General features: G+C 37.3%; 3 protein-coding genes and 1 long non-coding RNA gene across 6 annotated transcripts; 2 read left to right on the plus strand and 2 right to left on the minus strand.

The window, feature by feature from the left end:
* Nucleotides 1-24,587: 24,587 nt before the first annotated feature.
* Nucleotides 24,588-28,433, plus strand: LOC107780546 (vesicle-associated protein 4-1-like). The gene is made up of 7 exons (XM_016601099.2): nucleotides 24,588-24,854; nucleotides 25,391-25,461; nucleotides 25,864-25,945; nucleotides 26,045-26,166; nucleotides 27,707-27,784; nucleotides 27,871-27,990; nucleotides 28,088-28,433. Exons 1-7 carry the CDS (start codon nucleotides 24,716-24,718, stop codon nucleotides 28,145-28,147), a joined length of 672 nt encoding a protein of 223 aa, XP_016456585.1. The 5' UTR covers nucleotides 24,588-24,715; the 3' UTR covers nucleotides 28,148-28,433.
* A 262-nt stretch (nucleotides 28,434-28,695) lies between these two features.
* On the minus strand, nucleotides 28,696-35,409 carry LOC107780545 (cyclic nucleotide-gated ion channel 4). Of its 2 annotated transcripts, XM_016601098.2 has the most exons (8): nucleotides 34,996-35,396; nucleotides 34,717-34,836; nucleotides 31,146-31,361; nucleotides 30,742-31,055; nucleotides 30,289-30,397; nucleotides 29,954-30,190; nucleotides 29,441-29,527; nucleotides 28,696-29,273 (listed from the first exon to the last, which is right to left on the minus strand). In XM_016601098.2, exons 1-8 carry the CDS (start codon nucleotides 35,245-35,247, stop codon nucleotides 28,758-28,760), a joined length of 1,851 nt encoding a protein of 616 aa, XP_016456584.1. In that variant the 5' UTR covers nucleotides 35,248-35,396; the 3' UTR covers nucleotides 28,696-28,757. The 2 variants fall into 2 exon arrangements, with proteins under 2 accessions (XP_016456584.1, XP_016456583.1); XM_016601097.2 differs by having other exon boundaries at nucleotides 34,717-35,409.
* A 1,609-nt stretch (nucleotides 35,410-37,018) lies between these two features.
* On the plus strand, nucleotides 37,019-39,868 carry LOC107780544 (uncharacterized). Of its 2 annotated transcripts, none has more exons than XR_001646841.2 (2): nucleotides 37,019-37,764; nucleotides 39,567-39,868. It is a non-coding gene; the product is annotated as an uncharacterized LOC107780544 (long non-coding RNA). The 2 variants fall into 2 exon arrangements; XR_012694343.1 differs by lacking the exon at nucleotides 39,567-39,868 and adding an exon at nucleotides 38,466-38,692.
* Nucleotides 39,869-45,749: 5,881 nt separating this feature from the next.
* Nucleotides 45,750-50,486, minus strand: LOC107780543 (putative sodium/metabolite cotransporter BASS1, chloroplastic). Its single transcript, XM_016601095.2, has 7 exons — nucleotides 49,832-50,486; nucleotides 48,206-48,299; nucleotides 48,097-48,130; nucleotides 47,939-47,993; nucleotides 46,821-46,904; nucleotides 46,447-46,734; nucleotides 45,750-46,191 (listed from the first exon to the last, which is right to left on the minus strand). The coding sequence occupies exons 1-7, from the start codon at nucleotides 50,351-50,353 to the stop codon at nucleotides 46,039-46,041; spliced, it is 1,230 nt and encodes a 409-aa protein (XP_016456581.1). The 5' UTR covers nucleotides 50,354-50,486; the 3' UTR covers nucleotides 45,750-46,038.
* Between the last annotated feature and the right edge of the window lie 21,603 nt (nucleotides 50,487-72,089).

Raw genomic sequence — 72,089 nt, forward strand, 5'->3', positions numbered from 1 at the left:
TAGAGTTTAAAACTCTAATGCTGGCTGAAAGGAAAAGTTCAGTTTAGGGTTTAAAACCCTAATGCTGACTAAAAGGAAAATTTAGTTTAGGGTTTAAAACCCTAATGCTGATTGCATGAAAAAGCTCAGTTTAGAGTTTAAAACTCTAATGTTGGCTGAAAGGAAAAGTTCAGTTTAGGGTTTAAAACCCTAATGCTGACTAAAAGGAAAATTCAGTTTAGGGTTTAAAACCCTAATGCTGATTGCATGGAAAAGCTCAGTTTAGGGTTTAAAACCCTAATGCTGGCTGAAAGGGAAAAAGTTCAATTTAGGGTTTAAAACCCTAATGCTGATTAAAAGGAAAATTCAGTTTAGGGTTTAAAACCCTAATGTTGATTGCATGAAAAAGGCTTAGTTTAGAGTTTAAAACTCTAATGCTGGCTGAAAGGAAAAGTTCAGTTTAGGGTTTAAAACCCTAATGCTGACTAAAAGGAAAATTCAGTTTAGGGTTTAAAACCCTAATGCTGATTGCATGGAAAAGCTTAGTTTAGGGTTTAAAACCCTAATGCTGGCTGAAAGGGAAAAAGTTCAGTTTAGGGTTTAAAACCCTAATGCTGATTAAAAGGAAAATTCAGTTTAGGGTTTAAAACCCTAATGCTGATTGCATGGAAAAGCTCAGTTTAGGGTTTAAAACCCTAATGCTGGCTGAAAGGGAAAAAGTTCAGTTTAGGGTTTAAAACCCTAATGCTGATTAAAGGAAAAAGGTTCAGTTTAGGGTTTGAAACCCTAATGCTGATTAAAGGAAAAGGGTTCAGTTTAGGGTTTAAAACCCTAATGCTGATTGCATGAAAAAGCTCATATTAGAGTTTAAAACTCTAATGCTGGCTGAATGGAAAAAGTTCAGTTTAGGGTTTAAAACTCTAATGCTGACTAAAGGAAAAATTCAGTTCAGGGTTTAAAACCCTAACGCTGATAGCATGGAAAAGCTCAGTTTAGAGTTTAAAACCCTAATGCTGGCTGAAAGGAAAAAGTTCAGTTTAGGGTTTAAAACCCTAATGCTGACTAAAAGGAAAATTCAGTTTAGGGTTTAAAACCCTAACGCTGATAGCATGGAAAAGCTCAGTTTAGAGTTTAAAACCCTAATGCTGGCTGAAAGGAAAAAGTTCAGTTTAGGGTTTTAAAACCCTAATGTTGACTAAAGGAAAAATTCAGTTTAGGGTTTAAAACCCTAATGCTGACTGGCTGGGGACAAAGTTCGAGAATACTAAACGATCTCTTTTTTTTGAATTTTCTTGTTTTAGTAGAAGATAAAAGGGAGTTTCGTGGAAACTTACCTTTCGAGTGAATTCATCATTGCCAAAGTATTTCTTGTACCCATGTACCTTCTTCTTTGGGTGACACCTGCTTCTTGCACGGTTGTCTTGGATTATACCTGTTTCAAACTTTTCAGACAAAGAACAATTGTTAGTTCGGAAATGATGGTCGGTTTGGTGACCTTGATCGTTCATGTTGCTTTGTTGCGTCCTTATTTCTGTCGCGAAGTCCTGCCGTTGATTGGATTCAAATGGCGAAACTCTTTTGACTGCTCAGGCTTTGTATTTCCAGATTTTGTGAAGATTTGCCTCGCAAGGCTCTCTTTTATTTATTTATTTTTTTTTTGTTCCCATCTTGCTTGGAGATTCTCAACGGGGATTTTATTGGGGGTACTCTGTGGGGATTTGTACAAAAGGAAGCCCTGTGGGGGGAATATTTACAAAGTGGATTCTTTGTGTGGATCTTTGTACAACGGGGCATGCTGGGGATTTGTTTCAAAGCGGTTTTTCTAGGATTTGTTGGGGTAAGATCTTTGGGGAATTTTTACAAAGGGACTCGCTGGGGATGTGCTGGGGAGATTCCATTTTTTTTTTAAATATTGGGGAGACTCTGTGGGGGATTGCACAAGGGGAGACTCTGTGGGGATTTGTACAGAACGGACTTGCTGGGGATTTGTTGGGGCAAGCTTGCTGGAGAATTTTTACAAGGGGACTCGCTGGGGATGTTTTTTTTTTTTTTTGGCATCTTAGGAGAAAGATTCATCAGACTAAGATTTTGATCCTAGGAGAAGTTTCATCAGACTAGGTCTCTATCTTAGGAGAAAAATTCGTCGGACTAAGATTTTGATCCTAGAAGAAGGTTCGTCAGACTAGGTCTTGTTTTTTTTTGGTATCCTAGGAGAAAGATTCGTCAGACTAAGATTTGGATCCTAGGAGAAGGTTCATCAGACTAGGTCTCTATCTTAGGAGAAAAATTCATCGGACTAAGATTTTGATCCTATGAGAAGGTTCGTCAGACTAGGTCTTTTCTTTTTTGGTATCTTAGGAGAAAGATTCATCAGACTAAGATTTTGATCCTAGGAGAAGGTTCGTCAGACTAGGTCTCTATCTTAGGAGAAAAATTCGTCAGACTAAGATTTTGATCCTAGGAGAAGGTTCGTCAGACTAGGTCATTTTTTGTTTTTTTGGTATCTTAGGAGAAAGATTCATCAGACTAAGATTTTGATCCTAGGAGAAGGTTCATCAGACTAGGTCTCTATCTTAGGAGAAAGATTCGTCGGACTAAGATTTTGATCCTAGGAGAAGGTTCATCAGACTAGGTCTTTTCTTTTTTGGTATCTTAGGAGAAAGGTTCATCGGACTTAAGATTTTGATCCTAGGAGAAGGTTCGTCAGACTAGGTCTCTATCTTAGGAGAAAAATTCGTCAGACTAAGATTTTGATCCTAGGAGAAGGTTCGTCAGACTAGGTCATTTTTTGTTTTTGGTATCTTAGGAGAAAGATTCATCAGACTAAGATTTTGATCCTAGGAGAAGGTCCATCAGACTAGGTCTCTATCTTAGGAGAAAGATTCGTCGGACTAAGATTTTGATCCTAGGAGAAGGTTCATCGGACTAGGTCTTGTTTTTTTTTATTCTTTTTTTTTATTTTAATTATTATTCTTCTTTTTTTTTTTGCATAGCTTCTTCCTTCGAAGACTACCTCCCTTGAGAGTCGTTTTGCCTTTCCCCGAAAGGAACCGCTGAGGATACCGACTTTCCAACCTTGTGTTGGACTCCTCGCAACTGCTAGGGATAACACTGTTGGGGAATTATTTACTTACATGTTGGGGGTACCTGACTTCCAGAAAATTTTCTAAATGGAAGGAAAATTTTCTGCCCCAGTTTGATAATATCCCTGTGCATGCATTTCTGGTATCAATGCCATTTCCCTTACCTGTTTCAAATCAGACAAAATTTGTTAGTTTAAAACATGGTGGTTGGTTGTGATACTCCCACTGGGATGGTTCTCCCTTTCTCCTTCCTTGCTCTACGCTCCACAGCTTGTTGGGGATGATATTATGTGCTGGGGATAATCCCTTTCTGCTGGGGATATTCCTCTTCTTTTGCGACATAGCTCGGAAACTGGCATTTCCCCGACCTTTTAGTCTAGTATGAATTTACCAAATCATGCTCACTGCTCTCCCTGCTCTGTTCATGGGCCTTGGCCTTGAGGTTTATAACTTTTGATAAAGGCAATGGTATCCCTCTTGACACTTGTCAACCCTTCTGTCAATTCCCTTTTTGCTAGGGATATCTTTTTGACACTGGCCTCGCGTTTGTTCCCTGTTGACTATACCACTTGGATGTACTAGTCAGATCTCATTTTAGAAAGCTGATGGCCTATTTTGAAGTCAATTCACACTTGTTCTGACCAAACAGACTCTATTGGGGATTTTTTTTATGAAAGAAAAAAAAAGATAAAAGGGAACAGAATAAAAGGACAAAAGGAAAAAATGACTCTTTAACAAAAGAAACTATAAATGAAAACCTATCAAATGCAGATACCGACTCTAACGGCCATGACATGCGTATGTGGCCTATCCTCTACCATCAATCATCTTTCAAGATCTTCAATTAGCGATTCCCCATCTGATTCTCAATCTTATTCGACTTGTAGTGCCCGAAGGGTTTTCACTATCAGGTCTCTCTCATTTTTGGTTCTTCTCTCAGCTTTCATCGCCTTATGGTGTCAGTGAAGATTTTCACCGATAAGACTCTCTCATTTCTATCACTTTCCAGCTGGGGATTTGGAGTGTTGCCGGTATGACTCTTTCTGTTGGAGATTAGAGTCCTTTCTGCTGTGGAACAGAATGTTATGTGCGCCGGTAAGACTCTTCATTTGTCTGAGTTGGCATCTTTTGAAGACTGATCAAAAGGTCTTTCTTTGGACCGTAGTGTGGGTTTCGGATAGGCTAGAAAGAAAGGGTATAAAAGGCTCAAAAAATACATTAATTTTGGGTTATTAGTTACAGCCTTCGGAATTAGATTTATTTACAACAAACGCAACCTTTGCCCCAATTTTTTGCTTGGGGATATTTTAATTGATTTTTTTTTTCATTTTTCAAAACTATGACCGAGCCGTGAAGCGCCTACGTATCCTCTTTGAGGAATCAGGTCAAACGTAGTTCCCAATTCCTCGTCTTTCAGTTGACTTTCTTTCTCTGTTATCATTTTTCTTTTTCTTTTTTTTCTTTTTTTTTTCGTTTTGTTGTTTTCTTTCTTTTTCTTTTTCTTCGTTGCTACTGACTCCGAACGAGGGGTATGAAAGAAAGTAAATAAGGCTCAAAAGGGGTAACGAAGGATAAAGTGTTTAGGTAGCAGAACAAAATGCCTTCGTCATTCCAGTCTTCAAAACATGCCAAATGCAAACAACACAATTTAAATTTGTAGTCTCTTCTGATGGTGCTGGACTTGACAATTATATTCAACATCTGTTTGTTCATTTGTCACTTCTAACGCCCCGTTGTGTGCAAACAATACAATTGAGCATAGATTTATAGTCTCTTCCGATGGTGCTGGACTTGACAATTATGTTAAACATTTATTTTTCCTTTGTCATTTCTAAGCACCGTTGGGCGACACTCTCATTATCATGACCGACCCTCATGCCAATTTGGCGAATCTTGCTTTTAACGGTTTTCTTTGTGCTTAACTTGCCCCAGTTCCACATGACTCGAGCTCTGAATAATCTCAAACCGTCCTTATTTCTTTAAATGGTCTGATCGCCTTTCCGGGGTTTTAAGATTAACTTTAAAGACTAGGCCCAAAGTGTGTGTGCATGTCATGTCCCTAGAATCGGCATTGAATGAAATGATAAAAGGACTTAAACAAAAGACGACTGGAACTAACAAAAGACCGACTTTGTATTAGACTACCGGCGAAATGGTTTGAATAATAAAACAAACAAAACAACCAGAATAAAATCCTAACACAAACTGGACAAAATTTAAACAAACTGCTATGACAAAATGGAAAGATAAGAAGGTTTGACACAGGACAAAATCCAAATTACAACCTTAATAATCCGGACAACAGAAATGACAACAAAATAAGCCACTACAAGCTTCTCTCTTGCTAACCAAGGAACGGAGCGTCCTCCCACTTTATCAAACTTGGCATCTTAGCCACTGAGCTTTGCATTAGTATTGTCAAGACCATTGCCAACTTCAATATCATTACCCTTAGTCAACAAGTTCCCAATAGGACTGGAATGCTTCTATCATCAGGCCTGATCCCCGCAGAGTGTGCATCATGAGGTGCAAGTAAAGGATTCCGGGTGTCATTGTCCGGCTTACCACAAACCAACCACCTTAACTTATTTGCAAAACAAACAGGTTAGAATGGACTCAGTAAAGTCGGTCCTCATTATTGACAACATCTTTTTTCTTTTCTTTTTTTTTCCTTTTTTTCTCCTTTTTTTTCTTTTCTTTCTCTTTTCTTTTTTTTCATTTTGCTCTTTTTCATTTTTCTTTTTTTTTTCTTTCTCTTTTCTTTTTTTTCATTTTGCTCTTTTTCATTTTTCTTTTTTTTGTTGTGGTCGAATCTTATGGAGATTGCCTACGTATCATGACCACGCATGAATCAGACCTTGCGTAGTTCGGACCAATAAAAGATAAACAATAATGAACATTTTTTCTTTTCACTTTCATATTAAAACAAACTGGGTTTCAAAGGTTTAAAGATGACCTACAAACTTGAAAATCAAACAACCCACCTATTTTAATCAAAAAGGTTTACAAACTTCAAAACAAATGGCCAACTTCCTTCTTCCATTTGCTAATTTTAACCAAATGGTTGTTTTTTGCAAACGTGGCCCTTTCCAACTCTCACATGAATTTTGAGGCCGAGGAGGATTATTTCGACACTTTACAAACTTGTCCATTCTTTTACGAAAATAACCCTTCGACAACTGAAAGATTATTCTAAGGCTATTTCGGCAAGAACGGTTTAAGACGCGGCCGAAGCTGGCTCGGCTTATTGTGACAAAAGACGGTATTCACTTGACCGTCGACTCTTTTTCAAATTATAATAAAACTTGGTGTTGCAAAACACGACCCTTCAGCGTCTCGGGGACGAAGCTTTTTTAAGGCTGTGTGGGTCCATATCTCAAAATGACCCAAAGGTGGCTGTTTGTGCCAAGTCGGCCTTCCGGCGTCCCTTTCGGGAACATTCGGCTATTTATGACAAAACAGCATCACCTGACTTATTTATAACTTTTTTTTTCATCGTTTTTTTTCAAATTAGAAAAATCAATATTGCAAACACGGCCTTTCAACGTCTCGGAGACGAAGATTTTTAGGCTGTGGGGGTCAACTGGACCAAGTCTTAAAAAGTGACCCAAAGGTGGCTGTTTATGCAAAGTCAGCCTTCCGGCGTCCCTTTCGGGAACATTCAGCTATGTCTTGATAAAACAGCGTCACCTGACTTCTTTATGACAAAATTGAAATTTTGACATGTTTTTTTTTTATTATTATTATTATTTATTTGTTTTTTTCGGCTTTTAGCAAAAAGGGGGTTGGACCCGATGAGGGTTGCCTACGTATCTCACATCCGGTGAGAATCAAACCCGCGTAGTTCGGGCAAATAAACTATTTTTGAGAAGACCCTTTTCCATTTTCTATTTTTATTATTATTCTTTTTTTTCACAACAATCAAATAGACTATTATTTTTCACTTATAACGAACAAACAAATTAACGAAAAACATAAAACATTCCTTCTTTTTTGAGAAGGTGGGGTTGGACCCGATGAGGGTTGCCTACGTATCTCACATCCGGTGAGAATCAAACCTGCGTAGTTCGGTCATTGAAAATGGAGTAACTAGACTAACCCTTTTTTTTGGAATTTTTGAAAGAAATGCTTTAAAAGAAGAAAGAAAATTTTGTTTATTTTGATTTTTGTTTTATTTTTTAAAGAAAGACTTCTAAAAATTTATTTGCTTTTGACTTGAACTTTGGAAATGTTTTTTTTTCTTTATTATTTTTTAAACAAAAAGAAAATGTGTTTGGTTGATTTTTTTTTTGTTTGTTTTACCTTTTCTACGGAAGAAAGAATGTATATGATGTTGCCTCTTAAATTTTGAAAGAGGGACTTTTAAGAAAATGATGTAGAATTCTGAGTTTTATTTATTTACAAAAGCACTTCTAAAGAAAAGTCCTAATATTTTGGAACTCAATTTTTCAAATATTTTTTATGGACATTTTACAAAAGAAAGACTAAAAAAAAAAGAGTATTTTTGGATTTTTGTTTATGATTTTTAATTCTTATTTCATTTTTTCATATGAAAGACTTCAGAAAGAAGGAGACTATTTTTTTTTTATTTGAGTTTAAAGAAAACTTCTATATTATTTTTTATTTCTTTTTTTTTTGTATTTTCTAAAGAAACATTTATAAAGAAAGAACTAAAGAAATTTTTTTTTTTTTTTTGAAAATTGGGGCCGGAACCGATGAGGTTTGCCTACGTATCTCACATCCGGTGAGAATCAGACCCGCGTAGTTCGGTCCAATAAAGAATAAGTAGGCAAATTAGCAGATGAACTAACCCCTTTTTTTGAATTGTCGTTTAAAAGAACTTCTTTAAAAGAAGCGAGGAAATATTATTTTTTGATTGATTTTCTTTTTAAAAGAAAGACTAATATTTTTTTTGAATTTTCGTTTTTTTTTTCTAAAGAAAAGAAGAAAATATTTTTCGGAATTTTACCTTCAATATAAGAAATGCTTCTAAAATGTTTTTTTTTTGAATTTTGAATTTTCTAAAGAAGAATCAAAATATTTTCGGATTTTTATTTATCTATTTTATCTTTTTGAATTTTTTTTTTTTGGATTATATATATACTTATTTTTGGAACAAATAATAAAATCACATTCAACGCCGGACTCTTTTTATTTTATTATTTTTATTTTTATTTTGACATTTTCATAAACAGATAAACAAATAAAAACCCATTTTAAAACAAAACCCTTTTTTTTTATTTTCATTTTTATGGCAAAACAAATATTTTCTTTTCTATATTTTTTTTAAAAACAAGACAGAACAATGATGATTTTTTTTTATTTCTCCTTTGCTTTTAATATAACAAACTAACAAAACATTTTTCATTTTCAAAATTTCGGCAGAGTTTCGACTCTACTCGGACTTCTATGCTGTTATTTTCTCCTTTTTTCACAATTTTCTTATATGTGGAAAATGATGACAACATACAAAATCTTTTTGAATTTTCATGCTTTGTTTTTATTTGTATTTTTTTTTATATTTATTATTTCTTTCAAAAATGTGGCATGGGAGACATGACGATTTCCAAGACTTCTTGGATTCCGCAAATGCTCCCCATGCGCTTTTCCCAACATATGAAGCGTGGGGGACATGGGAATTCCAAGACTTCTTGGATTCCACAAATGTTCCCCATGTGCTTTCCCAAAAAGCAAGCGTGGGGGACATAGGGAATTCCAAGGCTTCTTGGATTCCACAAATGTTCCCCATGCTTTGATTAAAATAACATCATGCTGGAAATGACCAAATGACCCATACGCCCTTGACTAAATACAATCATGTAGCACATAGGATGCCGAAAGATTGTCTATTATTTCAGGTTGCTTGTCCTAGACGGACCCAACCCCTATGTTGAGTCCCCTAAGTCAAATGCACATGATGCAAATAAACGTTCCTACTAGGGATCCGGCATGAAGTTGAGTTATTCTAGGTTCAAAACCTGGGTATTTGTTCTAGACAGAGTACCCGAGCGGACAACTCGAGTCGAGGAGGGGGCTACGTACCGGGGACCCGCGGGATCGTCCGGCTTTGTAACTTGTCCGACCTCTTTCTTATTTCATGATATGACACTAACAGAATAGGGAGTCTCGACCAGCGAGCTTCTCCCCGGAAGTAAGAAGAGAAAGGTTTCGGCACAGTTGATATGTACAGTTCAAATAATATCAAGGCGGTAAAAGCAGCATTTAGCACATTAGGCTCAAAACATGTAATAAAATCAGATAATAAATAAAGCCAAATAATAACAATTATTCTAAGCTCGAATTCTTAACCCTGAACCAGTGGTTCTTGGTCTACCATCCCCAGTAGAGTCGCCAGAGCTGTCACACCTCCTTTTTCCGCGCCCGGGGGGCGCAGGGGGAGGTTTTTCCAATTAAAGGACAATCGAAACGGGATTGGTTTAATTATTTCAGAGTCGCCACTTGGGAGATTTAGGGTGTCCCAAGTCACCAATTTTAATCCCGAATCGAGGAAAATAATGACTCTATATTATAGTCTGCGTACCAGAAATCTAGATAAGGAATTCTGTTAACCCGGGAGAAGGTGTTAGGCATTCCCGAGTTCCGTGGTTCTAGCACGGTCGCTCAACTGTTATATTCGGCTTATTTATCTGATTTTTAATACAATTATGAACTTATGTGCAAAATTTAACTTTTAACCGCTTTTATCATTAAACTGTTTTTATCAAGAATTTGCAACGTTGTGAAAATGTATCTCGAACCACGTTACAATCAATGTACCCGTGGTCGTCAACATACTTTGACTCCGTTGAGATTTGGATTTGGGTCACATCAATGCGCACCCGAGTTTAAGGAAATTGAATTATTAAAGGCGTGCCTAACGCAACTAGCGTATTGTCATTTTGGGGAAGGCCGTAAAATTCGCTAGCCGGCCTGTCCCGAATTCTAAGTGTTTTAATATATATACATTTAGAGGTCCCCGCAACTTTGTATTTTTTATTTGTCGAGGCTCATCTCATTTTTATTTTTTATTAGAATTTGCAACGTCATGGAAATGCATCTCAGACCACGTCACAGTCAATGTACCCGTGATTAGAGACACATTTCGATTCCGTTGAGATTTAGATTTGGGTCACATAAATGTGCACCCGAGTTTAGGAAAATTAAATTATTAAAGGCGCGCCTAGAGCAACTAGCGCATTATTCTTTTGGGTAGGGCCATGAAATTTGCTAACGGCCCGTCCCGGAATCTAAGTATTTAATATATACATTTAAAGGGCTCCGCAATCTGTACATTTTTATTTTTGGGCGAAGCTAGTCTCGTTTTTGTTTTGTTTATTTATTTACTTGTTTTTATTTACCCTTTTTAATTTTTTTTTTTTTAAAGGATGCCATTTTTACGCCTTTAACATTACTAAACCTTACGACTTTTTACAACTAAAATCTCATAACTTGTCAAAAATTAATAAAATGAGTTTAGTGAACGAGTGTTTCGGGCGTAGCAAGAGCAAGTACTAATAATAATTTTGTCCGAATGACCTAAGCAAAGGAAAGGACGAACAGATTAACGTCGAACTTGTGTCATAGAACAACTAGTCAAACTTAATTAAACGACATCAAATAAACAAGAATAACATAACATGAAAATGAACCAAAATGCAGATAATGAAACATAGGCAGAAAATTTCCATACCAATTTCATATTGCAACTCAAACATTCGACGTAAAGTTTATTTATCTAATACATCGAGGTTTACTAACCTTTGCACCTCGACAAACTCAGAACGACAAACACGATTCCGACGGAACTCAAGCCGGACCTTTCTGAACGAAGAACAACGACGGAACCTCGGACAGCGCCTCGACGAACCAGAGTCGACCTCGACGGAAAAACAGACAACTCAGCCAAGCAAGATCGCAGCAACCCACCGCTGCTCGGAAGCGCAGCTACGACTGCCTGGCATGCAGCGATAGCTGCTCGTCGGACTGAAAATGGCGGACTGGTTCGTTAGAGCTAGGAGGAGGAAGGGTGGTTGCCGGTGTTTGGTGGTCGAAGGCGGGGGACAGTGGCAACGTGGGCAGTGACGATGGCGGAGAGGGAGCTGGGGGAAGGCGACGGGCCTGTTGGGTGCGACAGTGGGTCGACGGAGGGGAGGTGGTTATGGTCGTTTGAACCGTTGACGGAAGTGGAGGGAGCTGGTGGTTTTGAGCTGGTTTTTGGACGTGAGGGCGACTGGTTTAGTGGTGGTGTTGAACTATTTTTTTTTTGGTCGTGAGGGCGACTGGTTTGGCGACGAGATGGTTTTGACGATGGTGGGGCTGGTGGTTATGGCGGAGAGGGAGCTGGGGAAGGTGACGGGGAAGGTCTTTTGGTTTTGGACGCTGGGGGAGGTAGGGATCCGGTGAGTAGGGTTTTGCTCTTTCTTCTTCTTTTGAAGAAGAAAAAGGAACAGTGGTCGAGGGCCTCCTCCAGGTTTCTGCTTCTTCTTTTTTTTTAAGAAGCAAGAAGAACAGTAGTATTTCCCATTTTTCAAATTCCCATTTTTCAAAAAGTCTGTCCTCTCCCATGTGTTTGTCCGTGTTTTTGTAATACAATGCCCATGAAAATGAGCCCCACGCGTGGTGGGGTTCGAGGCATATGTCCCCCACGCGTGGTAGTTTGAACCCGAATATTATTCTTTTGCCCGGACCCGAGAAATAGGAAAACGTTGCTTAACTAGTCCTATGTAAACAAAATAACTACCAAAAATAAGACTAGTATTTAAACAAAACTATATCTTTTTTTAAAATATTTTTTCAAGATTTAAAGTAGCTACAAAATATTAATAAAACTATTTTTTTTGTAATTTTCGAATTTATATAAAGTACCAAAATAAAGTACAATTTTTGTACTTTCAAGTTTATGAGAGATACATAAACTAAAATTTATATATATATTTTTTTTGAAATTTTCTTTTTTTTTTGCAACGAAATAAAGTAAAAATAGTTAAAATAGTTATACTAGACCCAATTTCACATATTCACGCTAAAAATGTGAAAATTCTCGGGGAGGGTCAAAAATCACGTGCTTACAGTCAGTATGGCGACCTCTATTTGCTTGTCCTTAAGGACACGATACAATACGGTGGTGCCAAGTAGGTTACTATTGGAGATGATGCGTGTTGCAGATGTAGGGTCGGATTGTGTGCCCAATGTGGATGGGCTTCGTAAGTTGATTCTTGAGGAGGCCCACAATTCATGGTATTCCATTTATCTGGGTGCCGCCAAGATGTATCAAGATTTGAGGCAACATTATTGGTGGAGAAGAATGAAGAAGGATATAGTTCTATATGTGGCTCAGTGTTTGAATTGTCAACAAGTAAAGTATGAGCATTAGAGACCTGTTGGTTTGCTTCAGAAGCTTGAGATTCCCAAGTGGAAGTGAGAGCATATTACCATGGATTTTGTTGTTGGTCTCCTACAGACTTCGAAGAAATTCGATGCGGTATGGGTTATTGTGGATAGGTTGACCAAGTCGGCACATTTCATTCCAGTAGTAGTTACTTGTTCTTCAGAGCAATTAGATGAGATATATATTTGTGAGATTGTTCGTCTTCAGGGTGTGCTGGTGTCCATCATTTCTAATTGGGGTATGCAATTTACATCGCACTTCTGAAGGGCCGTACAACGTGAGTTAGGCACACGAGTTGAGTTGAGTACAACATTTCACCCCAGACTGACGGACAGTTCGAGCGCACCATTCAGATATAAGAGGATATGCTTTGCACCTGCGTTATGGATTTCGGGGTTCTTAGGATTAGTCCTGCCGCTTGCGGATTTTGCCTACAACAACTACCAATCAAGTATTCAGAGGCTCCCTACAAGGCATTATATGGGAGGCGGTGTCATTCGCCAGTTGGTTGGTTTGAGCCGGGAGAGGCTCGGTTGTTGGGTACCGATTTGATTTAGGATGCCTTGGAAAAGGTCAAGATGATTTAGGATCGATTTTCAGGTAGCTCAGTCTAGGCAGAAGAGTTATGCCGATCGTAGAGTTCTTGATGTTGCATTCATGGTTGGAGAGAGGTTTTTGCTCCGGGTTTCACCCGTGAAGGATGTGATGAGGTTCTAAAAGGTCAAGTTGAGCCCTAGGTATATCAGACCCTTTGAGATTCTTGAGAGAGTTGGTGAGGTGGCCTAGAAGCTTGCATTGCCACCTAGCTTATTAGTAGTTCACCCGGTGTTCCATGCCTCCATGTTTCGAAAGTATCACGGTGATCCGTCCCATTTATTAGATTCAGCTCAGTGCAATTGAACAAGGATTTGACTTACGAGGAGGATCCGGTGGCCATTCTAGCATGGCAGGTTCGAAAGTTAAGATCTAAGAGTTATCCTTTTGTTAGAGTGCAGTGGAGAGGTCAGTCGATCGAGGCTTCCACGTGGGAGTCCAAGTACGACATGTAGAGTAGATACCCACACCTTTTTACCAGTCCAGGTAACTTTCTATGTCCGTTCGAGGACGAACGTTTGTTTTAGAGGTAGAGCCCGTGTCTCATTTTGGAAAGTCTTTATGTGAAAAATTAAAGAAAATGTGAATTTTTGCCTTAAACATAATTTGAGTTGACTACGTCAATATTTTATGTCAACGGACCCAGATCAATATTTTTATGGTCCCGATGGGTCCATATCATGATGTTAGACTTGGGCATATGCCCGGAATCGAATTCAGAAGTCTCTAACTTGATTTAACGTGATTTGTTGAAAACTAATAATTTGAAGGTTTAAAGAATTTTGAAGTTTGACCGTAGATTGACTTTATAGCTATCAGGTTTGGATTTTAGTTTCGGGACTTTCTATAGGTTCATTTTAATATTTATGAATTGTCTGCAAAATTTGGTGCAAAACAGAGTTGATTTGACGTGATTCAGACGTTCGGTTGTGAATTTAAAAGTTCTTAAGTTTCTTTGAAAATTTCATGCATTTTGATATTCGATTCGTAGTTCTAGGTATTAGTTTGGTATTTTGATCGCGCAAGTGAGTTCGTATTATGTTATTACACTTGTGTGCATTTTTGGTTTGGAGTCCGAGGGGCTCGAGTGAGATTCAGATAGGCTACGGATCGATTTTTTGGACTTAGATATCTGTTGGTTTTGTTGTTGCTGGTGTCTGTCATTTTGTGTTTTGCGATCACGAAGGTACTCTCGCAATCGCGATGGGAAAATTGGGACAGGGGTGGAACTTTTTCATCGCGAGCGCGGTGGCTCAGTGACGAACGCGTTGTCTCGGTCGTGAACGCATAGCACTGGGGAGTTTACCCTTCGCGAACGCGACCAACCTCTCGTGAACGCATAGGGTTATGGGGCCTGGGAAGGGAGCTTGGTTGTTACTCTTCGCGAACGCGACATCTGGATCACGAACGCGAAGGCAAGTGGGGAGTAAGCCTTCGCGAACGTGAAGGCCTTTGTCCTCTGTTGCTTCGCGATCGCGTCAGGCTTTTCACGAACGCGAAGAAGGCCTAACGCCCAGTGACTTAAATATCCCAAAGTCAGGATTTAACCCATTTTTCACCATTTCCAAATTTGAGCTCGGCCTAGAGGAGATTTTGAAGAGGTTTTTCATCCCAACTTCATAGGTTAATAGATCTTACCTTGTTTCCTTCTATTTTCATAAACACCCATTGATTTTAACTCTTAATCTATGCTTTTTCATGGTAGAAATTAGTGATTTAGGTAGAAATTTGAGATTTTGAGAAATTGAGATTTAGACCTCAAATTGAGGTTGGATTTCAAAACTAATCACATAACCGTGCTCGGGGTGAATGAGTAATTGATTTTGGTCCGAATCTCGAATTTTGACTAAGCGGGCCCGGAGTTGACTTTTCAAAAAACATTAACGATTGAATCTTTTTCACTCATGGGTAGTTTCTAAAGCTTATTTTGAATTGTTTGAACTATATTTGGTTAGATTTGATTGTTTTGGAGGCTAATTCTAGAGGCAAAGTCCTGGTTAAGCTTTGATTTGATTGCGAAACGAGGTAAGCGTCATAGTTAACCTTGACTTGAGGAATTAGGTCTTATTAGTCTATTTGCTACGTGTTTATGTGTGGGGGCAATGTATATATGAGGTGACGAATACTTATGCGTTGTTATTAGGTTAGAACATGTGGGTGAAACTTGTTTTCTTGTATTTTATTGCTTTGTTAATTATGATATCGATGGTTAAACTAGATTATTATTTCCTTGATTATTCGTTTCGTAATTATTGCCCCTTTTATAATTAGTAAATATTTTTGGAAGTTGAAGGTTGGTATCCTAGCATCATATTTGAAGTTAAATATATTCTCCGCATTATTTATTACTTAGATTCATATTATTATTGCTACATGGTGAGGAAGAGAGTAAAAGCACGAAGGGTAATATCGTGCTATTGTATTTTATATTATTATTATTATATGGTGAGGATGAGAGTAAAAGTACGAAGGGTGATGCCGTGCCATTTTTATATAATTGGTTTATCTGATTTTATTGACTGATGATTTTCTTGGCTAATTCGTGATTTCATACCTGTCGCAACTGTTATATTTGCCCTTTTTGCATGTCCCCTCCCAGTTTGTACGCTATTATTCTTTGTTATTATTGTTGCTTTATATACACTTGTACGTGTTTATTTACGTAAGTGTCTTGTCATAGTTTCGTCACTACCTCATCGACGTTAGGTTTGACACTTACATAGTACATTGGGTCGGTTGTACTCATACTACACTTCTGCACTTCTTGTGCAGATACTGATATTGGTTCCCGTGGTGCTTGAGGTATGTTATCTCGGATCATTGTATATGGAAACTCGAGGTAGATCTGCTGACGTCCGCAGACCTTAAAGTCCCCTTCCTTTCCCCACTTTTACTGTTCATTTCTTTCGAACTAGTTGTATTTACTTCAGACTTTGCTTGTAGATTTTTAGTTACTCGTGTACTCGTGACTCCGGATATCTGGGAGTAGATATTATCACGTGATTTATATCGGTACTATGTTAGACTGGGTTTCTATTTCTCGTTGTATATCACCATTGTGTTTTTAACTGTTAAAATTAGTTATTTAATTATCTCATGTCGGCTTGCCTAGCAAGTGGATGTTAGGCGCTATCACGACCCCGAGGTTGGAATTTCGGATCGTGACGATGGATGAGATGGCATGTCACGTGACATCCATTTTAGCAAAATGTTAAGCCACATGGGATGATATTGGTCCAGAAGCGCCTTAACCCCGAGGGCACTAAAGCGGCCACTTTAGGCCCCAAAAGCTACTCTTTGTGTATATAATTAAAAACTTATTGTACTTATTATTAAATAGTAATAAGAAAATTTTTCGACTATTTATTGCTACCTTGTAACCAGTGTTAATCGGATAGTTTTGTATTTCATATTATCTTTTTCGGAGTTAGTTGAGAAAATTCAAATGAAAGTGAAATGCAATTAAATCTGCAGTTACTTTCTAGTTCTTCTTACTTCAACTTGAACAAATTTTATTTACAACTCTAACGTTGTAAAATATATTTTCAAGGTCTACATAGGCACGTTTCAAGCTAATTAGATCGTAAAAAGTTATAGTTGATTCGTTTATCATCTTTGTAAATATAAATTCCCATATGATTGTTACGTCATGTGAAAACAAATCAACATTAAGCTTAATAAAATCTTATCAAAGGTTAGTAACAAAGATTAAATAGGACGGTTACACTATTAAAATTAAATTGCATCTAAAAAAGTAAAAAAAAAAAAGTATCTAAAATTATTAAACAAGTTTAAGACCTCTTATTACGGCTTGACTTTAGGCCTCTTACACCATTGAGTTGCCTCTGTATTGGTCATGGTGGAGAGCACGGATGAAGAGAGGTGTTTTTATACCAATTCTATAATAGGTGTTTTTAAAAATCTCTTCTTTTTTAAACTAGATGTGAATTTAAGATTTGTACAAAAAAACTGAACACTTTTAAAAATGTGATCTTAAATTAGTTAAAGGGACTTTTTATATATATACGAAATTTTCAAATTATTTGCCCAGTTTATCTAAGTTTTTCTATTTACCGAAAGTAACTAAAGTTTTTTTTTACAGAATATATACAAATTCAGTTAAAATCTACAATTCATCTATAATTTATTTACAATTAAAATATAATTTTTTTTTGTACAGAATCCGGTCAAAAACTATAATTTACATGTAACTTAAATATAATTTGTATCTAGTTACGTTCGTTGTATTTTGTATGCCACTTCTACACCCGATATACAAAATATATACAATTTGTTTATGTTTTTTTTTCCAGTTTCAAATTGAAATTCTAAGAGAAACCACCTCAAATCTTCATCAAATTCTCTCAAAATTGAGATATGAACCCCAAAAGATATTCTCTATCATTTGCAACAACACCCAGTCCAAATAAATAACAAATTCGCAAAATTCAATTTTCGAATTTAAAGCTTTGAAACTTTGTAATGGATATCAATAAAGTATAAACTTTTAACTAATCAGATGAGTTTGTTTATCAATGTCCTATTGTGAACAATGTACTTAATCATGGTTCTATTTTTCCCTTTTTATTCTCTTATTATTATCCGTGAGTTCAAGACGGACAAAAAATGGTGACGACCTTGATGCCATGATATCAAAGGTTCAATTGTTGTTCTCTGTTACTGAATTTTCATTATTGATTATTCTTCTTTGTTAGTTAAAGCAGACTGAAAAGTGCATAACTTTACAAGTAATGCAATTAGGTGAAGCCACTGATTAGGAAGAAAAATAATGAATGGATACTGATTGACATGAGTTTGAAGAGGGTTGATTGTTTGGGTGAGGAAGAAAATGAGAGAAATTAGGGAAGATTAGATTCTAATACATTATTTTGTATATAAATAGTAAATTATATATCAATTTGTAATTAAGTTAAAACTTCAAGGATAAATAGAATTCAAAAGAAGTATAAATATGTAAAAATCCCTTTAAAATAAGTTAAATTCTTTAAATCCAAGTCTTTGTAAAATTGGCCCACAAATTTTGGATTTTGCTGGGAGGTTTCCTTCGTTAAAATAGCACGGGCTAGCCAGTTTTCGGAATGATCATTTAAAAATAGCCAGCATTTGTTAGATTATTGAAAAATAACAACTATTTTGGTGCAACAGAGACCGATCCGGCATAATATACTGGAGTTTGGTGCATATTGCATGAACTTCCAGCATATTATGATGGATCGATATACTTAGTTGGCTCAAGTATAATATACTTAGTTCCAATATATTATGTTGTAGTTCTAGTATATTATGTTGGGGTATTTTTCGAATTTTGAATACGTGTTTTCGTTTAGATTTATTGAAAAGTTACTAAATTTAGTTGGGAGGGCTATTTTTAAATTTCTCCCCTTTCCTTCCGATCTCATTTGGAAGAAAAGTGAACAAAGGATTTTTTTTGTTCTTTTTGTTATAAAATAAAGACTGTAAAGTAAAGACAAGTATAGAGAGAAACTGTTATATTATTCGAATTCAAACTGATGTACATAATGAACTGAAATCTCTTCTATTTATAGAAGAAAGAAAGCTGCTGTGTAAGCTGCTACTATACCAGATATGGATAATCTTCTACTGAGAGCAATGTTTATCCATAACGGAGTACTGAAAGGATAAGCTTATTATACCCGATATGGATAATCTTCTACCGGGGGTAATGTTTATCCATAACTGGGTACTGAAAGGATAAGCTTATTATATCCGGTATGGATAATCTTCTACCGGGGGTAATATTTATCCATAACTGGGTACTGAAAAGATAAGCTTATTATATCCGGTATGGATAATCTTCTACCGAGGGTAATATTTATCCATAACCGGGTACCGAAGTGATAAGCTTCTTCAGGAAGCTTATTTCCAATAGAGTACTAAATAGATAAACATATTTATGGTGGAGTCCCATATGGATAAGCTTCTTCAAGAAGCTTATTTACAACGGAGTACTAAATGAACATCCATAATATAATATATTTATAACACTCCCCCTTGGATGTTCATTAAAAGATAATGTGCCTCATTAAAACCTTACTATGAAAAATCACGTGGGAAAAAATCCCAGTGAAGGAAAAAGAGTACACATATTTAGTAAGACGCATTGCCAGGTGCCTCAAAAAACCTTATAAGGAAAACCCCATGGGAAAAAACCTTAGTAAGGGAAAAAGAGTGCATCGCGTATTTTACTCCCCTAATGAAAACCTTGTTTCAAATATTTGAGTCTCCACATTCCAATCTTGTATACCATCTTCTCAAAAGTTGAAGTTGGCAAAGATTTAGTGAATAAATCTGCTGGATTATCACTTGAACGGATTTGTTGCACATCAATGTCACCACTTGTTTGAAGATCGTGTGTGTAGAATAATTTTGGTGAAATGTGCTTCGTTCTATCTCCTTTTATAAATTCTCCCTTCAATTGGGCTATGCATGCAGCATTGTCTTCGTATAAAATTGTAGGTCTTTTCTCACATTCCAAACCACATTTTTCTCGAATAAAATGAATTATTGATCTCAACCATACGCATTCCCTACTTGCTTCATGAATAACTATTATCTCAGCGTGATTTGAAGAAGTAGCAACAATAGATTGCTTTGTGGAGCGTCATGATATGATAGTGTCTCCATATGTAAATACGTAGCCAGTTTAAGATCGAGCTTTATGGGGATCAGATGAATAACCTGCATTTGCATAACCAACAAGGTCTGCACTATCTTTGTTAGCATAAAACAAACTCATATCAAGAGTTCCCTTTAAATATCGCAATATATGCTTAATCCCGTTTCAATGTCTCCGTGTAAGAGAAGAACTATATCTTGCTAGTAAATTAATAGAAAATGCTATGTCAGGCCTTGTAGCATTAGCAAGATACATTAGTGCACCAATTGCACTGAGATAGGGTACTTCGGGACCAAGGAGTTCCTCGTCCTCTTCTGGAGGTCGGAACAAATCCTTATTCACTTCAAGTGATCGAACAATCATTGGTGTACTCAATGGGTGCGCTTTGTTCATGTAAAAGCATTTTAACACCCTTTTTGTATAGGCAGATTGATGGATAAAGATCCTGTTTGCTAAATGTTCAATTTGCAGACCAAGACAAAGTTTTGTCTTTCCAAGATCTTTCATCTCAAATTCTTTCTTAAGATATTCAATTGCCTTTTGGAGCTCTTCTGGAGTTCCAACAAGATTTATGTCATCAACATAAACAGCAAGTATAACAAATTCTGATGTCATTTTCTTTATAAAAATACATGGACAAATAACATCATTTATGTAACCTTCTTTCAGCAAATATTCACTAAGGCAATTATACCACATGTGCCCAGATTGCTTTAAGCCGTACAAAGATCTTTGTAATCTGATTGAATACATTTCCTGAGATTTTGCTTCAGGCATTTTAAATCCTTCAGGGATTTTCATATAAATTTCATTATCAAGTGAACCGTACAGATAAGCTGTAACTACATCCATTAGATGTATTTCAAGCTTTTCATGTAGTGCTAAACTGATGAGATATCGAAATGTTATGGCATCCATAACAGGTGAATATGTTTCATCAAAATCGACTCCAGGTCGTTGTGAGAATCCTTGTGCAACAAGGCGAGCTTTGTATCTTTCAACTTCATTTTTATCATTCCTTTTTCGCACAAAAACCCATTTATGACCAACTGGTTTTATACCAGCAGGTGTTTGGACTACTGGTCCAAAGACCTCTCTTTTAGCAAGTGACTTCAATTCCGATTGAATTGCCTCTTGCCATTTTGGCCAATCAGATCTTTGTCGACATTCTTCGACAGATCGAGGTTCAAGATCCTCACTATCTTGCATAATATTAAGTGCAACATTATATGCAAAAATATTATCCACCACTATTTCAGATCGATTTAAATTAATCCCATCACCGATCGAACTTATTAAAAGTTCCTCACTCACATGAGCTTCGGGTTCATTGATTTCTTCAGGAATCTCAGAACTAATCAGATTTTGGGTCTCTTCAGGAGATCCCTTCATAGTATCGTTTTGATCATTTGTCGATTTTCTTTTTCGAGGATTTCGATCCTTAGAACCCAAAGGCCTACCACGCTTCAGGCGTGCTTTAGGTTCACTATCTCTCATGCTTGTAGATGGTCCTACTGGGACATCAATTCAGATAGACACATTCTCTACTGGGATATGTGACTTAGTTATCCTTTTCAAATCAGTAAATGTGTCTGGCATTTGATTTGCTATATTCTGTAAATGGATGATCTTCTGGACCTCCTGATTACATATAGGGGTACGGAGATCAAAGTGAGATAATGATGAAATTTTCCACACAATTTCTCTTTTGATTTCCTTTTTCTCTCCCCCTAATTGTGAAAAATTTGTTTCATCAAACCGACAATCTGCAAATCGAGCAGTAAATAAATCTCCTGTTAATGGTTCAAGATAGCGAATAATAGAGGGTGATTCAAACCCAACATATATTCCTATCCTTCTTTGTGGTCCCATCTTACTACGTTGTGGTGGTGCTACTGGCACATATACAGTACATCCGAAAATTCGTAGATGGGCAATATTTGGTTCATGACCAAAAACTAATTGTGATGAAGAATATTTATTATAATGTGTCGGTCTGAGACAGATAAGTGATGATGCATGCAAGATAGCATGGCCCCAAGCAGTAGTGGGCAATTTTGTTTTCATAAGTAGTGGTCTTGCTATCAATTGCAGGCGTTTAATAAATGACTCTGCAAGGCCATTTTGAGTACGAACATAAGCTACAAGACAACTTTTATCCCAACGGATAGACAATAATCATCAAAATCTTGAGATGAGAATTCTCCAGCATTATCAAGGCGAATAGCCTTTATAGGATAGTCTGGGAATTGTGCCCTTAATCGAATTATTTGGGTTAATAGCTTTGCAAACGCCAGGTTGCGAGATGATAGTAGGTACACATGAGACCATCTTGAAGATGCATCTATTAGGACCATAAAATATCTAAACAATCCACTTGGTGGGTGAATAGGTCCACATATATCCCCATGTATACGCTCTAAAAAGGCAGGGGATTCAATACCAACCTTCATTGGTGATGGTCTAGTGATCATTTTTCCTTGATAACAAGCATCACAAGAAAATTCGTCATTTGTAAGAATCTTCAAGTTCTTTAATGGATGCCCACTCGAATTTTCAGTAATTCGTCTCATCATTATTGATCCGGGATGGCCCAAACGGCCATGCCAAAGCACAAAAGTATTTGAATCCGTAAACTTCTGGTTTACGATAGAGTGTGCTTCAATTGTACTAATTTTTGAATAGTATAAGCCAGAAGATAAAGTTAGTAACTTTTCTACAATGCATTTCTGGCCAGAAATATTCTTTGTAATACAAAGATATTCCCTGTTCATTTCATCTATTGTCTCAACATGATACCCATTTCAGCGGATATCCATAAAACTCAACAAGTTTCTTCGGGACTTGGAGGAGAACAATGCATTGTCTATAATAAGTTTTGTTCCCTTAGACAAAAATATTATGGCTCTTCCGGAGCCTTCAATCAAACTTATATTACCAGAAATTGTTGAAACATTTGCTTTTTCCTTATGCAAATAAGAAAAGTATTTCTGATCGTTGAATATGGCATGAGTTGTTCCACTATCAATAACACAAATATCTTCATGATTTGTCTTTGATCCAAACATAATTTGAGGGTTATCCATATTCTTCAAAATAACATAAATAAAATATATTATAGTAAACATCATCATCAAAGCATAACTTTTATTTATGTACAACAATTACATAACCATACTATCTATTACAAACAACAAAAATTAAAATATTTATATTTCTACAGATTCACCACCGATTACATGACTTGTTTCTCCTTCTGGGAGTGCAAAGTAATCAGCTACATCCAAATGCATGAAGTCTAAATTATCTTCAGAAATAAAATTTGCTTCATCATTTTTCTCTGTCTTCTTCAGGGAGGCTTGGTAAAGCTCAATCAGGTGCTTTGGCGTACGACAGGTACGTGACCAGTGCCCTTTTCCTCCACATCTATAGCATGCATTTTCTGCATTTGGCGCTTGTACCGCTTCATGCTTTTGTTCCTTCCTTTTCCACTGCTGGTGGTGATGAGGCTTCTTTGGTGCATTATTATTACCATGATTGGGGTTTCTTCCCCGACCACGGCCATGACCACGACTGGCGCCACGACCTCTTCCACGTTTAGCTTGGTGGAAGTTCGTCTCATTCACTTCAGGGAATGGACAAGAACCAATAGGTCGGCTTTCATGATTTTTCATTAATAGCCCATTATGTTGCTCTGCTATAAGAGATGTGAGATAAGTTCAGAATACTTTTTAAATCCCATCTCTCGATATTGCTGCTGCAGGAGCATATTCGAGGCATGAAAAATGGTGAAAGTTTTCTCCAACATATCATGATCAGTAATATTATCACCACATAATTTCAATTGGGAAATAATTCTGAACATAGCAGAATTATACTCACTGATAGATTTAAAATCTTGTAGCCTTAGATGAATCCAATCATAACGTGCCTGTGGTAGAACGACCATCTTCATGTGGTCATATCTATCTTTCAAATTATTCCACAGTATGACTGGATCTTTAATAGTGAGATATTCCATTTTCAGGCCCTTATCAAGGTGATGACAAAGGAATATCATTGCTTTGGCACGGTCTTGATTTGATGCCTGATTTTTATCCTTGATGGTGTCTGTCAGACCCATCGCATCAAGATGAATTTCAGCATCAAGCACCCAAGACATGTAGCTTTTGCCCGATATATCCAGGGCTACAAATTCAAGTTTAGAAAGATTTGACATTATTTAGGAAAAGAAAGTTCTTACCTCTAATACTTTCAAAGTATTTGCTCGAGATGTCAGAGTCTCGTGCTGATAACGTGTTATAAAATAAAGACTGTAAAGTAAAGACAAGTATAGAGAGAAACTGTTATATTATTCGAATTCAAACTGATGTACATAATGAACTGAAATCTCTTCTATTTATAGAAGAATGGAAGGTGTTGTGTAAGATGCTACTATACCAGATATGGATAATCCTCTACTGAGAGCAATGTTTATCCATAACGGAGGACTGAAAGGATAAGCTTATTATACCCGATATGGATACCGGGGGTAATGTTTATCCATAACTGGATACTAAAAGAATAAGCTTATTATACCCGGTATGGATAATCTTCTATCGGGGGTAATGTTTATCCATAACTGGGTACTGAAAAGATAAGCTTATTATACCCGGTATGGATAATCTTTTACCGAGGATAATATTTATTTATAACCGGGTACCGAAGTGATAAGCTTTTTCAGGAAGCTTATTTCCAATAGAGTACTAAATAGATAAACATATTTATGGTGGAACCCCATATGAATAAGAAGCTTATTTAGAACGGATTACTAAATGAATATCCATAATATAATATATTTATAACACTTTTATTATTACTACTGATACTGATATAATACCGCTGTTTCTGACCTTAAAGTCTTCTAAAACTTGAGTCAGCCTAAAGCTCCCACCTAAACGACGACATTAATTCCCCTAATTTTTATGGTCTGAAATTGTAATTTATCGTCTGAATTCCACTACGCTCCGGGCCATGGCTACCGCAGACCGCCACAAGCGACAACCCTCCGACAGAAAACTCGGCTGGCTCTGCCCCTTCACTAAATCCATATTTCCGGCTTGGCGTAGGCGTAGGCTCCGTCTTGATCCTGCTAGCAAACTCTACTTTCCTTGTGAGTAGAGTTTATTTAGTTACATGCTAACTACTTCTTCTCTTTATTCCATTTTTAGGTCGTTTTATATGAAGATATGATACTACCTTTGTCTCAATTTACGTGAAGTTATTTGATTGGAAAAAAGAAAACTTTTGAAATTTGTGGTCTGAAACCAGAGATACAAATTTGTATTGCTATAATACATCATTTAATTAGCGGTAATTAAAAGTTTAAACCTTAATTATTTCTAAATATCGATATGTATCATTCTTTTAGTAATATACTAAATAGAAAATAGTATCACACAAAATGGGATGGAAGGAAAGTATATGATAGTATCATGTGATATGTAGTAAGAGTTGTGATATTTGTAAAGCAAAATGGTTTCGTGCCCATAAGTGGAAGGAAGATAATTATTTAGTTAAAGTAATTTTTTTGGAGAAGTATTTCCACAATTTTAGGTAATCAAACACAGGAAAAAGAATTTTGGTTTAGCTATGTAATGTTGACAATGACAGAATATTGGTTCCTGTTTTTGGTTTTGTGTTCTGAAGATGAACCCGGAAAGCAGGCGAAGAGTGCCGTAAGGATGAAGAACACAAGCAAATCCTATGTGGCATTCAAGGTAAACTACTTATCCCCATTTTTGTTCAGCCCTTTTGGTAGTTGATTTTTTTCATCTATATATCTTTGCAACCTTTGAAGCTTTTGGCATTTATAACAAATGCAGTTTTTAAAGTTTGTACTTTTAGTTAAAACGGACAATGAATATGAGGTGTCATTGTTTTGTAATGACTTTACCTTTTCTGGATCGTTTTTTTCGCGTGGAAGCTTAGTGATTTATAACTTCTTTTGTTAAGTTCTAAAATTGGTGATGTATCTTGCAAAATTCGATTCAAAGATATTGTATTGTTATCTTCATCATAAATCATAAATTAATATGGATGACAAAAAATAAGAAGTAGTCTAAGTTTCCACTTCCTTTCGAATTTTAAATTAAATTTGTTGTTCCTTTTGAATTTTTAAGTTTCAAACTACCGCACCAAAAAGCTGCTATATGCGACCTCCTGGAGGTATTCTTACACCTGGTGAAATCCTGATTGCCACTGGTATTCACTTTTCCTCAGTATTATTTCAGTTAATTTTATATCTCATTTGTTTTCAGTGTACATCCTCCTTTTATTTTCTATTATATATCCGGTTGACAGTCTTCAAGTTTATTGAGCTCCCTGAGAACAATGAGAAGCCTATAGTAGATCAAAAGACCAAGGTAAAGTTCAAGATCGTGAGTTTGAAGGTGAAAGAAGGAACTGATTATGTACCTGAGTTGGTAAGTTAATGAAATTACTAGGTGATGAAAAATTAAGTTTCTCTATATTGCATTCCGTGACCAGAAAAATGATTAGGCATCATCCCTATTCATTGCCAAATATGCTTGTGTACTTTTTTTCTCGGCGCATGTTACACATTGAACTTGTCACTGACAGCATCCTGTTTATTAGTATCCATGCAATTTAAATTTCAAACTTGAATTTATGCAAATCTCTAGATGGATTGTTTAGATCGTGGACTTAAATGTACTTCGTATTGAGAGTCATTAAGTTTCTTATTTGTCTTTCTATTCCGTGTATCTTCTTTGGATGGAACCCAATCCAATTTGCTCAAATATATTTTAGTAACAATGATTAAGAAAAATAGTTCGTGTAGTCTTCGGTAAGAGAGTTCGGTCAAATTTAATAACTGAATATTCTACTGGTTGCTGGGCCACATTGACATCTTATTAGATCATCGTTTCTTTCCATCTACAATTAAACATATTAGTAATTTGTTAAATGAGGGTACAAGCTCTGGATTTGATGCCCTTTTGATCCGAGACAAATCCGTTTCCCAGAGGATCTAAATCTGATATAAGTGGTGCTGGCTAAATTAGCATGGCGTGATTGCTTCTTCTTCTCCCTTCGCTTATGTAGGAGTTGCTCCACTTGGTTGGGGTTCTAGAAAAATGTTGACTGCTGCAAAGGTTCTTTTCTGTCGGTGTCGGCTGAAAGGGTGCTATGTCTGTATCGACTCATTTCCAGAAAAGAAAATGCATTGATGAAATCTCATAGAGATTTGTTTATAATCTTAATCTAAATCAGGACATTTTCCTCTCTGCTCTCTACATTCTCATGTTGTTCTTCGCCCCAGAATAACGATTATTGACTATGTCTACGATGACAAACCTCTGACAGATATGATTGATGTGAAGTATCTCTTTATGATAAATTTCTTTGTAATCTCTTTTTTTTTGGCTAATCTCAAAAGTTTAATCAGCTAAAATCTTAACACTGGCTTTTGTGATGAACAAAGTGCTGATTGTTGAGATTAGAAAGTAAAACTTAATGATGTATAGTTGCTTTTGCATGCAACTCCATGATGTAAAATTTCCACCTCTTCAATTTCCTAAAAATGAGAAGGATAATAATTTCATACATAATCCATCTCTTTCCAATTTGTTCAGCCATATATCATTCTGCATATCTACGATATTTTTTTCCATTTATCATCACGCAATACTCCTAGGATAGTAGTCTTGATGCAACCGTATGACACTTACATTTGACCTGGGTGCTATTCCTGGGAGAAACTTTACAGTGTAAGAGGTAAAACATAGGTGAGGATCTGTGCTTTGGTTGCCGTTATATCTAATATCTGTTCTGTACCAAAAACAATATGTGGGGGTGTGTGCTTTTGGTTGCCGGTATATCAAATACCTGCTCTGTATCACAGTACTACTGTAGCTTTAGTGGTGTAACTTTCATTGGTGTTTTATGCAGTTTGATGAGCAAAATGAGCTTAGTGGTGTAACCCTCATTGGTTGTTTTATGCAGTTCGATGAACAAAAGGATCAAGTCACTGTTGAGCGTACTCTAAGGGTGGTGTTTTTGGACCCTGAACGCCCTTCTCCAGTAAGAGTTAGACATATTATATTTTGTTGTTGTACTACATTGTGCAAATGTCCAATCTCCAACCAAAGTAATTTGAATGATTGAAGGCACTGGATAAACTAAAACGTCAGTTGGCTCAAGCTGAGGCTGCAGCAGAAGCTGACAAGAAACCTCCAGTTGACACAGGTCCGAAAGTTGTGGGAGAAGGTTTAATAGTAGATGAATGGGTAAGCATATCTGCTGTTTGTGTAAAGACATGAATCATTCTAATTCCTGGCCTACTTCATTTCTCTAACCATGTGTTTTTGCTCACTATGCTTACAGAAGGAGCGGAGGGAGAGGTATCTTGCCCAGCAACAGGTTGAGGTAGTCGATTCAGTGTAAAGCAGTAAAGAGTTTTTATGTAAGTTCATCTTTTGCGAGAATAGTAATGTAAAATCAGATCCACACCTTTTATATATACTTGCGTTTCTTTGGAAGGATGTTGGAGAAGGGCAATGCAGTTCTTCATGTAAAAGTAGAATAATGGCTGGAGATTTTGAGTTCTTCTTTGTGGTTAAAAGCATGATATAAGGAATGTAATCTTTTGGCTATTTTCTTGTAGACATTTTGTATTCCTTTTTCTGGAAGCATTATTCTTATGGGGAGCATAAAATGGAACTGCAGCTCACAGCTGGAGTGTTGCCTTAGTGGTTCTTTGATTTTTTCGAGAAGAAAATATAACAAGTAAATTATAACTTCATGATCTCTCTATCCTTCCAGGGTAGGGGTAAAGCTGCATAGATGTTACCCTCCTCAAACCCACTGGTGGGAAATTGCTGGGTTTGTTATAACTTCATGAGGTGAGTAAATCCTCATTAATTTTAGCTGCTTAGGAACTTTTGAGAGTGTAAGGTTGGGACAATTGAAGGAAGTTAAGTGGGAGGGGGATGTAACAAGAACATTGAAACTATAGTACCACACATATGTTCCACAAGTAAATCTTTTGTTGTTTTTAAAAATCAAAATCATCCTGATTAGGCTTTGGCGAAGTAAGCAAAGCCGTATAAAGCCTGAGTCTGTCCTCCGTTAACGAAGAACATCGAGATAATGGTCTTCTTGGTCTAATAAACGATAACGAGGTGAGTGTCAACCTGTGTTTATATCTCCTCCAAGCCAATTGAATAGCAACTGCTGCCCAAGTTCTCCATCCTGGAGAATAGTATCTGGCACTTCTCTTGACTTTTTCGTCCACAAATGTGTACCGGAAATGTTGTGTTACATACTTGACATCGTCAGCTTCAAGGCCAAAGGCTTCAGTGGTTTCAAGAGTCACTAATGACGATGAGGACGGCGGCAGTCGCTCCACGAAGGGTCGTCGGAGGCACCACGAAAGAAGTTCGTCGCCGCTGAAGTTTCCGGGACCTAACATGCAGCAACTTTTTACACCGTCTCGAAGTACTTGACTACTTTGGAGATGGCCTCTCACTATGAATAACATTCTCTGAACTGGATCGCCCTCTCTAGTTATCTATAAAAAAAGCAGATAAATCTTAGACGGGGGATTATGGAGATATTATATAGAGTAATGCACAAGAGGTAGTGGGTATGAGACAGATTTCAACTCCTAGTCCCGTTCTTTATAGTGTATTGCTTAATACAAATGTTTAAATTTTACACTATGACATTTGGACTTACTGTTTCTCCTTTTGTAAAAATCAGGGACTTCACGCGATCACATATGTTCTCCAGGACCAAATTATCCATGTGTTGAAATAGAGGAACCTGAAATATGTGCAGAAAAGTTAGTAAATGTGGACGAGTTAGGGCCATATGTCCATTGACTCATACGGTCCTTTTGAACTAAAAATACACCACTCACCCATCAAATTCTTGCAAGTGCAATGTCAGCAGTACTATACGTCTATAAAATTTTCAAGTTTTCTGTGTTTATATGATGCAAAACTTTTATTTCTAACCTCGGTTGCAGGTCATCTTTTTAAGTTACTTACTCGTGATGAGTGTAAACTTATTTAAAGCAGGTTTTTACTAGTGTAAATATGGCTTGTACTATGAAACTTAAACTAAATACCTAAAATCCAATGCTTATATATAGTATCTAACCTAAGGCTTTGCCCCGATGAATACGTCATTACTGCTCTAATTTGATAGAATTTTCCTATAGAAGAATCAAAGCATTGAGAAGTTTACCTGTCTGACCAAGTCCAAACAAAGATGGTATTTGATGTCCCTTCTAAGACCCTCAGGAAGGTTTTGTATCATCTCGCATTCATCAACTCCACGCGTTGCTGCATATTTTTGTCGTTCATAATTTCTCATCCTCTGCTTGTAATTCTGTGGCAATCTTCTTCTCCTCATCCACCACTCTACATTTCTCATCTTTAGTTGCATTGCCTGTTTCTTTGATGTCGTTGCATGCAAGAAAACCTGCACATATTTCATGTACCAACATATATATACCATAAACAATATATACACAAGACCCTTATAGCATTTTCCTGTGTGTTTAGTAGAGTTAATATTACCTTGATGTTACCAATCAACATGGTGACCAGAATTAGCCCACTAGTAAGAACGATGATTATGAATACTAATTCTAGCCAATCTGTTGTGCTCTCCAGGTTGCCAAAAGTACTGTAAAATGTCCATATAGGCACAATATACTGGATTAACTTCAACTATATTATACCGTGACAGTAAAGTTAGAAAAATACTTTTTGTTACATTATAGTAACTGAACTATGTGTATTATAAGGAAATATTAATACCGAAAAGTCAAATTTTCAGGACAGAAAATACAAATGATAGAAAATTAAAGAATCCACCATGTAAAAGTTTATTGACTACCATATTTTATAAAACAAAAAATTGAAAAAGCATTTATTGGAACAAGAGATGAAAAAAACGTTAACATTAGTTATATATATTAAGTATTATTTTCTATGAAGCGGCTGGAAAAGTAGAAATTAATTGTATACCTGAGAGTCATGAGACCCCAGAAAATGGGAAAGAGTATTTTCTCAAGACGATTTTCATTAGTAACAAGTTGAACAGTCCATTTATAAGCTCCATAATCAAAACTTTCTTCAGAGGATAGGCACGTCGTTCTAGCAAGTTTGGTCTCACCCCATATGATTCGACTTTTGTGCTTCACCAGACTATTTGTTCCATAATATATTGACTCTTCGCACGCCAACATTCTGACGCCACAACCCTTTGTAACTCCGCACTGTTCTTTCAAACATTTCGCAGCCCTTTGGATTCCTAGCAAGTACCAACATGCTCCCACAGCCTGCCCATGTTATATACTATAGTTATGTTCCTAGCTATATGAGATAGATAATACCAAGATTATGGTATAAAAGAGGTACTATGTACTTACGTGAGAGGCGACAAAATAGGCGATCAAGTTGAGAGCAATTCCCCACCAAACAGTGCCAAATATGTAGCCGGAGAAGCCCTGCATCCGCCGCAATAGGCAAACGGAGTGATAGATTTTGGGCAGATACTGAAACAGAAACATTATTAACAACACTGTCATCACTGTTGTTATTGATCCCTTCTCCAGTAGATCTGGAATCGCTACCCACATCACTATCTGCAACAAATATTTGATGTATTAGGAATTCGTCCTCATTTTTGTTTGACCAAAAATATAGATCTTGGTTCAACCAATTAGATTTTAATAAAGAAGCCAATAATAATATCCTCAAGATTATGTTATTGGTTTTATGACAATAACATGTATATTTGACCGAATGGTAATGAATGTGAGCAATAATAAACAATGGTCCAAAAAGATTGAAGATAGCAATAAATAGTATAATAAATGGCAATGTATGGCATTTAAGTAATTAAATAAAAACGTGTGAGTCACCCGAAAAGAGGTGAGATCCGTGGATATATTTTCTAACAATGATGAATGATTGATGAGCATTTGAACACTCAGGTTGTTCTTGGATACGGTGGAAAGAATAGGCAAGAATCTTAGTAAAAAGATTGTTTTTGTATGCTTGTAATAAGATCATTTTCTCTATAAAGTCAAAGTGTTTTTTTACAAATGAATATCTCATGTCTCCTATCATCGTGTCTCTTTCTATTTATAGAGAACATGTTACTAGAAACCCTAATAGTACCGGTGTAGAGGATATTTACTAGAATATTCTCTTTTGTGTCTTATATTAAAACTAGTCATTATAACTCTATCTAAGATGCTCGACCTCGACTTTGAACTATGATGACTTCACGACCTTGATCTTTACTGACTCTTCGACCGCATCCTTCATTACTTCGAGGCTACTTCGACCTAGGGCAGATCTTTGTGGAAACCTTACTGCTAGCACGTAGCAGCCAATGAAGGCTATATATCATGGTGTTGATGTAACTCGCCTATATTAAAGATATTTTTTGGCCCATACAATTTTCTTACCTTATTTGGATTTATTTTTTTATTTGAAGGAAAAGTAGAATATTAACCATAATTTTTTTGTTTTTCCTAAAAGGAATATATAGATCTCTTCGATATTTAACAGATTCCTCTATTGGAGAAAAAGGTTTGGCCTCTATATTTTTAGAATCTTGCTCACACAGCAACAATAACATCCACAATGTAGTCCTTAAGAGAGTTTTGTTTAGGGGAGTATTTTTTATATTTTTATATTAGTTTCTCATATGTAGGTCAATTGACCAAACCATTTTAAAGTTTATGCCTATTAATTAGTATATATTTTTTTTGTCATCCAATTTATCGTTCAAGGTTTGTATTGATAATTTCCGCTTGACGCCTTATTATTTCAATCCCAACATGATTGATCGGTAGTTAACTAATTACTAGTGCCTCCTAAAGTTAACAATCATATAAGCTACTATATATGTTGCTAAAAATATGGAGATTGAGGCACTTCTCCATTTATAAAGTCATGTTTGAAACTACGATTCGTTGATTTTTTCGATCAACCAAAATTGTGCGGCTTCACTGAGAAATCTTCTCACACATATGACTATCACAACACTTCGAGTCTAAGCATTTTGATCATTCTTGACCATCAAAACAATAGGAAATTATTTTTCAAGACAACATAGGTTAAAAATAGTGTTTTTTCAAAATCTACATAGGTCCTACTCATCATAGAAATGTTATAAATAATAAGTGGATATTGGTAGGTTTAGCGGAGAAACATGATAATGGGCAATGACGTTTTTTTTTTCTGTACTTTCTTCATCTTTCTTTAAGTTAAGGGAGTGAATAGCGAGGGTTTGAGGTCAGATCAATTGATAAGCTCCTCCCTTTCCATGGTTGGGGTGATACATATAGCACCCCTTTCCATTTCCTCAATTTAATAAAGAAATTTATAGAAGAAACCAAAAGGAGCAAATAGGGCTTTTTCTGCGTCCCTTCTCATAAACTATGCAGTTAATTCATACTAGTAATGCTTAATTATTTATGCAAGTGACACAAAATCACCTAAAACATCTCTTAGATTTGCTCAAATCAAGAAATTAAATTGTTCATCAAGCTTTCCTTTTCTCTTAAGTTTGACCCTTGTTCCATCTTCAATGACATTCTTTTTTTTTTTTGGATTCATTTTTAATTAGAAAAACTTTTGACTTTGCCATAGGTATTTAATACTGATAGTGTAAATGTTTTTACAATAGTAATGTAGTTTTACTAGAGAGAGCAGATTAATTATCAATTTTTATAATATTAGATTAACTTTTAACTACCTAAAGTGACATGATTGTGTAAGTATTTTTACACCGACTATGCATACAACTTAAACTCTTTAGTGATATATTTTTGTCGAAGCTGACATGGTATGTAGACCACAAAATATTAAGGGTACTTTGGGTATGATACATTTTTAGTTTATGAGTCAATTTTTTATTTTTTCTTAAGCTCGATACATAATAAGACGGATCGTAAAGTGGGCTACTCGTCATTCTTCTTCTTCTATGATAATATAAACTGGTACGTGAGTGAAATCTTGAACCCTTGATCTAAATGCCATCTCTGTATACGGTCAAAATCGGGCTTGCCCTTTTTGTTCAACTGACCGAGGTTGGAGCATGATAGGTCGAGGTTTGGCTCCGATTTATATCAAACTATGGCGCGAGGTTAAGTTATCAAGACCCTGAGACCGACTAAGCTCGAGGTCGACCAAGATCAAGACCAAATAAGACGGAGTTTGAGGGGAGCCAGCTAGGTCAAATAACAGAAGGCCGAGATATCCGTGATTGGGCAAGGATCGTGGCGAAAATCTCGGCATGTATCAAATCAGGACCGATTATTTAGCCTATCATGGGATTTGCTTCTATAATTAGAATTATACCATAAATAGGATTCCTCTACTATATAAAGAGGGTCCTAATCATTTTGTAGGGGATTCATTCTTGCATATCAACGCAATATAATACTCTTTTTCTCTTATACTCTCTTGTTCATCAGTTTATTTCATAAATCTATCGGTTCGAGGGCGACCTAGCTCGAGGGCTGAATTACATTTCAGTACTGGTTTGCTTTACTTTGTTGTTAATTTCTACTATTAATCATCATATTTATCAACCGGTGCTAGGTGAAATTACGTACGTATCCTTAAAACCACTTATAAGTATAATTGTTATCCGATTTGAAGGGTAAACAATCTCAAAATGCATAAATATATGTAATTCTTCTTGTAAGTGATTACTAATACTTATTTGTCGTACAAATTTGTTTGAGTTCCTCTTTCTGTTGTGAGTAGAAAGAAAAGACACTTGGTTACCTCACATGTTCTTACTGCAACTGCATAAGGTTATCTCTGCATGCATAACAAACAACTGCCATGACATGCACGCCTTTTGTCTTCTTTTACCACAATTTTCATACTAAAATACAAAACATGCATCACCATATTTATCATACCACAAAATAGAAAACAAAGTTGCATATCATAAATTAATCATCCTGAACTCACCTGCGGCAAAGGAAGGATGACAAATAGATCAAAAAAGAAACCCTTCTTAGCCTTCAAATATCGTAAAGCCACAGAACGTCGAGGACTCTTATCATTAGGACGTAATTTGTTCATCCTGAACTGCAGCCACATGTTACATAAATGAAACGCATCAGTCATGCACCGGAGAGCCGTGACCGAGACGGCGAACCACCCGTCGATGAAGAGGCAAATACAATTCTCACTAATAGAAAGAGCATAGAAAAATAATGGATCCACAAAAAGTCCAGTGGCACATACTAATAAGAATATTCTGTTCCATTCTTGAACCCAAGCTGCTCTCGGGTCTATAATTTTTCCGGAGAAAAAGTCTGCCAGTCCTGTTCGACCACGACCACTACAAACTCCGTAAATGTTGTTGTAGTCATTAGAATTATTTTCTTCTTTTCCCTCCTCTTCTATTTCTTCATCGATGTCTTGTTCCTCTTCCTCGTCATCATCATTACTGTCACTGTAATTATGTGACAGTGCAAGTTCAATATGACTAGCCATTAATTTTTTTTTCTAGATTTTTTATGCTTCTTTCTTGTTATGGGTTTGGGACTATGGAGGGTGAATGGAGTGGGGTTGTGTTTTTGGGAAGAGAGAAGAGAATATATGCACTGATTTTTTTTTTTTTTAATGTTAGACAAGTGATAATTCGAAACAATGACAAGAAGAGGACATAAATTATTGTAGATATGGGGAGAGCTTAAAGCTGACAAAAATAGTAGGAACTTCCTAGACTACCCTTCTGTAATTTGTCTACACACTATCATAAATTTCAAAAGTAAAAGGATTCCAAGAATTTATTACTATTAAATGTGATGAACGAACTTGGTTTTGAAATTTTATTATAATAATAATAATAATTATTATTATTTTACAAAATTCGAAGACTAATTCAGAGATACTGTTTTTATTCTAGCAAAAACCAAAAGACACTTTTTAATAGTAACACTTTTTACCAACTAAGACTGTTCAATTTCTGATCGGGGACCAAATAAACTTCATCTTTTGTAGGCTAATGTATGTAACGTTTCGGGAAAAAGGCAAACTTTGTGCAACTTTTGCTTGTCATTTAAAACATCAATATGTTCCTATAACTTTTACTCCTACTTGTTATCCAATTATCTTCCAATAACTTCAATTTTGCCTTCTAAAATTCGACAACTAATTGTAACCCGAGAGATGCAAAGATGTGAATTAATGTTCAAGCTTGTACATAGTCCTCTGGTTTGCCTACGCTCCAATTGAAAAGAAAAAAAACCCCAAATCTATATACATGTGATCGCACATTTTGCACTTTTATACATTGATAGAGGTAAATCAATGATTTGAGCTTTATGAGTTCGAGTTCAAATTTCTACAGCAAATCATTTGATTTAGTCGGTTGCAAATCAATAATATCTACATATTTAATATATTTTTTAATATTATTTATATAGAATTTGAATCAAAGTTACTTGGTTTAGATGAGCTCATACCTTCACCCTATCTCCACCTGTGATTATAGATTAAAAAAGTATGGTAAGCTACTTGTTATACCCTATCAAATTACATTCATAGTATTAAAAAAAATGTTGATATTGTTATTATACATAATTTAAATCCAAAAGGAAAAAAGAGGAAAAATTAAAGTTGAAAAGGGTAGTTTAGGAATAAAGAGAAGAGAGGAGGGAGGGAAAAGAGGGACAAAGAGGAGTTGAGTAGGGCAGGAAGATTGTGGGGGAGGGGGGGGGGGGGCTTCAGAGGTTGGCAAAGGAGAAGTCATATTCACGAATACGTTTGAGAAACACAGGTTCTTCGCAGTTTCCGCCCTTTTGTTTGTATGTTAATCAATCAATTATACAAAAGAAACTATACTATTCCTGGACTACTGTTATATTACCATCGTAAATTGGGACGTGGTGAGGAGGGTGAAAATCGTTTTCCTTAATAAAAATTCGAGTTTTGAAAATAAAATTTAATATAGGAAGCGTTTCTCCTTTAATTAGGCATATGCAATCGAATCTTAATTATTCAGACAAATGAATACTGGATACCAGATAATTGTTATAAAATTAAAAAGAGGATACTGTTTTATCAGGAATCACTTCCAAATGACACACAACCTACGAGCTTTTGGGAGAGAGATACAGAGCCGTTATGAATTTGAACACATCATCTAAATTTTCATTAATATTCCTTCAATCATCATTATCCATATTTCCTATCCATCTCTATCTCTGTTTTTCTCTCTCTATATATATATAAAGTTGGGGATAGAAAAAGTGATGTGGCACTCTCTAATGCTTGGATTCCTATTTATCTACTCTCTCATTGTTTTTGGCATTTTTCTCTTAGTTTCCCTTAAAAATATTATTACAGAAAATAAAGATACCCTATTCATCTCTTCCTTAAATGTGTTTCATTAATTTCTTTCCTTATTTAATATTAATATCCAATTTGCTTTCACTATCCTTCTTTTTTTAAAATTCCTCATTATTACTATTGTTTAAGAGTAATTACTCCTTTATTTGCAAAAATTCCTCATTATTACTATTGTTCCGTTTCACATGTTTAAGAGTAACTACTCCTTTATTTTCCTTATTTGTGCTACCATGATCCTTTCCCATTAATTCTCATAGCTTTATCAACTGTATTTAAATTTAATTACAGCAGCCTATAAAATTAGTGGCTCTCACACATCCCTCCTACTTCTTTACTGGCTTTATTTTTTGAGTTTATACCTATGGGATAGTGAAGTTAAGATAGATCATATGATCAATTTCATGCCTCTGATTTTTCATTTTGTTTTCTTTCTATGCATACACAAATACAAATCTTTTTCTTTCTTTCTACGAGAAAAAAAAAAAAAACAGAACATGATAATGGAAGAAAATTGCAAGAAAGAGAGGTCACCGTGCTACATGGAGCTCTTGGACTTTATCTGCTTGAAGGTGGTAGTAGCTGCTATTTCATTTAATACAAAGAAAGAAATTGAAGAGAAAATAGAGAACCATACCAATTAGTGAGGCATCACGAAAGGTGAAATAATTATTTTTTATCGATAAATTTCTTTTTTAATCCCTAGCAACTGGATATTTTACTTAATGAATATGCAGTTTGTTAGTAAATTGATGTCCTTTTAATTAATATGTGTTTAAGTTTTGTTTTATTTGCTTTAATTCCAGTAGCGATTTTATATGGAAAAAATGTATAATTAGTAAAAATAAGTCTTTTGAGATGATGAAATACTATTAAGATGTTTAACGTGAATTTTGAAAAGAATATTTTCTGAGATCTCTAATATACTATACTTGTCTACTTTCATTAAATTCAATTTCAAATTTAGATTCTACGCGTCAACAATTAAAAAATATTTATACAATCAGATTATTTAAAAAGTAATTGTAAGTGATTTTGTTTAATAGCATTAGTTGAAGACCTAAAATAAATAATAAGTAACATATTATAATAAGTTAAACTACACTTATAATGTAAAAAGTTCGTTCCATGCATATAACTTAAATTCAATTTCTTAGTAATAAGTGATCATTTATCATTCCATCAATTATATAATGCGGTAATTTAGCCCAGATATTTTTTGTTTGTTCGCTTAGTTGTTTATCCTGATTTTCTTACCATAATTGATTTTCCTATTTCATTAAGGAAATAACAACATATTTACTATAATTGAGTTTTTCTTTTCCTAGAAGAAAAATATTAATTCTTCCATATTTGGCTAGTCCCTTTTCTTGTAGGAAAATGTTTGGAGTTCTATAAATTGAGGATACGTCATTCTCATTCAGTAGCATCCACAATGTAGCCATATGGAGTTTGAGAGTCTTGTTTAGGGGGAAAACTTTACGGGACAAGTGTTAGTGTGTTACTTGTATTTGCTTCTTCGTGAGGTTGTTTTCTCGATATTTTGTACTCTCTTTTATATAGTGGATTGCTCATCTCCATCTGTGGACGTATGTCAATTGACCGAACCACATTAAATATTTGTGTCTCTTTTGGTATTTCTCTTTTATTGTCTGTTTTATCGCCGTTTGAATGTTGTTTTACTAGCTTCCACGTGAAACATGATTTTTTCGGTCTTAACATGTTCCACGTCAGAACCTTCAAGAATTAGCTATTTTCTTTTATTTTTCACGTGACATAAAGTTTGAGATGAGTTGCAGTAGGTCCTGTTTGCAATCTTGGTCCATCCTGGCCAGAAGCATCTTGGCCAGAAGCAAATATATACTGCACGTATCTATTCATGTTTTAGATATGAGGAGAACTTCACTAATCTATTTGTTCTTTAATTCCTGAGATTTAGGTACCTTCTGTATATAGTATAGTAAATACTGTTATGCTTCCCAAAACTGTGTAGCACCTAATGCAGTCCAACTGTTATAACTCTTGAGAGATTATTGGTGGACAAATATATTTCTGGAGTGCATTTTCTATTAAGAGCACAACAGCTTAAGCCCATCTTGATCTATACAAATACCGATCGACCTAACTTAATTCACAGATCTTGCTGGTAATTTGTGCCTCTATACGTAATCTAGCTATTCTTTTTTCTTTTTTGCTTTAGACATCCGTTATATGAAATTCAACTAGCCCACTAATTCGGATTCCTCCCCGATAATTAGCTTTATTACTATAGGATAAAATGCTCCTAACCAAGAAGTTCTTTATTTCCAGAGAGGTATGCTTGGTCAAAGAAGCATCTGCAGAATGCTAAGTGTGTAGTGGTGTCTGAGCTATTGAGGAGCACATGATGTTATTTTGTATCAGTCAGCTTCTATATGGTATTCCTTGGGTTGATTTTGTCTAATGTGTAGTTTAATTTGTAGGCAACAGCCAAGATGAAGGAAGCTGGCATTTCTGACATATTAAACAGAATTTGTATCCTTTGTTGAATTTTTTCCGTTCCAGGATTTTTCCGTGCTGAAACAAAGATTCTGTATATTAAACATATATGAATATGGTCCCTCCTACTATTTATTACTGAAAGAAAGGTATCAGGAGTTGCCAGGGGCGTATTTAGGACGAACGTGCTCAATAGCTAAACCGGTGCTTGTGGTCCGAATTATGTATGCATCCACAAAAAGAATTTTGAAATATATACACATAATAAGATCCCGCTTTTTATGGACATATTAAATTCTGGATTCACATCTAGCTCTAGCTTGGTCTTATCCTACGCCAAATTGCCAATGCAATGCCCTCCCATATCCGCAAGCAATAGGGAAGAAATAGTCTATCGGACACAGGCTCCTCTGGTTATTAAAATGTTGTAAAATGGGCGGATTGGACCGATATTGGGCGGGTCAAAACGGGCCGACTCAATAATTGGGCATTGCCCAAAAGTTACTTGGGCTAAGATAGATTGGGTCAAGATGGGCTAAAATTTAGGTCATAACCCAACCTGTCCAACTCTTATCAATCTTTACTTAATACATGTGTTATTTCTTATGAATTGTATAATTACTAAATAAGACTTTTTTTCTTTTGTTATGGTCATATATAACATATCAAACAAAAAATAAATTATTTCTAAGATATTTTGACAAAGTTACCCATGATCAACTTGGGTTAAAAATCAGCCCAACTTTAAATGGATTGGGTTAAGATGGGCTAAGTTCAATAAAGGGGTGGGTCAATAAACAGCCCAAACTTGGACGGGTTGGGCGGGTCATTTGGGCTTGGGCCAAATTTGACAACCCTAAAATGTTGTTTCTTCAGCTCCTGTGGCTAGGAGTGTACAAAGGAAACCAACAAACCGCACCAACCCGATAATCCGAGTCAAATCGAGAAAAAAAATCCGACTATGATTTGGTTTGGTGTTGGAAAAAAAAACCTGACCATAATTGGTTTGGTTTAGTTTTAACCAAAGAAAGTCAAACCGAAACCAAACCAACCCGTCATTACATATATAGAAATTTTAGATATATTTAATATATAAATATATTTATTGTGATGCAATTTATAAATATTTGTTAAAAAATTTCATAATTTTATCTTTTAAGGTATTATTTCAAAGTTGGACTTAGAACTTTTGAAAGCTCCAATAAGTTTTATAGCCATTAATATTAGTAAATTAAATAATGTTAACAAAAGCCCAAACCAATATCAAATCAATATTATGCTAAAAAAAGACATTCAATTCAATGCTACGAACGGGAATGTATTGAATATATCTATTTTTGTTTGGCAATAATTTTGGATAAAAAACTTACTTTTATTTTTTCTTTAGCATTTAGTTATGTAATTAATACTCCCTTATTAGTCTACTTATTTTAAGGGGCATTTGGATCTATACCCGCTTTTTGGGTCACGTTTTAACTTGTGCTTGCTTTGCAAATACAATTGCAAGCGTACCCACTTTTTTGCGTAACTTCAGCATACGAGGCTGAAGTAGCAAAGTCAGTCACGCAAAACTTCAGCATTCTAGTAGACGGGCCTGAAGTAGCAAGTGTGCTGAACTAAGTGTGCTAAAGTTTTTGTTTGTAATTGTTGAACTTAACATAGTAGCTGAAGTTTTATTCTCTATTTGCTGAAGTTTTTGTTTGTAATTGCTGAACTTAAGCATAGTAGCAGAAGTTTTGTTCTCTATTTGCTGAAGTTTTTTTTCGTAATTGCACTAAATAAGCTGAAGTTTTTTTTTTGTCCTGGATTCATTAGTTTTGTCATTAAGCTTTTTCAAAAACTTTAGCAGAAGATGCTAAAGTTATTTAGTTCATTTATAAAAACTTCAGCACTAAATAAGCTGAAGTTTTTTTGTCGTGGATAAGCTTTTTCAAAAACTTAAGCAGAAGATGATGAAGTTATTTAGTTCATTTGTAAAAACTTCAGCACTAAATAAGCTAAAAATTTTTGTCCTGGATTCATCAATTTTGTCATAAAGCTTTTTCAAAAACTTCAGCAGAAGATGCTGAAGTTATTTAGTTCATTTGTAAAAACTTCAGCACTATATAAGCTGAAGTTTTTGAAAAAGTTTTCTAACATACTAGATAAATAATCACCTTATTCTTTCATTGTCACTACCCGGATTTTCCACCCTCGGGAGTCGTGATGGAGCCTACTAGTGAAAGCTAGGCAAGCCAACCATTTGAATTATTCATCTTTTTCCCATTTTAGTCCTTTAACAATTAATAACCAATATTAGATAAACATCGGAAATTTAAACAAGCGAAAGAAACAAATACAACTATTTAAGTATTTCCGATATAATTTCTTAAATAAAGACTACCCAGAACTGGTGTCACAACTTCACAGATAGTCTAGGAGTACTACAAACAAGGTCCGAAAAATAAATTCAGCATTGTTTCTGAAATACATAAATGAAACAGGGTGAAAGGATAAAGGGAGACGACAGGGCCTGCGGACGCCTGCAGGACTACCTTGGAACTCCGAGCGGACTGAAGGCAGCAACCCAAGCTATGGCATGTATGCTCTAGTATCGGGATCTGCATACAGTGCAGAGTGTAGTATTAGCACAACCGACCCCATGTGCTGGTAAGTGCCTAGCCTAACCTCGGCGAAGTAGTGACGAGGCTAGGACCAGACTAACAAATAACATGTGCAGTTAAATCATGTACAACGGAAAATAAAAGCAGGAATGTATAGTTAAGGATGAGAGGGAGAAACATGCTGCGGAGAAACATCAAATGATAACAGAAAGACAGCAGGTAAATATAAGGAACTCCGTAACTCAATTATCAACAAGAATCAGAAATCAAACAAGTGCACGACATCACCCTTCGTGCTTTTACTCTCATCCTCGCCATAAGAATCAATATAATCTGCACGACATCACCCTTCGTGCTTTTACTCTCGTCCTACCATAAAATAAGTATAATCGGCACGGAATTGTACATCGTGCGGCACAACATTACCTTTCGTGCTTTTATACTCTTCCTCACAAAATCATATACGGCATCATCCTTCGTGCTTTAACAATCTCTCACCAAAACAATGCACGGCATCACCCTTCGTGCTTTAACGCTCTTCCTCACCCAAACAACAATCACAAGTAATAAGGGAAAGGAAATAAATAAAATCACAATAAAATCCCGGCAAGGGAACAATAGTAAAACAATCAAATCCCAGCAAGGGAACAATATTAAAAACATCAACATCCCGGCAAGGGAGATATCATTAAAAACAACAATATCCCGGCAAGGGAGACAATATAACAATCCTCTTCTCTTTTTCACCTTTACTTCACAACTCACTACATAACTTGAGCTAATATTCTATAAGGTTCTGTTACCAATTTTACTTCCACGATTCGTTTTACAACTTGAGCCAACACTCTTCAATATTCAATTACCAATATTACTTCCACAAGCTTTGCTCAACAATAGAAATCATCACATAAGGCATGAACAATACAAACGGAGTTATAATAACATAATATAAGACTCACGGGCATGCTTCACACCAACTTATAGATACTGGTCACCATGCCTATACGTTGTACTCAACAAATAACACATAGCAAATAGGACACAACTCCTAATCCCTCAAGCTAAGGTTAGACCAAACACTTACCTCGATGCCACGAACACAATTCAAGTCTCAACTATCGCTTTACCTCTTGATTCCACCACCAATTCGCTCGTATCTAGCCACAAGTTACTTAACTATATCAATAAATGCTAAATGAATCAATTCCAATGCATGAAAATAGGTTTTCTAAAGTTTTTCCCAAAAAGTCAAAAATTGCCCCCGGGCCCACATGGTCAAAACCCGAGGTTCGAACCAAAACTCGATTATCCATTCCCCCACGAACCCAAATATATAATTTGTTTTGAAATCGGACCTCGAATCGAGGTCCAAATCCCCAAAATTTGAAAAATCTAGGTTCTACCCAAAACACCCAATTTTCCCCGTAAAAACCCTTGATTTTGAGTTCAAATCATGTGAAAAGATGTTAAAGATTAATGAAAACGAGTTACAAATGACTTACAATCGATTTGGAAGAGTACTTGTCTTTGAAAAATCGCCCAAATTTGAAAAATGAAAGACTTTCGGCTAAGTTATGAATTTGTAGGTTGCAGATGTCGCAATTGCGACCAGTGTTCGCAATTGCGAACTTTTCAGAAGACTGATATCATCGCATTTGCAATTAAATGTTCGCAATTGCGAACTCGCTTTTGCGATGGGATTGTCGCATTTGCGACACTGAAGGATTCCATGCCACTTCGCAAATGTGATGGGCCCTTCGTATTTGCGATATCGCTTTTGCGATGACTACGTCGCATTCGACCCCAAGGCAAACCAGGTATTTTTCACATTTGCGATAAACGTTCGCATTTGCGAGCCAGGCTTCGCATTTGCGAAGCCTGCAGACCTGCAACATACCAGCTAAAAAGCTACAACTTCCTAAGTCCAAATTTCACTCCGAGGCCTATCCAAAACTCACCCGAGCCCCCGGGGCTCCAAACCAAACATGCACACTAACCCAAACACATCATACAGACTTGTTCGTGCAATCAAATCACCAAAATAACATCAACAACTATGAATTTAGCATCAAAATCAAAGAAATTCTCAAGAACTTTCAAAGTTTCAAATTTTACAAGTAAGGTTCCGAATCTCGTCATATAACCTCCGTTTCTTGCCAAATTTTACAGGCTCAACTTAAATCACATATAAGACCTGTACCGGGCTCCGGAACCAAAATACGGGTCCGATACCATTAAATTCCAAACACATTTCATTTCCAAAAACTTATATATATTCCAAAAAATAATTTTCTTTAAAAATTCATTTCTTGGGCTTAGAACCTCGGAATTCGATTCCGGGCATACGCCCAAGTCCCATATTTTCCAACGGACCCTCCGGGACCATCAAATCATAGGTCCGGGTCCGTTTACCCAAAATATTGATCGAAGTCAACTTAAATTCAATTTTAAAGGCCAAATTAACATTTTCATCACATTTCCACATAAAAGCGTTTCGGATATATGCCCGGACCGCACATGCAAATCGAGGTGAGGAAAAAGGAGGCTTCTAAGGCCTTGGAACATAGAATTTACTCGTAAATCAAGTGATGACCTGTTGGGTCATCACATTCATAGTGTATTACTACTATAAAATAATCAGATTGCCAACAGTATCTAAATCATAAATTTTGGAAACAATAAACGTGAAAAGAACAGATTTACGTGGAAATATTCACAAATTATTGTCTACTAACTTACGTAATTATTTATAATTTATTTTTAAATAATCTGATAAACATACTTATGGCAATCATCCCATGAACTGAAGTTTCATAGCAGCACCAACAGAAGAAGAAGAAGAAAGAAGAAGAAGAAGAAGAAGAAGAAAGGAGTAGGAGGCTGAAGTTGTTTAAAGAGTGGGTACAATTTAAAACTTTTTTAAAAAATGGGTATAGGTTAAATGGGGGCGACCAAATACGGCGCCCCGTGCAATTTTTACTTATTTTAACATGATTTAGTACTTTTAGATTATGTTTATTCTTATTATGGCTTTTTAAATTAGCAATATTTATATTATATAATTTTATTGTTTTTATTGTTGAATATTTTAGGATAATGCCATGAGACATCTCATATTTTATATTTTCTTGAAAAATACTTTATATAGTTGCATTTTACTAGGATTAAAGAAATATTTAAGCACAAATTATATGTTTTGTTCTACGAAGATTTTACCGAAAAAAAATCCAAAAATCCAAGAAAACATGAGAAAAGCCGAAGTAGAAAAACCCCAGTTTTATTGGTTTAGTTTAATTAAATTTAATAACCCCTACCTGTGGCATCAACTATTTAGGGTGGGACGACAGTTTCAGGGTGATAAGACTTTGCATACCAAGACAGAAAGAAGATTTGACAACATTTATAGGATGCTTTCCCTTTAAAAAAAACATGAATGTCCAAAAAGCAAACCTTGATAAAAAAAAGAAAAATAAAACCACGAATGCTACATATTAGATACTACCCTCCCTAAGATCCACCACCACCACCACCCCCCTCCAACCCCCAAATACGTAGAGATTATAACCATAGGTACTTCAGCGTAATTGATTAATTTTTCTGGTCGAAGCAGTTTTAGAAGTTCCCAGAAGAACATCATGAAATCACCACCAAAAAAATAAAAATGTTGTTGGTATCGAATATCAATGCTGATTACCAGACATCAACACTAGGAAGTAGGAACTTCAAAAAAAGACCCTATAACTCCAAATGACTAACAAGCTTGATGTATCACTTAGCGATCCAGTGCCAAAGAAGAACGCTACAATCTCAGATTCATGAACAAACAATTGCCAAGATACACCAAGAGAGTGACTCACTGCTGCACTTGATCTGGAACAGAACACCTCCAGATACCAGCCAAGGCACTGCCAAATATTGAGTGACAAACACTAGAAACCGCACATGGTACTGCAGTAAGCGGATTACCAAAGTGCTGAGTGGCTAGAACTACTCCAAGAACCGAGTTCTGCAACAAACAAAGTACAATTTAATGACTATACAGCACCTTACTAAAAGGCATGATTTACATCAAGGGCTTATCTAATTATTTAAGTGTCATATTTCCCCTGATTGTTTTTCAGGTGCCATTATGTAATACGATTACAAATATTTTCTTCAGTCATATACTAAGGACTGGAAATGGCAATTTTTTTTGGGGATAAATGGGGGGAGAGAGAGAGAGAGCTCTTCCCAGAGTCTATTTCTGAAATCATTTGCTTACCTGCATGCCGACTTCAATAGATATTGTCCTTGAGGATGATACATCAACCCCGAGCATCCTTGAGAGCACATAGCCAAAGAAGAAACCAGATGCATGAAGAAGAGCAGCAGCTAAGACAACCTGTTGACCTGACATGAGGATTGCAGAAGAACTCTGCGCAATTGCATTTCCACAAAGAACTGCAACAGTTGCTACAGCAATAGGGGGCATCAATGGAGACACAACTTTGACAAGGCTTTTGAAATACTGATTCAGAAATGCACCAGCTAAGACAGGAAGAAGCACCACCTGTATTTTGGCAGGGTTTATAATTCATTATGATAAATTACAATACTACGATACTTATAAGCCAATAACCAGATTAGGAAATGGACCTGTAAAGTGGACATGAAAAGTCCAGCTGCATCCACTGCAACAAATTGCCCTGCAAGTTTCTCTGTTAGGAAAGGGGTCATCACCTGCACGTATAGCCAGAAAGGTCAATTAACTTGAGCTCTCACACCATCAGAAAGGATTAGAGTATCTTCAAGGATATTAAGAGAATGAGACACATGCAACAATAAGAGGAAGTGTGGGAGCTTTTTCCCACGAACAGCCCACCAGTCTTTTAGACAAAAGTTCTCTGGTTGCTTATTAATTGGTGAGATGATAAAATGCTTTGTTTATTACGTTTAGATATAAAGATCGCCATCTGTGTCTTTTCGGAGCAGTCGCAAACACGGATTTGCTTACCAATAATTTTGCTGTTAAAGTTAAACACAGATCAACAATCAAATAAAACTATGTATGAAGAAAACAATTTAAGAACCTAAATCTTTTCTTATATTCTTGACCATCCAAACACACTTTCCTGTTCTGGACTTGACACTTCCATATGACCATTGAATACTCAATGTTACACTCTCTAACTCTGCACCTTGATTGTAGTCTAGAAGCAAAATATTTGGACTGTTTGCACAACAACTCTGGTGGTAGGGATTAATTTAACCGTTTAGAAAAGAAATGATTGTAATTAGTGCTGAAGCCTTCACTTAAATCTGCATAATCTCCCCACCTGAATTTAAAAAATGTCCTGTCTATATCTGATGTCTATCCTGACAGTTCATCTTTGTCTTTGATGAAGGCAACAGTCGACTGCTCTGCAATCTTATTAAGCTTGTATCGCTCTTAGGAAAAAAAGGACCAACTCCTCCAAATGCCTTCATGCTTTTGGGAATCAAGAGAGTTCAAATTCAAAGTAACTTGAAAAAGAAGCTCCCCAGATTTGATTTAGTTGCTTGTTGATTATTCTGTCAATAATGCATTTCTTTGTCGGCCAAAAGCTTTCTTCACAAGACTTTAGAGCTTACCTTACGTTACACATTTTAGAACTATCTCATATTGTTTTAGGTCACTTATGCTTGGGATGCATTAAACACACAACATAAGCGTATGTACAGATATAAACGTCTTATATGCATATTATATTCATCAACCAAACAAAACTACTAACCACGGCAGATAGGGTGCTTGCAGCAGTCATCAATACTGAAAGCGCCACATTTCCACTGCAGTTAATTGACACCTAGTAGGTATTTATAATGGAAACAACAGCAAAACAATAGTAATATGAATAACAATGATACAAGAGAACTTTCCAAAAGTACCTACCGTGCAATGTAAGTGACAATGTTACTTGCCGTCCCTGCAGAAAAATGCATGAGATGCTTAGTAAATGTCTATAAGTAGAGGGTTTGAAAAGGAGTCTAACTAAGCATACCTCCAGGACAGCAGCCAACCAAAATCAAGCCTGCTGCATAATGGGATGGCAAATTTAACAGCTTACTAACAAAATAACCTGATAAAGGCATCACCTACACCAGAAAACAGCCTGTTAACGTGTCCATCCCAAAGAAATTACGCAGGAAATAGATTTTCTTACTCCCTCTGTTTCAATTTAGATGACACAATTTGTTTATCGAGAGTCAATTTGACTAAACTTTAAGCTAAATTGGATTAGTTCAACTCCGCATTTTAAATTAAAATTTATATATCCAAAAACTATACGAAAAGTACTATAAAATGCAGCTTTTCTCATGTCAATATGATTAAAAAAAATACATTTTTTAAAGTTGGCCAAACTTCATACAGTTTGACTCTCGATAAGCGAAATGTGTCATCTAATTTGAAATGGAGGGAGTAGTAGTTTGTGGGATAAACTGCAAATCTAGCGCAGGTCATCACAAGAAATGGACAACGAATGACAAGGTAAACAGAAATGCGGAACAAGTTCACTTTATATAGAAAGCGTTTTCCGAGAGACATCACAGGAAGTGCAACTTCTTGAACAAAAGAGAGGATGGACAAATAGAACAAACTATTAGTTTAACAAGGAAAAAAGAAGTCAAGGGAAGCATATATTTGAGTTGCAATCTAAGAGCTAACATTCAAGAGGAAGAAAATGCATTATCGGAAGCTGACAAATCTGGATAAAATCGACAATTGGCAGCTTAAGAACACAAAACCAAAATAATATCAGTTTTCACCCTAAAGGGAAGGAATCCCCATATAAATCTTAACCCTAACTAAGTCTTCTGTCTTTAAATGGTGAAATGCACTTGGTAGCAAAGTGCTACAATTCATTTCGAATTTGCATATGGTTTTTGGAAATGTATTTACAAGTTGTCAGCATACTTCATCCATATCATTTTAGCATCTTGTTCATGGAGCAACAAGGAGTTGGATGGTACCAAACTTAAGAACTCAGAGAACAAACAAACGATTAATTTCTAAGTTAGAGAAAAAAAAGTTGCCCCTAGGGCTTTGGTTCGATGCCAAAGGTAGTATAAAGAAAAATGTGCGGTAGGCGGACATCATTGGACCACAAGTAACCGTAGCATGGGGGTCTATGAGTTCAAATCCACCACGCATCCAAGCTAAAAACAACGGATTTATTGGTTATCAATCAAATTACAGAGTAAATGTTGCTCCTTCTTCAGCCACAAATGTAGACTAAAATGGACAAAGCTTCATACATCAAAACAATATTTGGGTATAAATGTTACCTCTATTACTTTGGCTGGATTATTTCTAGCTGCATGCTTACAACACCGGTCAGGGGCGAAGGCACAAGCCGACCTACTGCTTCGGCCGAACCCTAGCTTTTGCTCAAGTGATGTATTTGGTGTTTTGAATTCATGAAATATGTATAGATATTAAATCTAGAACAAAATTATTAACACTTGAAATCGTGGTCCCAAAAATCAAGAACCTAAAATCCTGGCTCCACCTCTGACACCGGTGATAATTTGGACCTTTGATTGATCAATTTACTTATTCATTAACATTTCACAAGTACGCTAAAAGGAGTAATAAATATTCAAAGGACAAAAAGTTAATAAAATACCGAGTACTGAAGGACGAAACCGCAGAATAACTGTTTAGGCATAGCTAAAGCAGAACGAAGGTCATCAAAAGTAAGAGTCATTCCCATGCCAAGCATTGTAAGTGTAATACCCATCACGGTCCATTGGGGTTTGACCCAATTATAGGAGTTGGGTTTGAACAGCCCAATTAAGCAACCCAAAGCTACCCATAAAGGAAACAAGACAGAAATGGCCTCCCCAACAGTTTGGATCCAATCCCCGAAGCTTTTCTTGCTGTTATTATCATCTGCAGTAATGGCATTTGACGAATTTGCACACAGAAGGGGCACACTTATTGTCCTGGATGTTTGTGAAATGGGTTTGGGTTTTTGATTCAAAACAAGAATTGGTGAATGGGAGTTTGAGAAGTGAAGTGATTTAGGGGATGGTGAAAAGGGCAAAGGGAGATTTCTAGAGGTGAGATATTGATTGTTGTGTATAAATCTTGTGTGATTGAAGTAACAGGTTTTTGCAGTATTTGGTGTTGATAGAAACGCCTGCATTTTTCCCCCTAGTTCAGTGGCTGTTCACCACTCCGACAACGAAGCAACTTTTCTGCTAGTCACCCATCGTCCATCATTATATAAACTATTCACGAAACTCTTTGGGGTCGTTTGGTAGGAGGGATTAAGTGGGATAAGAGGTGGGATAAAATATATACCTTGTTTGGTTGGAGGTATAAATTAATTCCAGGATAAATTTATATCTCTAATCAAACAATGTATAAATTTAATCTCACCTATTATCGTATCTATCGCATCTTATGTCATTAAATGTGGTATTATTTTATGCCATATCTCAAGTGGTATAAAATAATCCCGAAACTATTTTGTCCTGGGATTTAGGAAATGTCTTTTGTTTTCTTATCCTTTCAAAATAAATTTCACACTAAAATATAAGTATTTAATTATTTTCTAATATCTACAACAATAACAATAACAAAAAAAAAATCAAGTTTGATCCCATAAATGGTATCCGAGGAGAGTAGTGTGTACGCATACCTTACTCCTACCTAGGGATGTTCATGGTTCGGTATTTTTTCCTAAAAAGAAACCAAACCAAGTAAGTCAATTTTTTAAATATTGAGATTAAATTTTCACGAGAGATAGGAATATGAGAATGAGAAGTTGTAATTGACTTGAAACTTAAAGTTGCGAAAGAATCTCAGGAAGAAGGGGGATAACTCTTGTTGGAGATTACCAGAAGTATAGGAATAGGGTAAGTCTTGTTCAACTGTCTTCGAAAAAATAGGAGGCGAAGCAGAAGAAAACTCACTTAACTTTAATTTCGAAGAGTATGTGAGTAAGTTATCATGTAAAACATGCATTGAAGGGGAAGACTTCTTATTAGAGTTTGCATTCAAGTTATCAGATGAATTATGTGTAATATTACTTTGAGAGGAGAAAAGTGTGGGAGAATAATCAAGATTAGGTGATTGGAAATCAGTGTCTCTTAAGATAAAAGGAGTCAGGGAGATACTAGGAAACATTGAGAGATACGAAAATATGTTTTCGATAAATTTAACATGCCTAGAAATTAAAAATTTATTAGTAGTAGGATCCAAGCACTTGAAACCTTTGTGCTTGGTGGAAGTTCCCAGAAACAAGCATGGAATTGAACGAGGTTCGAATTTATTTTTATGACCAAGAGAAGCAAATGGAAAACATAAGCAACCAAATACTTTAACAAGGTTATAATCTGGGGAACACCCAAAAATTATTTCCTAACGTGTGTCACACCTCCTTTTTCGCCCGCGCCGCCTCAAAGGGGCGCAGTAGAGAGTTTTTTCCAATTAAAGGACAATCGAAACGAGATTTATTTATTATTTCAGAGTCGCCACTTGGGAGATTTATGGTGTCCCAAGTCACCGGTTGAATCCCGAATCGAGGAAAATATTGACTTTGTTTAACAGTCTGCGCACCAGAAATTCGGATAAGGAATTTTGTTAACCCGGGAGAAGGTGTTAGGCATTCCCGAGTTCCGTGGTTCTAGCACGGTCGCTCAACTGTCATATTCGGCTTGATTATCTGATATAATACATGTTGAACATATGTGCGAATTTTATCTTTTAACCGCTTTTATCATTATTATTATTTTTATCGAGAATTGCAATATCGTGAAAATATATCTCGAACCACGTCACATCAATGTACCCGTGGTTATCGACATATTTCGACTCTGTTGAGATTTGGATTTGGGTCACATAAATGTGCACCCGAGTTTAAGAAAATAAATTGTTAAAGGCGCGCCTAAAGCGACTAGCGTATCATTATTTTGGGTGAGGCCGTGAAATTTGCTAAATGACCTATCCCGAAGTCTATACAATTATTAACCATTTATTGAGGGCCCCACAACTTGTGCGTTTTATTGGGTGAGACTCATCTCATTTATTTTAAAAGGATAATCCTAAAGTGCCTACATTTTTTCTATTAAATTTGTCTCTAAAAAATGAAAGAGAAAATGTCCTAATTTATTTACATGCTTACGAGTTGTTATAATCGGGTTCCGAACACAATTTGTTAAATCAGAACACAATATGGATAGTCTGTTGGCTAACGTGGACCCAGGCCCAATGTGTATGGCACAAAACTGGACCTGAGCCATCTCATTCACATGTTACTACCTAGTTACATTATACTAGGCATGCTCACAGTTTGTCAAATTAAAAAAAAAACTTGGCAATCTAATTTTAATCCTAGACCATTTACATGCTGAAATTAACCAATAGTATCTAGCTAAACAATATTCCTACAAGTTCCGAAACGGTCTATTCGTTTAATGAGCTAATTGTTGAATGTTTAAGAATAGTCTAAATCAGCTAACATACTTTTTGAGACATGATAATCATCAAACAATAACGAACTAACTGAACAGAATTACCACACCATTTTTTATTTATTAGTAATATATAGACAGTTCGTCCACTAAGCTACTGTCAGATGTTCCATTATATATCTTAAACAACTACATGATTCTGATTAGAGGAAGCTAAATAATGTGTATATATACAATTAAAATTCAGAATATAACTAAGATAAATTCAGAACTTCAACTCTTCATTTCATATTCATGCTTCATGTTTTAGTTTACAGTAACCAGCGTGTCAGTTGTGTACCTGATATTGGAAGCAAAAGAAAAGGAAGATCAGCAGAAATGCAGTAGCATACGACAACAGCAACACCCAGCAACAGATTTTTTAAAAAAACGAGCAGAAATCCAGCAACACCCAATGAAACAGTGGCAAATAGCCAAATAGCAACCCAGGAAAAACCAACTTGAAACCCAGCAATACCAAACAATCACAGGCAGAATGCAGATTGAACCAGAAGCAAAAAATGCAATGGAACCGTTCTGATTTTTGTTCTTTTAGCACTCAAAATAGAACACGCTCAAACTACTGACTCTAAAAAAGAAACTGAATTCTTAACGTTAAAATCTAGTTCTTTTCTCTCAAATTCTGACTCTCCAAGATTTAAAAGTCAGTCAATTTTTAACTTGAATTCTGAATCTCTTCTCCTTTTTTTTATATTCAGAAAATTCTTTCTTTTAAACTCTCTTCAAATTCGAATCCTCAAAAATCTTTTAATCTTTTCGAATTTTTTTCTCCCAATATTCAGCCAAAATCCCCTCTAATTCTGTCCAAGTCTGCTCTATTTATGTCTCATAACAGACCCCTTAATCAATTAAACAAATAATAAAACAATCTACTTTCTCTTACCAAACCCACTACTACATAAAAAATGCAATTATTATTTTATTTAATCAATTTTTCTTGAGCCCCGTAATCCTACTATGTCTTGTTCCCCATTATTGATTAAACAAATGCATTATTCCCCACTACCACATGTCTTGTCCCCCACTATATTATTTTAATACTTTATTTTAATATTATTAGCTTAGTGGACAGAGCACTCAAAATAAATAATTGTTCAGATTTTCAATTCCAAAAATACCCCTCTGAAATTACTGAAATTACCATTATACCCCTGAAAATACTACAATTTACCATTCTACCCACATCAGCTATAACCAATTCACCTAATCAATTAACCAAAATACAACAACTATAACCAATCAAACCTGACAATTGACAACTAATAATCAAACTCTGCATAATAAACTTGCCAAACAAACTCCTAATCGACAACGTTCATGAATTAACAACACAGTCAGATTCATTTCCGAACAAACTCAGCAGAACAAACAAGTAAATACAAATCACTAAACTCGATCATCAATCGAACCTCGAATTAAATCCAACAACATTACAACAAAGATGAATGATTCAAACTAAATCAAAAATTAAAAACCAAAACATAAACTCACATTAAATCACTGGATTAAAAACGATCATCAAGCAAAAAATGAACACGAATTAAATCTAAATTAAACAACAAAGATGAATGATTCAAGTGATTAAACTAACACACTTCTATATTAAAACTAAACAAAAACAAATGAATAAAAACAAAACGAAGAAATAATCAAGAAATGAAAAACAACGAACAAGAAAAGAATCAAACATATACTGATTTCAAATCCGAGAATATCAAACAAAATACGGACAGAAATGAAACTTAAACCAACTAACCGGAAATGAACAACGACGAACTCGAACGGAAATGGCAAACTCGAACCAAGACTGCCAACGACCTAACGGATCTCGACTTCAATGAAAACCCACCTTTTCTTTTAACCTTGACGAACTCAGACTGGACCTCACCGAACGACGAACAACAACGGACTCAAACAAAACCAAACGAAACCTTGACAGAACTTCGCCGGACTTTAACCGGACTGCCTCGCTTTTCCTCCGTGTGTGTGCGTGTGGTCATGGAAGCAGCTGGGGTTTCAGCCATGGGAGGGTAGCCATGGGAGCTTGGGACGAGGAGATGAAGCAGCAGCAATGGCTGCTAGACATGGAGCGACAAACTGTTTGGTTGCTTGGTGGAGCTCATTTTTGGACGGGAGGTCGACGGACTGGTGAAGACGAAGAAACAACAACCATGGTTGTTGGTCATTCATGGTGGAGCTGGGAACAAAGAAGAAGAAGAAGAAGAAGGAGCAGCCATGGCGGTTTGGGTGGACGACGAGGAGGGGTGTTGTTCTTCGATGAAGACGAAGCTTGGGCAGCAACTGGTCGTGAGGAGGAGGCTGGAACTGGAGCTTGGAGTCAGCCATGGGAGCTTGGGACGAGGGAAAGTGGGGTGGTTTTGGAGAAGAAGAAGAAGAGAGGGGCGGGCGGGTAGCTTTTAGGGTTTTTTAGGGTAAAAAAAAATGAAAATGGGGGTATGAGATTAACCATAGTTTGGGTTATGGGGCGGACTGGGTCGGGTCGACCCGGTGGGGTTATTTGATTTGGGCCATGGTTGATTTAAATTAGAAGGTATCCCAATCCGATTTTCTTCCTCTTTTATTGCTTCTTTTTTCTTCTTTTATTTTCTCTTAAACTAAACTAAATTCTAAAAATCCTAAATTATCATATAGAACTAAATTAATTTATAAAAGTGCAAATTAACTCTCAATAACAATTAACACACAATTAAATAGCAATTACGATAAAATCACACAATTTGGACATTAAATTCTAAAAATGCAACGTACAATATTTTTATGATTTTTTGTTCTTGTAAAAACAAACTTAATTGCTCCTAATTGTAGAATTAAATCCTAAATGCAAATGCGACATATTTTTGTATTTTTTATTAATTTAACAAATAAACATGCATGGACAAAATACAAATAATTATCAAAATTTGAGAGAAAAATTCTCAAAATTGCACACAAAGGAAAATTGTTTTATTTTGAATTTTTTGGGAGTATTTCTCTCATAGGGCAAAAATCACGTGCTTACAACGTGAACTAAAGTTAAGAACTGGAAGAGGGAAAATATTGATTAAATGAGTAGCAAAAAGACAAGCATCTGCCCAAAAGGAGAATGGTATAGAAGCTTGAAATAAAAGTCATCGCAAAATATTATTAATGTGACGATGTTTCCTCTCTGCACGTCCATTTTGGGCAGAGGTGTGAGGACAAGAGAAACGATGAAGGATGCTACGGTCCTTAAAGAAACTTTAAAATTTGTGATTATCATATTCCTTTCCTCCATCTGATTGAAAATACGAAATAGAAGAATGGAAAATATTAGCAACCATAAGATAGAATTCTTTGAATTTGTCAAAGGCCTCGGATTTGTCGTGCATCAAATAAATCCAAGAAAATTTGGTGTAATCATAAAGAAAAAGAATGTAGTAATGATAATCAGAATTTGAGGGTAAGGGAGCTTGCCATACATTAGAATGAACTAGAAAAAATGTTTATTTGCACGACTAACTGAAAGATTAAACTGCAATTTTGTTTGTTTGCCCAAATGACAAACAATACAAGAATTATTGTCAAAAGACGAAACACAACGAATCAACTTTCTATGAATTAAAGCAGCAAGAGATCGTTGACCAAGGTGCCCGAGCCTTTGATGCCAAATTGTAGGAGACGAAACATCACTGAAAAGAGCAAGGTGAGAGGACGAAAACGGAATAACTTGAAAAAGGTAAAGTGACCCAACATTATCATAGTGGAGCAACACTTGATTGGTCTTCTTGTCCTTAACAAAAAAACCAGTGTCAGTAAACTGAATAACGCAACCATTATCAGCACAAAGTCATTGAATTGAAAGGAGATTTTTCTTCAGAGAAGGGATATATAGAACATTGCGTAAAAGTAGAGGCCTAGAAGATGAAGGAATAGTTGAAGTGCCAGTAGAGAGAATAGGAAGGAGATTACCATTACCAACAATGACTTGAGATGATCCGGTGTAGGAGGAAGGAGATGATAAAACAATGGGATCATGGGTCATATGGGCTAAAGCTCCAGAGTTAGGATACCAAGTAGTAGGACGAACTTCTTCCAGGCTCATGGCTGCAAAAGACTTAGGTGGCACATTAGAAGCATAAGAATGATTAAATCTATTTTTGCATTCAAGCACAGTATGATTAAAATTGTATACAGTGAAAATCAGAGAGTCCGATTTTATGATCATTATGGCACATCATAAGACCGCACCCAGAAGGCTCGAGGCTCAGCCCGAGGTTCGACCCCGAGGGCTCTCAATGATCGACCTCGAGGCTATGCACATCAATGGCTATGATGGACAAACGAGAAGTTCTCAAGGCACGTGATTAAAGCTGACCAAGTCTATTAGGCTAGTTCAAGCCCATACCGTAGCATTAAATGGTTGTACCAGCCTTACATCCTTGTAATAAATGCGTCTGTACTATGTTGGGATTCCCCTTCATATATAAAGGTGACCCTTGTCATTTTGTAAGGTGATCCAATATATAACATTCAATACAAGAACATTCTCTGCTCTCTAGCTTAAACATATTCTCTCTTGATTCTATTATTTATATTTATTGCTTACATTTATTGTGTTCCATTAATTGTTCTTCATTTATTGTTCATTATTGATCATAAAGAACTCAGATCAAAGTTCTTAGAATAGTTAGACCTTCATCGGACGGTCACAGCCTAACACTTAGCTCGACCTCGAGGCCCCGTATAGGCCAACTCAAGGCCCCGATTCTCAGCCTCTCGATTTGCTTAACATACTACCTTCAAGCTCTTATCTTATTTTTTAGTCTCACACTTAGTATCTACTGCCTAACAACTAGCAAAAAAAATCACGTATTTTTAGAACCACAAAATCAAATCTAATTATAATTACCATTTTCAAGGTAAACAGTTTGGCACCCACCATGGGGCTAAAAATAATAGTGATTGTTTTCTTGCTGGTTTACTGCATAACGCAAGTTATTCTTCACACTTTTTCTAGTCCAAAAATCTTTGATTTCAGGTCAAAATATCTAACTCAGTAAACGCACATGAAAACAATGATCTTGAGGACCATGGAGAGAATGATATAGCTGTTCCAGGTATTAGTGTACCACCACGACACTCTGAGGATGCATCAGAACCAATTCCTGTGGACGTGGTCTCGCGCAACGCCCAACACGTCGACATAAGCTCCCACACCAACAGGAGTATACGCTAAGAAAACCAACAAGAAGCTCAGGAAATCCCAGTGCGAGGGGAGCAAGAGGTTAGCCTTCACGTTATTTTTGAGATGTTACATGCACAATAGTTGGTGATTTCTCAACTGCAAAGCCACCAAAAAACTCTAAGCACAACAACACCGAAAATGGCTCCTCGAGCCGAATAGGTACCGGAAAAATCGAGTAACAACGGGTTAACAATCGACCCCGCTATTATAAAGATACTCGAGGACCTCACAAAGAGGATTGAATCGGGCGAAAAAATGATAGAAGCTAACGACAAAAAGGTGGAGACTTACAATTCAAGGGTCGACCAGATCTCGGGCGCACCCCCGATCCTGAAGGATGTTGATTCAAAGAAATTCGTACAAAAGCCATTCCCGTCAAATGCCGCTCCAAAGCCCATCCCGAAGAAATTTAGAATGCCTGACCTTCCGAAGTATAACGGAATCTCGGACCCCAACGAGCATGTCACTGCTTACACTTGTGCTGTGAAAGGCAACAATCTGAGGGACGACGAGATTGAATCTGTCCTGCTAAAAAAGGTCGGGGAAACACTTTCAAAAGGGGCCATGATGTGGTATCACAACCTAGCTCCGAATTCGATAGACTCATTTGCCATGCTGGTAGACTCTTTCATAAAGGCACATGTCATTGCCATCAAGGTGGCTACAAGGAAATCCGACGTCTTTAAAATCAAACAAAGAGAAAATGAAATGTTGCGGGAGTTCATATCTTGCTTTCAAATGGAGAGAGTGGAATTACTACTAGTTTCCGATGACTGGGCAGTACATGCCTTCACCCAAGGCTTGAACGAACGAAGCTCGGTGGCTTCAAAGCAAAATTTGGTTGAATACCCCATCGTGACTTGGTCAGATGTCCACAACCGATATCAGTCAAATATTAGGGTCAAGGACGACCAACTGGGAGCCCCTTCGGGCTCAGTATATCCTAGCAGACTCCTGGCAAAAGAGCCAAAGCCAAACAAGGAAAGGTACCAACCATACACCGAAGATAGGAGAAACTCCCCAAGGCGTAACATACCCCAAAGTGATCGAAGGACAGATTGGGGTCAGAATCCTTAGGGACTCGTGAGCAGAGCCGGATTCGACAGACACACAGGATCGATGAAGTTACCTCTCCTGTCGGAATACAACTTCAAAGTTGATGTTTCATACATCATATCTACCATCGGTAAAATCAGAGGCCCTAGGTGGCTAAGAACTATACTATCAAATCTGCCGCAGAGGAACCCCAACTTAGTGTGCGAATTTCACGGCACACACGGTCATAGGACCGAAGATTGCAGACAGCTCCGAGAAGAAGTAGCCCGGCTACTCGGCAAAGGGCATCTCCGAGAGTTCCTTAGCGACCGAGCCAAAATCAGTTCTGGGAAAGAGAGGCGAACATGAAGAATGAAATAGATGAGCCTCAACATGTCATCCATATGATAGTTGGAGGAATCTACATCCTGTAGGAATACATTGTCAAAAAAAAGAAAATATCCATCACCAGGGAGAAGCGAACTCGGGGTTACATACCCGAAGATGCTCTCACGTTCATCGACGAGGACATCGAGACCCTTTCTCAACCTCATAACGATGCCTTGGTAATTTCTTTTCTTGTGAATACATTTCAATTTAAGCGTGTGCTTGTGGATCTAGGTAGCTCAGCCAATATTTTCAGGTCGAAGGTGGTGGAGCAGCTCGGAATGCTTGACCAGATCATGCCCGCCTCTCGAGTCCTCAACGAATTTAACATAGCAAGTGAAACAACGAAAGGGAAAATCACCCTCCTGGTCAAAGTGGACGGCACGACCCAAAATGTCAAATTCCATGTCATCGTAGGATATATGAGGTACAACGCCTTGCTCGGAAGGCCATGGATACACTGCATGAGAGTAGTACCATCAACCCTTCATCAAATGATGAAGTTTTCGACAAAGGACGAAATAAAAACCGTGTATGGAGAACAACATATAGTGATGGAGATATTCGCGGTGCATGATGTGGCACGGGCATCGACGCCTTCAACATCGAAGGAGCCAAATGATAAGCAAACAGTGAAGTAGAATCACGAGAAACATTCTCAGCTACACCCGAATAAAACAAGCAAAGGAACGTGCTGCGTACCGAAGCAAACGTTTGAAGCATATCGAGGCTCAAAAAGCCATCACCACTAAGGTATAAACATCTCCCTTTCCATTTATATCTGACACTAACCTTTGTGCAAGTGTCCGAACAGAACAGTCAAAGCGCTATCCAGCTTGAAGACCTTAGGTTTCAAAGCATACATTGCACTCTTTTCCTTCGATCGGGTTTTATCCCAAGAAGGGTTTTACCGGCAAGGTTTTTAATGAGGCAACATCTATATGCTACCTAAGGAGAAATTCACAAGTGTTCAAGGCTTCTCTTCAATCAACCTCGAACACTGGGGGGCATTCCCCCGGAACATCACCTTCTCGAAGAAGTCAAGATGAGCCAAAAAGGGTCTCAATAGGAAAATGATGTATCGATCCAAACGGTCGAATGAACCGTGTCCGCATAGAATAATTGAGCCCTTGATGGCAAAAACATGTATACTTGTACCAAGTAATCGAAGAATATTGCTCCTCCATTAAAACTCTTTGCGCTTTAAAGAAGTATGCCACTTTTACAAGAAACGACTCTAGAGCTAGAAATTTCCCAAACACTCGGGGACTCACGCCAAAAACTTGAGGCCACATGACCTCCGAGTCGGAAACTTCGAACTCGTAAGCCCTCAATGAGGAAATACCAAGTTTACAAGGAACGACTCTAGAGCCAAGAAACTTTCGATGACTTGGGGACTGTCGCCGACTGTCACGCCCATCGATTTGTTGAAAACCTGAGGCTATAAAACCCCATGCGGGCAACCTCGAGCTCATAAGACTTTATAAGGCAATACCAAATCTGTAAGACCTCAAGAAAGGCATGAATTATACTTGTACCAAGTAAACAAATCTATAAGACCTCAAGCAAGGCGTGAATTATACTTGTACCAAGTAACCAAATCTGTAAGACCTCAAGTAAGGCATGTTAAAATTTATAAGACCTTGCAAAAAGGCATCATCATGATCTTAAAGTTAAGGCTATATTCGAACTTGTAAGACCCCTAAAAAGGCATACCCTCGATATAAACACCGAAATTACTTCACTCGGGGACTAAAAGGCTACAACCAAACGCAATGATCTCCGGCCAAACTCACGCGACTCGGGACGCCCGACCGTCGCTATAAAATCACAGGCCTTTAAATTACTTTGAAAATACTTCAAAAAGAACTGATTAATCAGGCTACCTTCAACATAAGCAAAAGAGCTTCGATCATATCAGCTCCAAACAATAGGCTTTGAAACAATTCAGCCATCAAGTGAAACCTCCCGTGGTGCTCATTTATCCCTACATAACGGCTCACAATCGAGGCTCTCATCAAGCAGTCGAAGAGTCGGGCAAACACAAAAACTTCAAAAAGTCTCTAACGAGGGAAAATAAAGCCTATATTAAAAGGTCGTACTGACCCAATGCGTAAGAGCCACTGTCGCCAGCCTATATTTAAAGGTCATAACGACCCAATGCGACTATTGCCAGCCTATATTAAAAGGTCGTACCGACCCGAAGTGTAAGAGCCCAGATGCCAACCTATATTTAGAGGTCGTACCAGGCCAACGTGTAAGAGCCTAAGGGCCAACTTAAAAACTTAAGGGTCAATGAGCTTGAATCGAAATACGACTCAAAGACTAAGCCCGAAATAGTTAACTAAAAACGCCTAAGGGCAAATGCGTAAGAGCATACGAGCCAGCCCAACGAGCCTCAGGGCTGATTCATAAACCTAAAGGGTTTTACTCGAAGGCCAATTCGTCTGGCTAATCATTGACAAATGTCAAAACTCAAGACAAAGAAAGACATACACAAGCAAATAGAAATTCATGAAAGGAGAAAACCGAAAGGTTTCTTTATATGTGCATATATCTGTAAATGCTCTTTGAGAGCCTTGTACAAAGAATCAAAAAGAAAAAGCCTAGTCTACTCCCCCCTCGAGGACTGCGGCCCCTTCGGTCTCCCCCTTATTATCTTCGGCATCGGACATGAGGAACTTGGCATCGTATTCATCCGCAATGGCCTGCTCAATCTCTTTTGAGAGATCGAAGCCTTTAGGGTAGATTTCCTCGAGGGTTTCCCTCTGGGATTTGCACCGAGAATACTCATTGCTTCTGCTCTCCCGATCGGAAGCCTCTCTCAACTTAGCTCGAACATCAGCAACGTCTTTTAAATAGATGACCACTTTCTTGTTGGCCTTAGACCAAATCTCTTCAGCTTCAGCCCAGGCATCCACGACCTCGACCTTCATCTCTAAAAGGTCGGACTCGAGCCTTGCAATCCTGCTCGTTTGAACCAAGATGTTCTCATGGGCATTCCGGAGCTGCACCTCGAGGGAAGAAATATTGGCCAAAGCATTCTTCTTAGCTGCAACATGGGCATCTATCTGAGCCCTTAGCCCGTTACACTCATACTTGGCCTGGCCAACCTTGCCCCAAAGGTATTCCAGATCCTCTGTCTTGCTCTGCAACTGATGTGTCAAAATATTAGTCTTTGAGGATAGAAGTGGAAACACACATTCCCTCGGAGCAAAGGTTACCTGTTTCTCGAGGTAACTTTCATAGTTCAGGCTTCGATTTGCCTCGTACCGAAGGTGCCTCAATTATTTTCCCCCTTTATCACAAAGAAGCCTGAGGGATTTCTCCCCATCCAAGGCTTTCCTTAACCGGGCTTCACAGCGGAGCAGCTCAGACTTGAGCTTGTCAAAGGCCTATGAAAAAGAAGCTCAATGAGAAAACAAAAATGTAAAATCAGAAGATCAACGAAGTCAACCAAAGCTCACCACATAACAAAGCCGTTGAGCCTCCTCAAAGGTTGAGCGTGCATCTACTGGCCTGGTCTCACCGGCCCCAGTTGAACCTATCTCGGTAGAGACATGGTCGCTCGAGACCCCGCTTGATTTAGGCGGCCCCTGGTCTTGAACATCCCTTAAAGTACCTTTGACAGGGGGCGAGAATGACGGCTGAACACATGTATCCCTTGAAGTACATGCGACGGGAAATGAAGATGGCGGCAAGGGAGGAACCACTTTTCCAAGGCTAGAAGCCTCAGATGTCGCAGGCTCAGCTTTGTTATCAGTCCTCGACCCCAAAGCGACGATTATTCCTCCTCCCTGAGGGGGCACGGTCTCATCTCAGAAAATTCTCTAATGCCTACGGTGACGGAGTTAGTACACATAAAAGAAAGTACATTTCAAAGAAAACAAGCCACACAGCACATACCGTGATGTTTTTCCTCCCATCTACCCTTGGACAGATCTCGCCACTTATGCTCATCGTAAGTTAAGCAAGCTGCCAGTTTTTGAGACCAATCCGCCTGGTCTGAAACCTCGTATGGCATCCACGGGATTGCTAAAAAAAAATAAAAGAAAAAGAAAGCGTCTTTACAATATCCGCCTCCACCATGGGAAAAAATAATGAGAACATGAGTGTACCACTTACGTGTAAAATTCCATTTCTCAGGAAATGGAAGGAACTCTGCGGGGATAATATCGACAGATGGCACTCGGACGAAATGACTCATCCACCTTGGGTCCCCATCTTCTTCATTGCTGGCAACAAAGGACCGAGTGGATCGACGTCTCAGAGTAATCAGGCCTCGATAATGCAAGGGATGGTACAATCTAATAAGATGGTTGACGGTGAATTGGAGCCCGACTTTATCTGCAAAATACCTTATCATCAGCACTATCCTCCAAAACGACGGGTGAACCTGTGCCAGGGTAACCTGATATCTTCTACAAAATTCAAGCACGACCCTATCAAGAGGGCACAATGTAAAGGGTTACGCATACACGTTCAAAAACCCCTCGACATGAGCCATGATGCTTTCTTCTGGGGAAGGTACCTGCAGTACCGCCTTTTCTCCCCATCCGCAGTCTTTTCTAATCGCCTCGAGGTGTTTCTTCCCTATAAAGGAGATAAACTTCGATGCATTCTCCCGAGATCGGTGCCTTTGGCGCTTGCTTCCTCGAGAGCCTGCCTCCTTGCTTGCAAACGAGCGTAAGCAACGACCCAAGCCAGCTTCTGCTTGGCTTTCTCCAATGTCTCTCAGGCTCGTTCATTCGCAGTGGCGACATCTTTCATGTATGAAGACGCATTTTCTTCGGCCTCAGACTTGGCCACAAATAATGCAATAGCCTCCTTCTGAGTATCTTGAAGAAGACCCTAGATCGAGGCCAACTCCGTTAGCAAAAGCTCTCTCTCCGAGGTCACGACCTCATTTTGCCCCCTCAGCTCGAAGATCTCTGCATCATTGGTTGCAACCTCTTCCTGAAGTTGCCCCAAGAGGGAATCCTTTTGCCTGATCTGCGAAGACAAAACAAGTTGGTAAACATCAAGTTATAAGGATAAAAAACAATTTCATGGGCGCCGTGTTACCTTCTCAGCAACGACAGCCCTTTCCTGGCACAATCCCTCCAAACTAGCCTGGAGCCTGCTCAACTCCTCCCCCTTTCGGGCAAAGGAGGCCTTCGACTCCTTTAACTCCGAGGTGAGCTTCTCGACCTCATTCCCACAAGATGAAAGCTTGTCTCAAATCCTGGAAAAGGCACGGTCATACATTTCTTGGCCTATAGCAAGGCGGAGAATTTAGAAAACCAAAGGTAAAGATTGAAGCGCAAACGTTGTGTCAAAGAATGTGACCTACTGCTGAAGCCTCTCTGCCTCCTTGAGAGCGACGGGAGCATCAAGATCAATGTGTTCGTCTATACAAGCAAATAGGTCTCCAAGCACATCTTATCCTCCATGAGAGGCCCCCGCATCAATGGTCCTCGGGCCCTGTGCCTCCCTGATTTCCCCCGGTGAGTACGAATGACCCAAATTAAGGCCACCCAGAGGATTAATTTCTCTAAGGGTCTCATCTTGCCCCCGAGAAGCTTTGGGTTCAGGCCCTCCAGAGTCACCAATAGCGGGTTCATCGTCATGGACTGTACCATGTCCGTCTTGAAAATCAGGGACTGTGCCCGCACCCTCCTCGAGGGTCTCCTCAACACGGGTTTGGTCCATATCGACCACCACCAATTCGGTAGTTTTTCGCCTGACAACTTTCGGAGGATTTGCCCCTCGTCTCGTCCTTTGTACCAAAAGGCCTTCATCATCATCATCACCTTTATCCCTGGCACGGGGACTTGCCACAGCAACCTTAGTCGAGACCTTGGCATCAGTCCGAGGCCTTTGAACTTTAGAGGTCTCTGATTTGGGAGATGCAGCCGACACCTCTTTCTTCCTCTTCTTGCCCTTACCGGGCTTCGAGGTCCCTTCCTCACCATCAGGAGACGGTCTCATCGGCACTCCATCCCAGAGGCCTACACAAGTGTGACGCTCAAACTTACCACCATAAAAGATATTCATATGGAAACATGGTAAAGATAGCGGTAAAGAGCATACCGTGGTTCTTGGCCTGCCACCGCATTTTGGCCAAGTTGCACCAAGAACGCTCGATGTAAGGGAAAGTGGAGTCCAACTGTCTGATCCATCCCAGTAGGTTCTAAACCGCATCGAGGTACCAAATGGTGGCTGCATAATCAAAAGAAGATCATCTTTCAGAAGGGGATAAAAGGGAAATAAAATATGCTAGAGGTAGGGGCACTTACGGTTCATATTCCATTCCTCAAGGAATGGCATCCTATTAGTCGGGATGATGTATGAGGTCCTCAGTCAAACAAACGGACTCATCCACCCCGATCCTTGTCCTTATTGATGCTCGAAAAGAACGGCCTCGCGGATCGAGGGTGAAGCTTGATCAAACCCCAGAAGAGACGAGGGCTATATAATTTGACCAAGTGGTTGAGGGTGAAGGTCATACCCTCAACCTGGTTGGAAAAGTATCAGATCATATAAACTATCCTCCAGAAAGAAGGACAGATCTAACTGAGTGTCACTCGGTACTCATGACAAAAGTCGAGAATCACCGGATCTATCAACGGGGAAGAAGGATTCGAGGAATCTATGGGACCTAGAGTAAACGGGTACGTATACACATTGAGGAAGCCAGGTTTGTGGTCTACTATGCTTTCCCTAGAATTGGGGATCTCTACTGACACTGCCTCCTCCCATCAGCAGTCTTCCTTCACTCTGTTCGTATTGGTCACCATGCTGATATACTGAGACACGTGCTCACATCGACCTGGTGTAGAAGGGGGATTTTCGATAGAAAAATTGGATACAATATCGAATTGGGTAAGAGTACATTGCTTGACAGTTGGGGGTACTTTTGGTTTACCCCTAGATGGGCGAGACGAAGAAGCAGCACCCTCTTTTTGAGGTGCCGTTTTAGAGGTCCTAGCCATGACTATAAAAAAGGTTCCCAAGAAAGGAAGTAAGAAGATAAGCGCAGAAGGGAGAAGAATGTAGAAGATGGTGAACCTCTAGAAAGTTGAAGATGCTATGAAAGTGTGAATAAAAAAATGGTTGAGGTATTTATAGAAGCCATATGGGCAGCATTTGGGAAGTGGAAAGGCCAAACCAATAACGGTTCGTGGGCTTCTCGATAGACGGTTGACTGTGACTCCTGTGCAGTCTTTGAGTCATGGCATTTAATGATGTGATGGACTAACGTCATGATGGTAGTATCGAAGAGGCAAGAATTCAAGACTGTTTCTTATAATTCTCATTCTAAGAAATGCAGGGACTATCTGTATATGATGAAAATCAGAGAGTCCAATTTTATGATCGTTATGGCACTTCGTAAGACCGCCCCCAAAATGCTCGAGGCTCAGCCCAGGATTCGACCCCAAGGGTTCTCAATGATCGACCTCAAGGCTATGCACATCAATGGCTATGATGGACAAACGGGAAGTTTCCAAGGCACATGATTAAAACTAACTAGGTCTATTAGGCTAGTTCAAACCCGTACCGTAGCATTAAATGACTGTACCAGCCTCTAATCCTTGTAATAAATGTGTCTGTACTATGTTGGGATTCCCCCTCATATATAAAGGGGACCCTTGTCATTTTGTAAGCAGATCCAATATACAACATTCAATACAAGAACATTCTCTTCTCTCTAGCTTAAACATATTCTCTCTTGATTCTATTATTTACATTTATTGCTTACATTTATTGTGTTATATTAACCGTTCTTCATTTATTGTTCATTATTGATCATAAAGAGCTCTTTTCAAAGCTCTTAGAATAGTTAGACCTTCATCGGCTGGTCATAGCCTAACACTTAGCTCGACCTCGAGGCCCCGTATAGGGCAGCTCAAGGCCCTAATTCTCAGTCTCTCGATTTGCTTAACATACTACCTTCAAGATCTTATCTTATATTTTAGTCTCACACTTAGCATCTACTGCCTAACAACTAGTATAAAAATAAATCATGTATTTTTAGAACTACAAAATTAAATCTAATTGTAATTACCATTTTCAAGGTAAACAAAAATGAAAGCAAATTTCGCACTGATTAGAGGGATTAAAGGGGGAACGTCCCAATACCCCAACCATAGGTGAGGGATGGAAAAAGGATGATTGGAAACCAGGCCATTGAGGAGAAAAAGAGCGAGGCGAATGCTGGTTACTTTGCCCATGACCCCTAATATTGTAGCCTCTATTAGTCTTATCTCGTCCACGACCATTATTTTGTCTTCTAGAATATGAATTTTGATATGGAGAGGGAGCATCATATGATTCTTTAGCCTGAGTCGATGCTGTCAAAGCTATTTGTGACTTTAAGTCATCTAGAGTGGCTACCTTAATATGGGCTTCTTCAGTGAGCAATAATGGCTGCAATGCGATGAATGAAGGAAAATTACCAGTAGCATTTAGGCCAGAAATAAAAGTGCGATAAGAGGGAGGCAATCCTTGCAGTGCTTGAGTAACTTAGTCCTTGTCAGTTACAGGTTTTCCAATTTCTCGAAGAGAGCATGCAGTAGAATGAATTTGTTGTAAATAATCCTTCATGGATAGAGAACCTTTCTTGAAGTTTTGGAACTTTGACTTCAAATGGATTGAAGAAGAGGAAACTTGGTCAAGGTAGAGGGAGTCAAGTGTATCCCAAGCTTCTTTGGATGTCTCACAACCATAGTTAAGAAGAGTGTCAAGAACTGCTGGAGAAAGTGTTGCATTAATCCAACTCATTGCGATAGTATCACACTGAATCCATAACTTATAATCCTCATGATCTTGTGAGGGGCATGGTACGGTTCCATCTACTAGGGATAGAAGATTGTGACTTTTAAGAACAATAAGAAAAACTTTCTTGCAAGTAAGATAATTGATGTATGTTAATTCAACAGGGACAAAACCTTTGATATTAGAAATGGTTGGAGGGGGAATGGGAAGACCAAGTGAAGATTGAGTCATGGTTGTTTGGGTGGTGGAGGAAGAGGAAATTTCTGAGACCATTAACATGGATCTTTATGGCTCTTGATACCAAGATGAGATTAAGCGTATGATGGCCAACTTAACTGTTAAGGCCACATAACCATGTATTTATACATATACAAGAGTACAAGTTGTACAAGGATTCTACAAGATAACTACATAAATGGATAATTACAAATAATATAAAAGTTATCTCTATCACTCTCCCTCAATCAAAAGTCGATTTTTTATCGATTCGGTTTTTGTCGGTTTTTCGATTTTTTCGGTTATTTATCATTTTTTTCTTAAATATGAGACATACACTACCAAATGCATATTCCGGCGAGTACATTTTCAACGTAACGCTATCAAACCAATTGCTCTTTGAGAAATCTATCATTTACCAAGATATATTGATGATAATTGACTCAAATAGTGATGAATAACTTAAGTACTCAATTAAAACTCGACTATTTTTAACATGAAATAAATTCTTGTACTTAATAAAAGAAAACTACCAATCAAACTAGAAGGAAAAGAATTAGATTATTATAATAGCAAAGAACTAGACTAAAAATACAAATGACTAATATGTACCATAAAATTTTAGAAACTTTATATAAAAATATACATATATATAGGTGTAATAATAAATTTAAATAGCTACTTTTATAGTCGGTTTGGTTTGGTTTTTTCCGGTTATTTTTTGATTAAAACCAAAACCAAACAAAATTTGATCGGTTTTTAAAATTCAAAACCAAAACCAAACCAAACCTAAAAAGTATCAATTTTTTTGGTCGGTTTGGTTCGGTTTACGGTTTGGTTCGATTTTTTGGGTTTTTATGAACACCTCTACTCCTACCTCATAGGAATAGAGAGGTTATTTCTGATAGATCCCCGGCTCAAGGAACAATGAAGATAAAATCTCCAAATAGCAACAATGTAACGGGCGTGAATGCCACAACATGTAATAATAAAGAAACATAAATAGAAAATTACAAAAAGAGTCCTAGCACTACTGGTCAGCCTAGGAGGAATACACTATTATCTAACAACCTACAACCCTAATCATTGACCTCCATACCTTACTATCGTAAGTGTCGTGCCCCATTTTTTCTCGCGGAGTCTGGGTTTCGACATTCTTTGGGACAACTCATTTCCTTTTGGGAATTGAGTATGGAATTTGAAGAGTTGCCACCTAACTGATTTAAGGTACGTTAGGGCACCTAAAGCAAATAACTCATAAACCGATTTGCGTTACCAGAGATTGGGTTAGGGCTCGAAATAACCTTGAGGGAAAGGTGTTAGGCACCCCTCGAGGTCCACAATGGTGGGCCCAGGCCGAACTCGAATTAGGTGAATTAGTCTTGTAAGCAAATAAAGCAATTTAGACAAATAAATATTATGTTTAAAACAAGGAGAAAAAGGGGTCCTAGGTATTTTAGCCTATAGGATCACGTCTGTGCAATACTTGGTAATAGTCCCCAAGTTAGGGTGCTACACATAGCATTAGCGCACAGGTCATCATATCCTTAACTATCCGATTACCCTCCCCTTAATCATTGTTTCCTAAGTGCTCTAATAGTATCCAGAATGTGCCTTATGCGTGCATTACCTGTCCCTTGCCTGTGGCCTTGGAGGTGTTTAGGACCTCTATTTAAGGAAGTTCTAGACTCACCTATGTTGTTTAAAAAGGAGAAAACCAAGCGACAAACAAAAGTCAGATAGGGCTATCACATAAAGATGCAGTCAAGGCTCATATTTACCTCCACAAATAGACAAACAATTGCATGCCTAAAACAAACAGTTTTAAAAATTTAAGAGTCCTATATGCAGGATACCTAAATGAGCATAAACAGAATAGACAGTAGTTATTAGGGGAAACAATAAATACCTAATCAGTTTGCCTACTAATTTTATTACTTCCTGAATCTGGGAAGTTTCAAGCAACAAGAAAATAACAATTTTAAAACCCACAACTCAATCAACCTACAAGATTTCCTAAGTGATAACCGGACATGATTTTTATAAATCGGGTGTCTAAGCTATAAACCGATTACTGATTTTATCTTAAACCCCATAGGCATGATTTCTAAGTGCAGAAGTTGATTCAAAAACCTTATAGGCATGACATCTAAATGCAGAAATGATTTCAATCTTATTGGCATGGTATCTAAATGTATAAGTAGTTCTAAAATTTCCTATAGACATGTGTTACGACCCAAAATCCCTCCGAAGGAGTCATGATGACATCTAGTCTCTAAACTAGGTAAGCCTAACATTAACTGAATTAATATTGACATTTACTAATTTCAAATTAAATAACTCTAAATAAATCACAATTCCCAAAACCGGTTGTACAAGTCATAAGCCTTTCTAAGAGTAGTTATACAAAATAAATACAACACATAATATGAAGCTACTCGTGACCTCAAACTGCCGAACCGGATGCAATTGCTCAAAATGACTAGTTGGGTCGTTATACCCTCCTCCACTTAAATATACGTTCGTCCTCGAACGTGCCTGGAGTCGTTTCAAGGCCATCGAACCACTGCATGAGCTCCTCATACATACACCCGAACAAGCTGAATCGAGCCAAAAATTCTAATCCAGAATACAATCACATGTTGTTCCACACAACTCACATACTCAAAGCAATATCCTCTGACCACCATAGCTGCTCAAATAACATCCTGGATGTTGGCAATATACTTCATATTGAATACAACATTGTTCCGGACTTCCACAACACTACCCATGATAAAGAGACATGCGGAAACTCATAGCCGCCCATGAAGTCAACAAGTCACGAAGCTCTCTCGCCCGCCAAGGGCCATTACCCAAATCTTAGCAGAAACACCCTCTCACTTCCAAACACTCCCCACGCTACTACCATAGCACTAATCTCAGGTCTAAGAACCTCATCTCAGACAATACAAGAAATCCAACTAACAACTCATCATGGAACCACACAGATTCTTACACTACACAATTCGTACACCAAATCAGCAATAACTCAATTATGCAACACAAATAAAGGAAAACAAAGTAGAAAAATTATCTAACAAGTACAACATGTGTGACAACAAAAATATAGGTTTTTCATCAAATCGTCCCATAGAGGGAAGACACAACACCAAATAAACAAAAAGAAAGGGTATCCCACATAACATCCGCCGCGGCCGCTGCGGCGTGCAACCCGCTCCCAAATACTCATCAAGCCAAAACTGTGGGAAAAGTGAACAGAAGTGATAAAATATGAGAGAATAAAGCACATATAAGGTGCAATGAGAAAATCAACATCACGAAGCTATCTCGCCCGCATCGCTATAAGGCCTGAATAGAATTACAACATGCGTGGGGAATAATCATACAACCTCACTGCCTAACACAACATAAAAGAGTAATACATAACATAGGCTAGGGGCACAAATAATATCCCTTCTGCCTGATAATATAACCAAAGTGACAATCTCACAAAGGCACACAAACTTGATTTGACACAACATACATATTCTCATTGAGCTTTCAAATAGTCCCAACCAAATCTTGAATCTTCCCAATTAGATAAATATGCTTCAAAAGATCCACAACAACTTATCAGTATTGTATGCTATTAATTATCCCATTCTCAACATTTCTTCAAAGTCTACAAACAGGAATTAGTCCACATATGAAGGCATCTAGCCCCAAACCTTTGGAATACCAAAATTTCCATACCCAACTCAACAATGCAAATCAAATGGCTAATATATCACTCACACCCTATT

The sequence above is a fragment of the Nicotiana tabacum genome, chromosome 8 (genome assembly GCF_000715075.1).
Source record: "Nicotiana tabacum cultivar K326 chromosome 8, ASM71507v2, whole genome shotgun sequence".
Classification (NCBI taxonomy): Eukaryota; Viridiplantae; Streptophyta; class Magnoliopsida; order Solanales; family Solanaceae; genus Nicotiana; species Nicotiana tabacum.

Excerpts from the sequence above, each read along its gene's own strand:
- LOC107780546 (XM_016601099.2), top strand. The coding sequence starts at position 24,716 with ATGGCTACCGCAGACCGCCACAAGCGACAACCCTCCGACAGAAAACTC. Across the intron at positions 24,855-25,390 it reads TAGCAAACTCTACTTTCCTT|ATGAACCCGGAAAGCAGGCG; the intron begins GTGAGTAGAGTT and ends TGTGTTCTGAAG. Across the intron at positions 27,785-27,870 it reads ACCCTGAACGCCCTTCTCCA|GCACTGGATAAACTAAAACG; the intron begins GTAAGAGTTAGA and ends GAATGATTGAAG.
- LOC107780545 (XM_016601097.2), bottom strand. The coding sequence starts at position 35,247 with ATGGCTAGTCATATTGAACTTGCACTGTCACATAATTACAGTGACAGT. Across the intron at positions 31,362-34,716 it reads TCATCCTTCCTTTGCCGCAG|ATAGTGATGTGGGTAGCGAT; the intron begins GTGAGTTCAGGA and ends TATTTGTTGCAG. Across the intron at positions 29,274-29,440 it reads TTTTTACAAAAGGAGAAACA|ATAACTAGAGAGGGCGATCC; the intron begins GTAAGTCCAAAT and ends CTTTTTTTATAG.
- LOC107780543 (XM_016601095.2), bottom strand. The coding sequence starts at position 50,353 with ATGCAGGCGTTTCTATCAACACCAAATACTGCAAAAACCTGTTACTTC. Across the intron at positions 48,131-48,205 it reads GGTTGGCTGCTGTCCTGGAG|GGACGGCAAGTAACATTGTC; the intron begins GTATGCTTAGTT and ends ATTTTTCTGCAG. Across the intron at positions 46,735-46,820 it reads TTTTCATGTCCACTTTACAG|GTGGTGCTTCTTCCTGTCTT; the intron begins GTCCATTTCCTA and ends GCCAAAATACAG.